This window comes from Pinus tabuliformis, chromosome 8 (assembly GCF_031772625.1).
Source record: "Pinus tabuliformis cultivar Carrire ecotype Pingquan chromosome 8, CPIR1, whole genome shotgun sequence".
NCBI classification, from domain to species: domain Eukaryota; kingdom Viridiplantae; phylum Streptophyta; class Pinopsida; order Pinales; family Pinaceae; genus Pinus; species Pinus tabuliformis.
Window position 1 is genome coordinate 1,735,394,636 of NC_142294.1, and position 72,089 is coordinate 1,735,466,724.

General features: G+C 35.4%; 2 protein-coding genes across 2 annotated transcripts; both read left to right on the forward strand.

Moving 5' to 3' along the window:
- Positions 1-28,146: 28,146 nt before the first annotated feature.
- Positions 28,147-32,310, forward strand: LOC149243029 (disease resistance protein RPS2-like). The gene has a single exon (XM_089374401.1). The coding sequence runs from the start codon at positions 28,262-28,264 to the stop codon at positions 32,258-32,260; it is 3,999 nt and encodes a 1,332-aa protein (XP_089230527.1). The 5' UTR covers positions 28,147-28,261; the 3' UTR covers positions 32,261-32,310.
- A 26,891-nt stretch (positions 32,311-59,201) lies between these two features.
- Positions 59,202-60,381, forward strand: LOC149243030 (uncharacterized). The gene is made up of 4 exons (XM_089367747.1): positions 59,202-59,529; positions 59,646-59,688; positions 59,765-59,816; positions 59,922-60,381. The coding sequence occupies exons 1-4, from the start codon at positions 59,232-59,234 to the stop codon at positions 59,994-59,996; spliced, it is 468 nt and encodes a 155-aa protein (XP_089223873.1). The 5' UTR covers positions 59,202-59,231; the 3' UTR covers positions 59,997-60,381.
- The last annotated feature ends 11,708 nt before the right edge of the window (positions 60,382-72,089 follow it).

Sequence of the window (72,089 nt, forward strand, 5' to 3'; positions counted from 1 at the left end):
GTTTCTAGAATTTTACATATTCTTAGGAGCATTCTTTTTAAATAAATACAATTAGTTCCAATTACATATATTTTCTAGAAGTTTACTTTAATTTAGTATTCTCTAGACACATCCTAAACTTATGAAAAATTAACTACATGTATTTTTAACAATGGAAAGATGCTCCTGCATCAACTACTATATTATAAATTATTTCACAACACATGAAATTATGTGTTTTGATTTTTAAACTAGACAACACTTGCATGGGATTATGGGATTCAAGTTACTATAATATATTGTAAGTATTAGGCATAGGATAAGGCATAGGATAAATCAATGTTCCCCATGTGTTTCCCAACATGGACTAACTGCCTCTTGTGGATCCTTATTTTTGGTGATGTGATTGTTGATTAACACCTATGGGTTTTGCTCTAATGAAAATTGTGATTCTTAACAAGTCATATCATAGGGTAGGTGATGAGTTCAATACAAACCTTGCTAGCTTTAAGGGGGAGATTGTTGGACATTGGATAAACGAGCACTCCTCCTGTGCTTCACAACATGGACTAACTACCTCTCGTGGATCTTTCTCTCTTGTGATGTGATCATTGACTAACACATGTGGGTTTTAGTTTAATGACAATCATGATTCCCAATAGTAAGTATCTTAGAAACTATTCAAAAACAATGGAATATGGATAAAACTTAACAACATTTTAAATCTTTTTGAGTTTTCCTTAAAACATAATGCCTACATGACTATGTCGACATGAATTACATAAAGATTCAAATATTTGCACTTTTTTTTGTTAAAATACATGCCTAAACACATCAATATCAGTGTGACACTGACATGAACATGATGATGTACGTTACATAAAATTAGAAAGAATTATAGGTTCTCTATTAAAATAACATACCTAACATGTGTATATATCTCTATAATGTTGGCATGGCTATGATGACATGAATTACACAAAGAACAGTTTGGAGGTTCTTTTGCTTAAAAAAACATACCCAGTGGGAATATTTCTCACTATGGCATTAACATAACTATTGTGGCATGAATTACTTAAAAACAAATCATTCTAGTTTTACACTTTTAAATGAATTTTGCGACATAATTATTAATTTCAGGTTAGCAGACTATATAAAATATATTGAGTTAGAACCTAATTATAATGACGTGGGCCTCATACTACACTAAAATATAATCCATTCATTCTCACCTATACATTATAAGTAGATAATCAATGTGGGTTGGGTAAAGGTTCTCTTTTGATCCAATAGCTACTTTTATATTTAGCATTAAGTAGAAGAATGAAAGAAAATGGAATCTACGATTATACAAAATAGAATAAATTGTCAATTTATTAGTTATAAAACAAAACTTTAGGGAAATTACTTGAATTGAACACAAAAGGAAATAGAGATCCAATGTTAATTTAAATAGGCTAAAGGAATTGCATTGGAAACAAAATGTTAAGCAAGATTTGGATCATATATTAGTGTAGAACTATTGGAAAAAATAATAAAGCAAGAGGGGAAAATGCACCAAAACACAATGTGACATCTTTTGTAGGTTAATTGTCATTTTAAACATTGAAAATAATTCCTTGTGATTATGTGGTCATAAATTAAAATGGTTGAAAGAAAGTGACACAAATCTCATTGCTTGAGGAGGGAGATTGCTTTAGGGAGTTGGTTGTTTTAAATATCAGTCATGGGTTGACTGAGTGGTTTTAATGGGCTGGATTATGCCACTAATAGCGATATGGAAAAGAGTACAAGGACCATTCCTCCTTGGATAATAATGCAAGCCATGAAAAGGAAAAAATTAAATGGATGGAGTGGGTTATGTTGCCCAAGGAATTAGATCGTGTAGACCAAGAAATGGGGTCCACGTAGAACATGCGGATGGAGAATATTTTCATCTGGGAAGAAAGACAAGAAGAAGAGATCCTCAAGTAGTTAGAACGAGGAAGGGAAGGAAAAGATTGGAGGTCGAGAGGATCCTTTGAAAAAGATGATCATTCAAGAATTCATACATACATGCAGAGAAAGGGAACATGAAAAGTATAGGGAGGTCGTGAGGCTCCTGGATGATCAAGTTGAATCACCGAGAGGCCAGATAAAAATAGCGAGACTAAGAGAATTCAAGGAGATGGAAGCTATGTTGATAGAACAACTGAGAAACCCATGATGCTTATTGGTTGATAATTGTAAAGTGAGCTTAGATGATAGTCCAGCTGAGAAACCCAAAAGGCTTGCTGGATAATAATCATTTTGTAGTGGTTGTGCCTTCTACAACTGATAAATCCACTAAAGGCTATGATGGTTGAAATCTTTTGAGAGGGGGAGGCACCTAGGTCTAGTGGTTTGATAACCCTTAATGGTAGCTCTATGGGGTTGGGCTGAGAAAACAAGTGAGAGTTCAACTAAGAAGTTGTTGGAGAGTACGCTCTTATTCGTTTAGAGGTAACACAACTAACAAAACATCCTTATTATTGACCATATATATTTATATCCACATCTAAATTGAGACTCTCTATGTCTAAATCCCTAGAAATGTTGGGATGTTGCAAATCCCTTTGAATAAAGGATAGTGTTCCCTGCCTAATATGAATTCATTGAATAGTTAGTGGGTGAAGAAATTTTGGCCTTGAGACACCCTATTTCAGTTGATGATATTGGTTTAATCCCCTAAGTGGATGATGGATGTATGTGAGCGAAGGGGTTCATTGTGTTTATTTTTTTTATAGCTAGTGAGTGGAGGTGAGGCAACCTCAAGACACCTTGTTTTAGCTAATAATAATAGTTAAAAATTCATCTAAAATCACTCTGACTCAAACTCTAGAATCTGGCTTCAGGGTGAATACTACAAGAAAGGCTTGGTTGTAGTGGGTCTAAGGTTGGGCGGAGAGTTGAAGTCCCAATCTTAGTTATTGAGCACATTTTAATAATATAAGTATACTCAAGCCTTTGTGCATTGATTTTTAGGCATATGTTTGATGTGTAGTCTTAAGGTCTGTTACGGTATTGAATCAATGTATTGGTCTAATACTTGTGAGTTAATGTGGAATGTGATTTCCTACATGTCTAAGGAATTCTTATTTTCATGTAAAATTCCTAAGTAACTGAATGGATTCTCGTATGTATTTATGAGCTTGTTTTACATCTTACAATCAACCTAACATGCATGTAGATATATGAATTGATGTGAGTGTGAAATATGTCAAATCGGTCTAAGTATAATGAATTGACATATCCATGTCAAGTTTTCTTTTGTGATGTTATAATGTTGGTTATCATGCCTAGTTTTATTACTAACAAGTTCATGAAGGATAGGATTGCCCACACACACACATATATATCCTAGAAATTATGGTGTATAATTATAACTGTTCATGAAATTTTAATCTAAATCACAAGGCATGATCCTACTCTACTACTTTGCAGAATCCAATTCACAATTTAGAACAATAATCATAAACGTGTAAGAAGAATGGGTCTTTCTTACTGCTTCCTAGTTGTGCCATCCTGCGCCACCATCATGGAAAGGTCTAGGCCTACTCTGGTTAGTAACACACATGCACAGAGATTTATCTAGGGGAAAGCAACTACTTAAAACCCCTTTAGCCTTTTGTTCATTAATCGAGTGAGCAAGAGAAGCTATTACAATTGTCATCTCAATGCCAGAGCTCAACCTACAAAAGCAATTATATTCTCTCCTATTGAATGACTGATCTGGCTAGTACTTAACCAATTCAGCCCACCAGGCCTCTATTTCCTTGTTTTGTTCATAAGTAATTGGGCCCCTATTATTTAGGGATTTCCTCTAATTGATTATGTAATTCCCAAGGATGGTCCACTTGACCTCATGCAACACCTGCACATTCAACTAGTTTACAAATTTTGGTTAATTGCCTTGGAAACTCCACCACAACTAGGCAACTCGTATTCTTTGCATGCATGAGTTAATTATTATTTGATTGATCAATTAACCAGATGATCTTTGACATCCTACTACTTAACTGGCCACTAACTAGTTCTATTAATAGTTAGAACTAGTTTGACTGATTACAACTCAAATTAACTCAACCTAGGCTCCTAAAATTTAGAAATCAGTACATACAACGGAAATTCATGCCCCTAACTAACTAATTTAATTGAGTGACAAGGGCCATGTTAGCTCAGGTAACTAATCCAAGTTGTCTACTGATGTGGAATTTCAAATTTCCTCAATTTGACTAAGGAAAAATCAAATTAAGAATTTCTTGCTGCATTTTTCAACACACACACACACACATATATATTGAATGGGTCGGGCTGAGCCCTGTTAAAAATATCAAGAAGGATAGTGTTTAAATAAATGTGTGTGTGTGTCTAAAGACATGAATAGAAGGCTAGGTTAGAGGCCTTATAAGCTCATGGGAGATCTCTCTCTCTCTCTCTCTCTCTCTCTCTCTCTCTCTCTCTATATATATATATATATATATATATATATATATATATATATTCCCAAGCTAGGCCAAAGCCTCTAAAAAGCTTTGGAGAGATAGCTCTACGAACTGTACAAATCATTGTAAATGTGTTCATATATACATGGGGCTAAAACCTTAGTACCCTGGAGGGAGAATGACGTAAACCCTCTTTGCTCTTGTGACCTTATGTAGTGAAAAAGTGATTAAATGAGAAAAATTTGGGTCATTGAGCAGTAAGTGCTCATGCTTATGGGATGACCCTGAGACTTTTTCCCCAAAGGTTACTAAAGGAGACACTGAAGAGAACTCCCGGATAAAATCCTCAAGATGACGTGGCCAAGTGGGCCCATATGCTATGAATATATTGTATATGTTGTGAATATAGTGTATTTGCATTCGTAAGGGGTTCTGAGCCAATGAGGGTGTTTTGTGCATATTATAATATGGATTGTGTGGGGAGATTTTGAATCACTAATCTGCTTAGAGCACAATTGTCGTTGGGTCATATCGACAACCTCAAAATCTGATGGTTTTGAAGAAGGACGTGTAGATCTCCTGGGATTTTACTCTCGAGGTGACTTCGTGTAATGGGGCTAGTTGAACATCCCTAACATAAAGCAACGAATGGAAAACCCCAAATTTTCTTATAACATGGAAAATGTGTGATTCAAGGGGTTGGAGCTTGAGGTGGGAATTAGGATGAAGAGGTGCATGACATGGTAAAGAGGGTGACATGGTGCCCTTATGGCGTTCCACATGGCACCTTGTTTTTGCATTTTATCATGGGTTCGAATCACATTACATGTGGCACTCTAAAAGGAGGCCATGTGGATGGTGCGATGTCATTCAATGTCACCCCAACACCTTGTCCCTAGAAATTTCCAATGGAATCGGGTGCAACCCATATGGGATTTAATCCCTAGGGTGATGTGGAATGCTGGAGCCCACTTGCACAGTCATGAAAGAACATAACCAAGAGATTGGTTAGTACTGAGTCGAGGTGGCAAGTTACTAGGTGGCTTCTCCACATAACCCCTGTAGTTTGAAAGCCTCACAAATAATATAGGGTGGGTTGATGTGGCATGGTAGAGTCGATCTTGTGGCAGAAACTAATGGTTTCGGTACATTTTGGAGGAGGCTCCATAAGGGAATCCACGTGACTCCACTCCATTTTCCCCAAAAGTTTCAATGGGGAACTGCAAGGAATACCTCTGGGATTCTATTCTTTGGGTGACATGGCCATGGAGGGCTCACACCCACATACATTACATATATCACATATATGTTATGGTTTGGGCCATGTGAGGCATAAAGGGGTTAAATCGTGAATCGATATGAACTGGCCAACATCTAAGGTAATGTTTCCATGTGGCGGTGAGGTAGCTAACTCTGGTATCGACATAGGCACCACGTGGCATGTTAAGATGATGTGGCATTATCTGATATGCTAATCATTGAATGGCCATATCTTTCGATTTGTGAGTTGGATTGAGACAAAGTTTATATCATCAGAAAGGTCTCGATGAGACGAACATAATGATGTCATCCATTTTAAGTTTTAATAAAGTAAATAAAGGTAAAAATATTTAGATCACATTTCCATAACTGGACTTTTAAGGTTGGGGCAGCGTGGTAACTATCTCCTTATACCCTTAGTTGGGGCTAGGGATAATATGGGGTATGCTACAATAAATATCAAGAATTGAAATGCATAACAACACTTACAAGTGAGTTTTGTAGATCCCATTAGAGGAAATTTTAGCCTAAAAGTGCCTATGAAATTTCCACGTAATTTCCATATCATAATATGTAAACCAATCAAAATATTTTAAATTTAAAAAGAGGTACATGTAAATATTTTCAAGGGAAAAGAAGAAAAACTAGATTTTTTTAATTATATTTTTTACTTATCTCTTTATAGGTTTACTCAAATTTCAAGTGTATACACTCATTGGATGCAAAATTAAATTCTTCATCCAACGAGTTTTTTAAAAGACCCACATTTATAATAATTGAAGATACATTAAAAAAATGTGTTCAACATGTTTTGTAATGTATCATCAATTTTAATCAATTTGGGTCTTCTCAAAAGTATGCATAATGGGTACTCGTTGTATGCAGAATTTAATTTCACATAAAATGAGTGTCTACACTTGAAATTTGAGTAAACCTATAAGGAGATAATCCAAAAACACAATTAAAAAGTAGTTTTTTTCTTTGCCCTCCAAAATTCATAACTCTTATTTGATTATTTTAGCTATTATTTGATTATTTTTCCTTAGGAGGCCACTTTTAGGTTGAAATTTCCTCTAATGAATGTCAACATAAGTAGGTCAAAGTTATACCACCATAAAAAAAATGATACAAATTTGGATGGGGTACCAAATCAAAATTACTAGTGGAATTTTTAGAACAATTTGTTTGGGACAAGGCATAAATACTAAACAATGAAATGTAGAGACACATTTATAAATCAAATTTACAAATACAACTTGAACCTAAATATAATAGAGGAAGACCACCTGGATTGGGAAACAAAGCAGATTTAATGGAAACAACTTTTGTGAGTGAGTTTTGTGGAGCCAATGCCAACATAAATATGCCAAAGGAAGACCAATGGAAATAAAAAGTGGAATAGGATCTAGATAGGTATCTAGAGTGGAACTACCAACAAAATTTGCATATAAGATATTTAAAACATGGCACTAGATTAGATCTAATGATATCATTCATAGAAAAAGTAAAATAAGAGCATCATAGGAGAATTAGCAAAGAATGAAATGTCAAGCAGTGTGACCATATTTGAATGTTGAAATTATGATATTCACCATATGAATTTCCATGGTTCCATCATTTTTGAAGGTGTGACATACTCGTTTTTAATGTGATACCACCATCTTGCATGCCATACACATCAAGGACTAGAGTGATTATTCACAATGGTTGTTATATCTATTAATCAACATTGTATTTGGCACTAATAATAGTGATAGGGATTGTTTGTGTAAATTAAAAAGGGAGGCATTAGAATTTATAAGTAGGGAAGTCAAAGCTAGAATCCAATATCATGCAACATATATGGTATAGTGGAAAGTGGGTGGAAGTCCTCGACACGGTACTAGCATGGTGCTTGCCAGAGGGCATAATTAGTAACCATTCAAGGCCATATTTATTCTTGTCATCCACATACTTGGTATTGGTTGGGTTAAACTTTCAAATGCCTTGCTTCTATTGTCCACATACTTTGAATTTATCTAAAAAAAATAACATATGTTGTGGTATGATGCTTAGTTAACTATAGACTCCCTAATCCTAGGGCGAGGCAAGATGGGGAGTTATAGTAGGATTCAAAGCTTTATGTTAGGCTTAATTGAAGGAAAACCATTGACATCTCATTACTATAGTTTGGAATAAGTAAGATTAAATAAAGTCTTACCCCTTATGTACACACATTGTGACCACTCTTAGTGCCCATGGGTAAGGAAAACTTGTCCTTGATTTCTCTACAACCTAGTATGAGGGCAATGTGTGATTCCGTTTGTGCACAATGTAGAGTTAACATGTGTCTTTTTAAAATAAAAGTAAAATATTCTCTAAATAGAAAAACAATGTCGACTATAATAAAAGGAAAGAATGGATATACATCGTTGGTATGAAGGATATGAGGTAAAAATATTTCACTCTCACTTTCAACCATAAGTAAAATATTTCTTTATCCATGTGAAGTAACATAATTTTATATTAACTTTAGAGATATAAAATAACTAAAAGTAAAAAAAACCTTATATTTTCACTTTTGAGTGTGAATAGGGTATAGAATTCTTATACTTTTTAAAAATATGTTAGTATTAACCATAATAAAATATTTCAATGTAGAAAGGAAAGAAGTAATTGAAATTAAAAAAAATCAATTATTCCCTAATAATATTAATAAGAGCGATATGTGCAATTTATTTAATTATTAATATAAAATTAATATATGATATTTAAAAAAATATAACTAATGATAAAAAATTTCAATGTGAATCACAAATTATATATATAAAGTAATTGGAAAAAAAAAAAAAATTCGGGTTAAAATATTTGTAGTCTCACTATTCTACATTTTGGCCCTTATTCACATATATTTCTTGGTCAATTTTATATGAAATCCAACAATGAAAGCTTAAGTTGTGCAGTCTACACATCCAAGTGACCAAGGGGATTTTAAAGGCATGAATACATTTATACATTCAAAATGTAATTAACACACACACACACACACACACACACACACACATATATATATATATATTGGGGCAAGGAGGACCAAACCCTTTAAGCTACAAATCCTATTTCAAGTTTTACACTCTAAAAAGTTTGCACCTCAAGAATTTGATCCTTCTTGACATTTGTGAATCTATCATGGGGCAAGGAGGACCAAACCCTTAAGCCGCAAATATTTTTTTCAAGTTTTCTACTCTAAAAAAGTTTACACCTTAAAAGATTTGATCATTCTCGACACTTGCTTGATCCATGATTAAGATAGATCTATATTGGTGTAAGACAAACAAACTATCACCAAAATTACATAAAATTGAATTGTATGTCGATGTAGAATAGATTTATTAAAATAAACTCTTTTAGAAGTTTATTTGAATAACTTTTACTAGTGTGTTTTTTTGAAAAATTGGAGCTATGCAATAATTATGTGCATGTGGGATAAATTTATTGAAATGATTTTTTTTTCAAAATTTAAAGGTCATATAACACATGTTTCTATTTAGTCAACCTATGTCAAAGCACTTGTGTTCATGGGATATTAAAGAATACTCTAATCTCACTAGATATTGATAAAAACTTCCCAAAAAAAATTGTTGAACCCCGAAATACAATTTTCTAATAAAAATAAGTTTTATTTTTTAATAGATATCCTCTATTTTTACTAAATACCCATTTTTTATATCTCTCAATATCTATAATTTCTCCCGACCCCACATCCCCTCCTCGATACCTCCAATATATTGATTCTATTTTCACAATTTAAAAACCCCTCTATAAATAAGTGATATTAATCAAAAAAAAAAAAAAAAAAAAAATTAAAACTCTCATATAATATAATAATCACGTAAATTTGTTAAAATAATATATATATTTTAAAATTAATACAATAAAAAAACTTTTTATTTCTTTTTTAATCTAAATAAATTAATTTCAACTTGTAAGAAACAAATCCTAATCTTATTACACAAATAAATAAATCTTAACCTAATTACACAAAAATGTATATATTTTTAGTGAATGACAATACATTAATTTCACATATTAATATTTCTCATTTCATGAATTACTTCGTTTTATCGCATTGTTTTCTGCCCTTTCTTGCATAAAAAGATTTTGTTGCATTGAAGCATAAAACAATCCCATATGACTATGAACATAGGGGTCAATAATAACAAGTAGTATACCAATGTCATTATTAGTAGTCAAAATCCAATAATGAAAACTCTCAATTAAATTTCGTCATTTATAAAATATAATAATAATATATATATGAGCAACAAAAAATATTGACCACATATATTTTAAAAAAAACCCAATTTTCAATTGGTTCCAAACTTAAAGTTTTTTTAAGATATCACTGAAACATGGTGTACATCATTAACCAAAATGAATATCAGAACTAAAAACCATCAACAAATTGAAACAAAAACATTTAATATTCAAATAGTTTTTCAAAATATCTAAAAAAAAAATTCCCAACCATTTTTTTACTTTCTATATTAAAATCTGCACGCCAAATAGTTTTTTCAAAATATATTAAAAAATTCCCAACCATTTTTTTACTTGCTAAATTAAAATCTGCACATCAATCACGATAGAAGCATTTTAACTAGCGTTTAGAGAACACGTAAGGTAACGGGTTCAGTCGAGCTGTGTGTGATATAATAGTGGGGATTAGCCATTGCGTGGTGGTGTTTATTGGAATAATGTTTTTGGAAAAGTTAAGAGTACAATAATTGGTTTCATGGGCGTCCATGGATTGTGTCTATTCCCATTCACATCTCTTATTTCATCAATCACTTAGTTTCTTACATGTTTTCTATCTTTCCTTTATTTTAAATCTCCACAAACGTCACCGAATCTATTAGCGGTCTTGTCATTCAATAGTTGCAGGATGTTAGGAACCTCTAAACCCCTCGGTAATACTTCACTAGTATGGATGATTTTTCACCATTCACATAAAAGAAAATTAACTTAGTATAAAAGCCAGAGGAATATAATAATTATCTTTTTACGTAGATATTTATAATTGCTTTGAGAAGTGCTTTTTATAATATATTAGGAAGGAAATGTGTGATTTCATATGTGCTTAATTTCGAGTTGACACGTCTTTTTTAAAATAAAAATAAAATATTTTTAAAATAAAAATACATAGTTAGCTATAATAAAAAATGAATATACATATTTGGTTAGTTTTGATTAGCTCACTCTGCTCTCCTATAATAAAAAATAATAATGAGTATACATATTTGGTTAGTTTTGATTAGCTCACTTTGCTCGCTAGGTTAGTTGACATTACAACCTAGTATGAAGATATAGAAGTCTTTCACTCTCACTCTTAGATGTAAATAAAATATTTAGATATCCATATGAATTAACATAATTTTATAACAAATTTAAAGAGAAATAAAGTAATTAAAAATAAAAATCTTATATTTTCTCTTTGAATGTTAAAAATGTATAATTCTTATATATAGAAAAAGAGAGGGGGAGGAAGGGAGAGGTAGATCAACAAAAAAGTAGTTGAAAGTAAAAACATTCAACTACAAAATTAATAGGTTGCATTTAAAGTGTTAATAATAATAATACAATTCTTTATTTTTCATTTTTCTTTTCATTTCTTTTTTTCTCATTTTTTTTTTATTCTCTTTTCCATATCTTTTTATTTTTATTTTTCTTTTCTTCAACAAGAAGGAAAAAGTAAAAAACAATTGGGGTAAAAATAAGTTACAACATTGGCTCCATCTAGGGACTGCTTCCCCCTGCGGGATGAAGAAAACTTTCAGATCCATGTGCCTTATGCTCGGGCTATGGAGTCTTTCCTGTGAAAATCACATTTTGATGTTGAATTTTAAAGAAACCGGAAATTTACAATGAAGATGGTTGCAAGCGTCTAATATTTATTATATTGTTTGAGGTATTTCCCCTTGACTAGCAATGAAGAATATTGTCCTTCCAAGTTGCTCACAATGAAGTGTTGTTACCCTTTACTTCTGCAATGTTGAGATGGTCTCAACCACAAATTATCAAAGTTTCTATGCTTGTCTCTTTCCTTTCTTCTAGCAACCCATCTTAAAACTAGATCATCTTGTCTAAAATCTATTTCTCTAGCCTTTTTGTTAAATAACTTTGATTGAATAACTTTTAGGTGTACGCTTTTAATTGGAGCTATATACTAATCATATTCATATGAAATACTATTTGTTGTAACTTTGATTGAATAACTTTTAGGTGTACGCTTTTAGTTGGAGCTATATACTAATCATATTAATATGAAATACTATTTGTTGGAATATGTGCTAGACATGAAAATGAATAAGTACATGTATGGAAATGTGTAGTGAATTGACATAATTGTACTACACTATAAGTAGTGAATTGTTATAATTGTACTACATTATAAATAGTCTTTAGCTTGCTTTTTTGAAAATGGAGAGATGTGTAATAATCATGTCCATATGCAATAGATTTTGTTGGAATAAAAATAAATCAATTAGGTATCCTATGAAAATGTATTGATGAATTGTAATAATTTAACTTCATTAAATAACTTTTAGTTATACTTTTTCAAAAAAAGCTATAGCTGTGTAATAATCATATAAATATAAAATAGGAATTATTGAAATAAAATAAACCTAAACTTAACAATGGGTATGGATGTGAAAATATATTAATAAATTATTATAATTTTATGTTTAAAAAAAAATAGTATTTATACTTATTTTTATTTAATAAAGTTTATGGGAATAAGTCTATGAAATCTTGGATAGATAGTGATATAATGTGTTATAAAAGTATTCTTAAATGTTAAATCACTTATTCAATTTCCCATCTTATTAAAATGTTATTTTTGATCATAATCATAATGTAATCTCATCAATATCAAACTTTAAGAAAAAAAATATTATTATAATCTCATCAATATCAAACTTTAAAAAAAATATATATTATTATAATCTGATAATATCAAATTTAAATTTTTTTTTATTAAAATAAAAAAAATTGATATAATAATCCTATCATTATTTATTTATTTATTGTATGCCAGTATTTAGTGGAATAACATCTTTTTTCGAAAGCTAAATAAGTGAAAATAGATTTTTTTTGTTTCCTTTTAGACTTAATTCAATTCAATACAATGACATCTGTGCTCTCATCAACAAAGCCTATTTTTAGGCATGATACTTGCCATAAAAAAGGTTGAATGACCTTTTAAAAATGTATCCAAACAAAATAATTTGTTATTAAATTGAAATTTTAATTTCTAACTTTATGAACGAATTTAAAATTGTATGACAACAATATAATGAGTACTTTTTACTTTACCATTTTATAAATTTATAATTTTTTATCATTTTTCATATTTTTAATGAGCATAACATATATGTGAAAAAAAATTCTAATTAATATATATATATATATATATATATATATATATATATATAATTATGATGTGGATTATGATTACAAGTAATTATTATATAAAAAAATGATAAAAAAGATTATGCTTATAAGTAATTATAATGTGGATTATGATTATAAGTAGTTATTATGTGGCTATGATATGTATAATGTAAATTAATTTAAAAAAAAATATTTGTAATTTTTTAATTAAATAAATTGTGTTAACATGTATATTGATATAATTGTAGTATGATTATTAGATACAAAATTATCACAATACTACAATCAAATATAAATTTCAAATTACTCACAATTTTATTTATTAAGGAGTTTGGTTTTTTTTTGTTCAACAAATTCATTACATCCTTATTTATTCCAAAGAAAGGAAAATTCTAGAATTTTCAAGAGATAATCGCTCTCCTATAAATTGGAGGAAATTGTCACGAATGTTCACAAACTTAGGAGCCTACTTTCTAAATATATAGTTTCTAGAATTTTACATGTTCTTAGGAGCATTCTTTTTAAATAAATACAATTAGTTCCAATTACATATATTTTCTAGAAGTTTACATAATCTAGTATTCTCTAGACACATCCTAAATTTATGAAAAATTAACAACATGTATTTTTAACAATGGAAAGATGCTCCTGCATCAACTACTATATTATAAATTATTTCACAACACATGAAATTATGTGTTTTGATTTTTAAACTAGACAACACTTGCATGGGATTATGGGGTTCAAGTTACTATAATATATTGTAAGTATCAGGCATAGGATAAATCAATGTTCCCCATGTGTTTCCCAACATGGACTAACTGCTTCTTATGGATCCTTATTTTTGGTGATGTGATTGTTGACTAACACCTATGGGTTTTGCTCTAATGAAAATTGTGATTCTCAACAAGTCATATCATAGGGTAGGTGACGAGTTCAATGCAAACCTTGCTAGCATTAAGGGGGAGATTGTTGGACATTGGATAAACGAGCACTCCTCCTGTGCTTCACAACATGGACTAACTGCCTCTCGTGGATCCTTATCTCTTGTGATGTGATCATTGACTAACACATTTGGGTTTTAGTCTAATGATAATCATGATTCCCAATAGTAAGTATCTTAGAAACTATTAAAAAACAATGGAATATGGATAAAACTTAACAAGATTTTAAATCTTTTGAGTTTTCCTTAAAACATAATGCCTACATGACTATGTCGACATGAATTACATAAAGATTCAAATATTTGCACTTTTTTTGTTAAAATACATGCCTAAACACATCAATATCATTGTGACACTGACATGACCATGATGATGTACGTTACATAAAATTAGAAATAATTATAGGTTCTCTATTAAAAGAACATACCTAACATGTGTATATATCTCTATAATGTGGGCATGGCTATGATGACATGAATTACACAAAGAACAGTTTGGAGGTTCTTTTGCTTAAAAAAACATACCCAATGGGAATATTTCTCACTATGGCATTAACATAACTATTGTGACATGAATTACTTAAAAATAAATCATTCTAGTTTTACACTTTTAAATGATTTTTGCGACATAATTATTAATTTCAGGTTAGCGGACTATATAAAATATATTGAGCTATAACCTAATTATAATGACGTGGGCCTCATACTACACTAAAATATAATCCATTCATTCTCACCTATACATTATAAGTAGATAATCAATGTGGGTTGGGTAAAGGTTCTCTTTTGATCCAATAGCTACTTTTATATTTAGCATTAAGTAGAAGAATGAAAGAAAATGGAATCTGTGATTATACAAAATAGAATAAATTTTCAATCTATTAGTTATAAAACAAAACTTTAGGGCAATTACTTGAATTGAACACGAAAGGAAATAGAGATCCAATGTTAATTTAAATAAGCTAAAGAAATTGCATTGGAAACAAAATGTTAAGCAAGATTTGGATCATATATTAGTGTAGAACTATTGGAAAAAATAATAAAGCAAGAGGGGAAAATGCACCAAAACATAATGTGACATCTTTTGTAGGTTAATTGTCATTGTAAACATTGAAAATAATTCCTTGTGATTATGTGGTCATAAATTAAAATGGTTGAGAAAAAGTGACAAAAATCTCATTGCTTGAGGAGAGAGATTGCTTGAGCGAGTTGGTTGTTTTAAATATCAGTCATGGGTTGACTGAGTGGTTTTAATGGGCTAGATTATGCCACTAATAGGGATATGGAAAAGTGTACAAGGACCATTCCTCCTTGGATAATAATGCAAGCCATGAAAAGGAAAAAATTAAATGGATGGAGTGGGTTATGTTGCCCAAGGAATTAGACCGTGTAGACCAAGAAATGGGGTCCATGTAGAACATGGGGAGGGAGAATCTTTTCATCTGGGAAGAAAGAAAAGAAGAAGAGATCCTCAAGTAGTTAGAACGAGGAAGGGAAGGAAAAGATTGGAGTTCGAGAGGATCCTTTGAAAAAGACGATCATTCAAGAATTCATACATACATGCAGAGAAAGGGAACATAAAAAGTATAGGGAAGTCGTGAGGCTCTTGGATGATCAAGTTGAATCGCCAAGAGGCCATATAAAAGTAGCGAGACCAAGAGAATTCAAGGAGATGGAAGCTCTGTTGATAGAACAACTAAGAAACCCATGATGCTTATTGGTTGATAATTGTAAAGTGAGCTTAGATGATAGTCCAACTGAGAAACCCAAAAGGCTTGCTGGCTAATAATCATTTCATAGTGGTTGTGCCTTCTGCGATTGATAAATCCACTAAAGGCTATGATGGTTGAAAGCTTTTGAGAGGTGGAGGCACCCAGGGCTAGTGGGTTGATAACCCCTAATGGTAGCTCTATGGGGTTGGGCTGAGAAAACAAGTGAGAGTTCAACTAAGAAGTTGTTGGAGAGTGCGCTCTTATTGCTTTAGAGGTAACACAACTAACAAAACCTCCTTATTATTGACCATATATATTTATATCCACATCTAAATTGAGACTCTCTATGTCTAAATCCCTAGAAATGTTGGGATGTTGCAAATCCCTTTGAATAAAGGATAGTGTTCCCTGCCTAATATGAATTCATTGAATAGTTAGTGGGTGAAGAAATTTGGCCTTGAGACACCCTATTTCAGTTGATGATATTGGTTTAATCCCCTAAGTGGATGATGGATGTATGTGAGCAAAGTGGTTCATTGTGTTTTTTTTTTTTTTAGTAGCTAGTGAGTGGAGGTGAGGCAACCTCAAGACACCTTGTTTTAGCTAATAATAATAGTTAAAAATTCATTTAAAATCACTCTGACTCAAACTCTAGAATCTGGCTTCAGGGTGAATACTGCAAGAAAGGCTTGGTTGTAGTGGGTCTAAGGTTGGGTGGAGAGTTGAAGTCCCAATCTTAGTTATTGAGCACAGTTTAATAATATAAGTATACTCAAGCCTTTGTGGATTGATTTTTAGGCATATGCTTGATGTGTAGGCTTAAGGTCTGTTATGGTATTGAATCAATGTATTGGTCTAATACTTGTGAGTTAATGTGGAATGTGATTTCCTACATGTCTAAGGAATGTTTATTTTCATGTAAGATTCCTAAGTAACTGAATGGATTCTCGTATGTATTTATGAGCTTGTTTTACATCTTACAATCAACCTAACATGGATGTAGATATATGAATTGATGTGAGTGTGAAATTTTTCCAATCGGTCTAAGTATAATGAATTGACATATCCATGTCAAGTTTTCTTTTGTGATGTTACAATGTTGGTTAGCATGCCTAGTTTTATTACTAACAAGTTCATGAAGGATAAGATTGCCCACACACACACATATATATTCTAGAAATTATGGTGTATAATTGTAATTGTTTATGAAATTTTAATCTAAATCACAAGGCAAGTATGGTTGTCAATCAAGTTGGATTTTCTTTGGTTTTGTACAACTCTATGCTAAAATTTGGTTCTAGTTTCCTAGTGGTTCAAGAAATTTCTTCCCTTAATGTTCCTATGGATGAGGAAACTTTTTTTTGTGAAAAATATTTTTCAGAGAATGGCTTGATTCAGAGGTTTAATTGGTACTGGTCACGACTAGTCAATCTGCTAAATAGATCTCTAATACTTGGAAGCTCCTTTTGACAGTTGAACTGAACATTTACCCTATGGCTTGGGGTTTCTTCACTATGGTTTTTGATAATATTGAGGACAAGAACGCCATCTGTGAACTTGGGTCATGGTTTTGGGGGAGTACTAGCCTCTTCATGTAGCCTTGGACTCCCACTTTTGATTTGGTAACGACATCAATCTCCACAACCCTAGTTTGGGTAAGGCTTTTGAACCTTCCCTTGCATTTTTGGAATCATACATCGCTTTCCTCTATTGGGAATGTGCTGGGAAAGTTTTATCGTCATTGTCCTAAAACAAAACAAAAAAATTACAAGACTACTTATGCTTGCATTTGTGTGGAGATGGATTTCAACAAGGGTTTTCTTGCAGAGATTAATTTGATGGCTCCAAACTATGTTTGGGTCCAAAAGCTCGACTATGAAAATATTTCATTTCGGTGTAGAGCATGCTATGAAATGGGGCATGTAATTAAAAATTGCCCCAAATGTTCTCAAATATAGTAAAGACTGGAAAAAACACCGAAGGCCCAAATGGTAGGAAGGAGTGCAAGGAGATCATGATACGATATTCAAAGAGGAAGAGCTTTAGGACAAGAAAGAAGCAGAAGACAAGAAGGAAGCACATATAGTCAAAGAAATCACATCTATGACAATTAATCTAAGAAGGAAAAATGGCTTGCCAATATGGGTCCTTCAGTTGCTAGAAAGGATTCGACAAGTGTAGAGTTAGTGGAAAAACAACAATCTCTTATGAAAAATGGATTCCCTCTGGATGCCACAAGGAATATCGTTGAAAATGAAACTTCTTGGGTAAATCAGGCAAATGAGGAAGATTTCAAGAATATTATCGTGCACTTGCCAAAGATCGATCCACCGAAGTTTGCAGAAAATGCAGGTTGGATTGGGGATCTCACTTGAGGGTTTGGATTGAGCCTTGGTGATCAATCTCAAACTTGTAAGGAAGATTAGAATATGTAAAGGTTTTGGCCTTGTAATCCGGATTTTTTTAATAATACAAACATCTACCTGTTTCATTTAAATAATAATAATAATAATACAATTCAATGTAGGTCATAAATAACAATTTCAATAAAAAAATTAAATAATATTAACATGTAAGCATTTTACTTTGTACAATATAGTTTACAAATGAAATATCTCACTGCCCATGTTAAGCAAAAGATTTCAATGTTAATTATATATATTATATTTAGTAAAAAATAACTATGTATATATTTTTTTTCCCGTAGAAAAAGTCGTAACTTCTATTAGATAAAAGAAATTACATTTTGCAGATGCCTGGGCATATACATGATGAGGCTGGTCGCCTCCACCAGATTGCAGCAAAAAAAAGAAAAACAATTTTCCTCCACGCAGGGAGTTTTCATTTTTGTGTCATTTACCAAAAATTTGTTCTGCAAAAAACAAAGTAGTACTCCACGCAGGGAGACATGCTGTTTGAAAAGCACAATAATGAGGATTGTCATCTGCCTTTTCCCAAAAAAAACTGATGTTCTGTAGTGAGTTCAATAAGTTACCACTGTATTACAGCAGTTCGGTCATTCTAGTTTTGTCTGTGTGCCAAAAATATCAAAAAACAAATACAGTCTATGTATAGTTCTGTAATTACATATAAAAAAAGAAAAAGCTTCCTCATGATCATGTCCTCCGGAGAGTGCGCTGGTCGACAAAAGGTCTGTGATAGTGTTGATGGAAGAGTCCATCCATCTCTTCATGTATCAGCCAGTCTTCTTCTTGCCTTTGCGCTGCTTGTTTGGATAAGAGGTCCGCCCTTGAGTTGCGCTCCCTGTAAATATGGTGACAAGCAAAAAGTTCAAATAAGTCTATGAGCCTGAGAGTCTCATCCAGAATGTGTCTCAACGAAAAAGCAGAGCATTGAGATGTTCTATTTATCCAGTTGCAGGCAAGTTTTGAGTCTCCAAAAAGTTGTAGCTTTGTACAGCCTTTCTCAAGAGCAAATTGTATAAGATGTTTGGCGGTGATCAATTCAGCATAATTATTTGTGCCCCTTCCCAGGTGCATCTGAATATGGAAACAGTGGCCCTCTCTAAGGTAAAGGAGGCCTCCTCCTCCGCAAACTTCAGCTTGGGCCGAGCCATCGAAGTAGGCCCAAGGATAGGATTTGTCAATATGCTCAGGAATAATGGTTCGGTGAGGGGGCTGTGGGGGGTCATCCGGGAGCAGTTCGAAATCGGCTAGGACCTGGGATCTGATGGTAGGCCAAATGGGGTCTCTGAGATCAAAAATTGCACGGTTCCTAGCCATCCAGATGGCCCAGCACATGAGGAGAGGTAGGTTCCTTTCTCTGCCCTTATGTTTCTCTAGCCAAGATAGCCAGGCTTCTGTTGTGTTCTGACCTTGCCAATTGTTGAAAGATGGAGAGGATGAGGCTATGAGGGACCATTGTGCAGTGACAACAGGGCAGGTTAGGAAAAGGTGATCTGTGTCTTCCTCATTGCACCTGCATAGATGACACCAGAAGGGACCGTGGAAAGATCTTTTCATAAGGTTCGCGCCCGTTGGGATTTTGTTGAACAGGATGGTCCACATTAGCATGCGCGTTCTGGGAGCCGCCTTGAGTTTCCACAGCGCTTTCCACCAGGGCTGGACGATCGCAGGCTGTACAGAAAGAATGAGCTTTATGTAACCTTCCTTGGGGGTGTAGGTTCCTTTTTTTGAGAAAGCCCATACAATCTCATCCTCTCCCTCGGTAATTCTTATGTGGGCTTGAGTAAGAGCGTCAGTGTATATCTCCCAGTCTTGTCTCCACTGATCCGGGATGTGTAGATCCTCGGCTGTCTTCCAGGCTTGCTGGAAAGGGGTGGTACTTGCTAGGTCTGCAATGTGGCCTATATGGGTGATACCCAAGTCCCGGAGATAGGCAATCAATGGAGCAGGGAGGCGATGGGCGTTCCCACATCCAATCCAGGGGTCCGATCCTATGCGTACAGCTTGTCCCTGGTGGATTCTCCATGTTAGACCTTCCCGGATGAGTGGGAGTGAATTTAGGACCGCTTTCCAAATATTGGAATGCCTTCCGCTCCCTCTGTGTTCCCTGCGAAGCCAGCTGAAGATGTCTTCCGGAGCAATGTATTTTTCATATACCACCTTTGTCCAGAGGCTATGTGAGGTGATGAGCTGCCATCCCAGTTTTGCTGCCAGAGCTTTTGCAAAGGGCTCTAGCCTTTTGATTCCCCAACCACCCCATTTCTTTGGTCTGGCAATAGTATCCCATTTAACCCATGCAAAGAGGTTTCCCTGTTTTTTCCCTTTCCATAAGAATCTGCAACAGATCTTTTGTAATCTATCAAGGATCCCTCTTGGTATCCAGGCCAAGGACATCCAGTAAACAGGAGTTGCTTCCAGAACAGCTTTGATGAGGGTGAGTCTTCCAGCCCTGGATAGGTATCTATTATACCAGATATTTAATCTCTTTTCCACCTTTGCGATAATCCAAGTCCAGTCAGCAATCTTGTATCCTCCATGTTTGATTCTGAATCCTAGGTATTTCAGCCCTTCCTCCATCAGGTGTGGTGGGAAGGGGAAGCGGTGGCGGATATAATGAACCTCATGTTGTGTACAGCCTGTCTCTGTGAGGGAGGATTTGTGTATATTGATGATCATACCTGTAGCTTTCTGAAATAGATCAAAAACATGCTGCATGGCAGAGGAGTCGGCCAGACTGCCATTTAAAAAGATGAGCACATCGTCCACAAACAATAGGTGGGTGAGAGCGCAATTGTCCGCTATCTTTATGCCAGAGATCCTGCCTCTCCTGTGTTCTGTCCCGATCAGTCGACTTAGGCCTTCCATGATGAGTAGGAAGAGTAGGGGAGATAATGGGCATCCCTGCCTGAGACCTCTTTCAGCAGTGAAGAAAGGCGTGGGGGAGCCATTTAGGAGGATGCTGTACGACACATCGGTAATACAGCTCATTATCCTTTTGATGTACAAGTAGGGAAAACCCAGGTGTGTGAGAAGCATGCGTATGTAGAGCAGACTTGCCCTGTCGAAAGCTTTGGAAAGATCCACTTTTAGAATCATGCCCTTTAGCCTGCAGCTGTGCATTGAGTGAAGGAGTTCTTGTGCCGTGCCTATAGCTTCATGGATCTGGCGATGCTGGAGGAAAGCAAATTGTTCAGGGGAGATATGAGCCGAGAGTATGGGCTTTAGCCTATTCGCGAGAATTTTGGCCATGATCTTGTAAAGGCAGTTACAGAGAGAGATGGGCCTGAAGTCATTGTAGGAGGCAGGCTTATCAGATTTGGGGATAAGGGCTATGAAAGTGGCCTTGATGGCTGAGGGGATCTTTCCTGATCGGCTGCAATAATTGATAACCCTGAGGAGATCCTGACCTAGAAGATCAAAGAAGGCTAGGTAGAATTCTATGGTCCAACCATCAGGTCCCGGGCTCTTCTCTTTTTGGAATCCTCGCATGGTGGCTTCTAACTCCCCTATAGTGACCTCCTTGATGAGTTCTTCAGCATCCTCCTCGTTCACAAACCTGGGAAATAGCTCGGCCACCCGCATTATCTCTAACAGGTTGGCTTCTCTCGGGGCCTCATAGATGCTTCTGAAATGTAAGGTGGCCATTGAGGCTAGTTCTCTGGAGTTGTTCACTAGGTGTCCCTGGTCATTTTGCAATTCCCAGATAGTGTTGATCATTTTTCGTCCATTTGCGAATCGATGGAAGAATTTTGTGTTTTCATCTCCTTCCTTGATCCAGATTGCTCTGCTTCTTAATCTCCAGCTTGCCTCTCTATCTTTGAGGATTTGGGTTCTCTGGTTGATCAGGGATTCATACCTGACTTTCTGTTCTTGAGAATTGTAAGTGCCATCCGACAGCAATTCAAGGTCAGCAATAGCTTGTTCTGCCTGGGAGATGATTAAGTCTTCTTGTTCCCTTTTTTTGTGAGCCCATTCTTTAGATAGTCCTTTAAGTTCTGAGAGATTTTTAATGAAGCTAATTGTTGGATCCTCCTCCTCAGAGATAGGGTGAGATTTCCAGTATTCAGATATAAGCTTAAAGTAGGAGGGGTCCCGGAGCCAAGTGGAGTTGAACTTGAAGGGAGCTTTTTGCTTCAGGAGTTTTTCCCCAATTTCCAGAAAGATAGGCCTGTGGTCCGATAATCCTCCGCTGCCAACCCATTGTCTTGATCTTGGGTGGCTGTTGTGAAATGCCTCCTTGATGATGAAACGATCCAGTCTTCTGGCCAAGCTTTGATCGCCTGTCCGATTGTTCCTCCAGGTATGTTGGATCTTAGCTGAGGGAATGTCGATCCATTGGTGGGCCTCGAGCAGCTGTTCGAAGAAATCAGAGAGTGGGTCGATCTGGGCCATATGACCCCAGGATTCTGAGAAGCCCATGGAGAAATTTAAGTCTCCCCCAAGAATTAAGTTCCCCTGATGAAGTAGGTGGGAGCTGAGGAGCTTTCTCCAGAAAGATTCCCGATTTTGACAAGGTCCATAAACGTTTAGGATTCTTAGCTCTTCCTCTAGTTCCTTTGAGTATATGTCAGCTCCCAAGAAGCCCTCACCACCCCAAATATTCTTCAGATTTATCGAGCGGTTCTTGATGCCAATTGCAATGCCTCCAGATCGGCCCATGACATCGATAGCATGGAAAGACCAGTTATGCAACCAAGAGCTTAAGATTGAGATGGCTGATACCGCATTACAGAGGGTTTCTTGCAGGAAGATGATATCAACCGATTCAGAAAAGAGAAGTCGCTTCAGTGCCAGCTTTTTCTCGGGACTGGCCATCCCTCTACAGTTGAAGGACATGAGCTTCATGGGGGGGATGGGGGGAGGGTGTCCTTTGCTCTAAGAACCCTTTCAATGGTATGTTGTCTACCCTGTATTACTTCGTCCCCAGCTTGATTTTTAGCCTTGTGAATGTTGGAGGGTCTGCCTCGACCCTGCTTGGGCGAGAGAAAGGAGGGGGCGGAGTCCAAGCCAATGGCGTCCGGCTCTTTCTGTTTAGCAGTGGAGCGGGTGGAGTATCTCGGAGTGGAATTAACCGAGGGGGAGGGCGAGGGGAGGGGACAGGCTTGGATGGAGGAAAGGGGGCCGGAGGAGAGGAAGGTAGTCGGCTGCGGGAGAGGGCAGGTCACGTAGAGATGGGGGGGTTTAGAGGGGGGAAAAGGCGGGCGGGAGCCCATCACCAGGTCAAGTGCCGAGGGGGATGATGGGCCAGGGATCCAGATAGGAGGGGGCATATGGGAGGAAAGCGATAAACTAGAATTAGCAGGGGGAGAAGACATACCCGAAGAGAAAACTACGCCCTTTGCAGCCCTTGAGCGCGTCAGAGGAGGAGAAGGCGGCCTGATCGGGATTTTGCCCTGCTTTTTTGCCGAGGGTGCAAGCGGCGCCTCCACTGTGTCTGAGGTCCTGATAAGTTCCGCCCGAGGTGCTGCCGCGGCCTGAGGAGCTTGGGGTTCTGCTGAAGTCGGATGTTCCTGCAATATGGATTCCTGTTGGGCCTTTTTGAGGAGGGGGCAGTCCTTGTAGAGGTGACCCACTTGATGACATCTTCTACATCGATAAGGGATCCCTTCGTAGTCAAGTTTCTGCTTCCTCGAAAAAGTTTTCCACTGTATAGTGATATGTTCCTGCAGACCTCCTCTCGTGTCAAGGTGGACTAGTATTCTGGCATATGCCATCATCCCTGTCGCAATGTAGGATTTGTCTGATTCCATGTAGGCGCCCAACGAGTTTCCAATTCTCCGGAAAATGTCTTCGGACCAGTACTGCAGAGGTAAGCCCGGAAGTCTAACCCATACAGGCCCGACCCCAATTTGTTCTGTTTCCGGGTCGAAGAGGGGCGTCCATCTTTTTAGAAGTACAGGAGCTTTTTCAAAGTGCCAGAAGGATGACAGAACCCAGCTCGTGTGGTCAGCCCTCGCGAACCTCAGCGCAAACCAGCCTCGCACGAACGTTTGGACCGTGGGGATTTCCGCCAGGTATTGACCCCATATTTCTGATGCCCAGGTCTTCAGTTTCTCTGCCGAATAATTCCTGCCCCTGATGCGTCCCACTAGAACTCTGTCCGCTAGGTCCATCGCGTCTCCCCACTGTATGTCTTCTTCGAGCCTCAGTATGATGTCTTCTGGTCTGGATTTAAAGCATCGGAGTTTCTTCTTCGGGCGGGAGGACATACGGCTAGGGTTTTCTGGTGCCCTAGGTTCAGCGGGAGCGTCCACCGGGGGAGGGGAGAGGGGGATCGAAACGGGGGGGGAAAGCCTCCGGGAGGGGGGGGATGGGGTTGTAGCAGCCCGATGTGGCAGGGGGCGCGGAGAGGGGGAGGGTAGCAGAAGGGGGAGGGGCAGCCAGGGGAACGTCAGGATGCGGGGGGGGGGGAATGAGGAGTCTGCAAAGTCGAGGGACCAGCTTCAAGGGGGGAGGAGTGCAGGCACTCCGCTAGAAACCCTAGGGAGGCCGGCGAAGGAACAGAGAAAGGAGCCCAGGTGGAGGGATCGGCAGCTTGGAGAGCGGCAGTAAGGGACGGATCCGACGATTGTGCAGGGTCTTCAAAACTAGCGGACAGGCTTTCGCTGTACATACCTCCAGAAGCCGAGAACGTGGAGCGCCAGATGGAACCGTCTGCCAGCGGGGAGTCCGAGTAGTCCACCTCGTCAAGATCCATCGCCAGCTGCTCGAAACAGATAGTCCTCGGAACCAGGAAAAACCGTTCAGGGTCCGTCGCCGACAGTCAGGAAGCCGTTGCCGATCAGGTGCGGGAATAGTGGACAGCGGGTAACCGTCCGGGTGGAAAGCGACAGGGGAAAACGACCTGCAGCTGTTGCAAAGGGTTTAGGCGCGGCGACGGAGAACTCTCCACGAGCAGCAAGGGGGGGGGCAGATCGGGGCAGAAGGGTAAGCCCGAGCGGGATGGTGGGAGCTAGCGGAGATGGGAGGAGGGTAAAGTGAAACGGAAGGAGAGATGTGAGGTAAAAAATATTAAAAATTCACCCCGGCTCAGAGCTCGAACGGAGGGGGTACGGGTCAGGTCTAGCTGCAGGACCGATGTCGGCCTGCAGCCCCGAAACGCCAAAACAACAAATCCCGTTCAGGCCATGTTACGGCCTATTCGTACCAGAGCCATCAACCCTCGATCGAAACCCCCAGTCACTACCGTCTCCAGAACTATGTATATATTATATAAAGTAATTGAAACATACACACACACACATATTTCAATTGCTTTATATAATATACATATATATATCTTATGGTTAAAATATTTCAAATAATCTCACTATTTTACTTTTTAGCCCATTTTCAAGTATAGTTTGTAGTCAATTTTGTCTAAAATCCAACAAAGATGTGTGTGTGAAGAGAGAGAGAGAGAGAGAGAGAGAGAGAGAGAGAGAGACCACAGCGCTATCAAGCACGAAGCATTGAGAGAGATCAAATCTCTCAAGATGTAAACAAAAAAAATCAAGTTTTGCACTATAAAAGTGGTTTGCACCTCAAAAGATTTGATCACTCTCGACGCCTACTAGATTTGCGGTTAAGATGGATCTATACTGGTTATATTTGTGTAGAGACATAGTACAATGGAGTCAATTGAGTTTACTTTAGATGATTGGGAGGAATGATTGTTATACTCTATATTCAAATTCAATTCTCACAATTGGCACATTGAGCTTATATCAAGTATATTATTGTAATGGCTTGGTGCTTTCTTGTTGATCGACCTTGCACCTTGAAGATTCTAAGGTTTTCCTTAAGAACCATCACCAAAATGAAGAAAAGTACTCAAGGGCTTTGTCAAGGCATTTTAACGTGAAAGAAAAAAAAAAAAAAAAAAACTATACATATTTCCCATGTTAGAGTAGCTAGGTACAAGTTTTTTTCTCTTAAGTAAATTTTTTTCCTAATTAGTCCTCACTATATTATGTCCTTACCTCCTTAGTAGCGAGGCATATTTGAATATGCTTTGTTTAAAGGAAAGTTTAATGTATTTTAGTTTTAGTTTTATGATCCAAAATATTCATTTGAAATATATCTCATTGTTGATGTCACTCAATTCAAACTTAAGATTGTTATATCTTTTTCTATCAACAAGGATAAACACAATGCATAATAAGTGTCAATGATGCATAATAGGTAAACTTACAATGTCATGGTGCCAAGATGACATCATGTCCATGAAATTCCTTTAGATTCCCTTGCAGCTTTAGTGTAGACTCATCAAAGTATTGCACCTTGGAATCACATCATCTTTTGGGAGCTCCCAACATCCTTGTACCTTGCCAAAGTGTTTTCTAAATAAATCACTAGACATGTGAGGTAGAAGATAATCTCACCTCTTTTTTGTACTAGGAATGGACACAACATGTATACCAAAGTTATGTTGATGTGTTGTGAGGATTTATGAACAATAATGGTTGCATATGGAAGGTGAGGGAGTTTGTTGAGTAGAGAATTGAAGTCGATATGGAAGAAAGTTCCATGCATGGTTTGAAATAGGTGTTTTCTAAGGCATTCGTTGTTCCTTTCACAAAATGAAATTACCAAACAAAGAGTATGATGACATCATGGATTAAGTTATTGAATTGAGTTGAGGAACATTTCCTAGCTTCCACAAGGCTTGCAAATCTTGAATATTGACTTCAATCTAGACAAAGAGTGAATTAATATAGTATCACATATCATTGGGAATGTTGAATGAGAATGATGAATATTGTGTATGTTGAAGGGCCAATCATTCTCAACTCATATATGCACACACTTTGATCACTCCTAAAGTAATTGAATAAAGAAAGACCAATCCTCAACCTAAAACAACATAAGAAAAACAAACTATCACATAATTTTAATTATATAAATATCCGAGATAATTCAATATAAAAAGTAAGCCTTATTAAATTTCTTAAAAGATATTTTTAAATTTATTTAATAAGAAAAAATTAATATAAATAAAATTAAATAATAAAAAATACATATTAAAAAATTTAATCCCACTTCAAATAATATAATATAAATTAAAATAAAATGAACAAATGATATAACAAAAATAATAAAAATCAAATTTTAATTTATTTATTTTATCATACTACTAATTTTAATTATTTTGATGTTATCTCACAAATATAATTATAATTTGATGTTATCTCACAAATATAATTAATTATAATTATGTAATTTTAATTACTCAATACACAACCATATCCATAAAACCCACTTTATTCAATTTAATAGAATGTGTTGGCATTTAAGCAATTTTCCCAAGTCATACAATAATTATTGATTTTTCTTCTCATATTTAGAATTAATCAACATTGGGTTATAAAAAATACAAACGTTTGGTCGATATAAAAATGTTAATTGATAAATAAATAGATTTTACTAGAACTTAAATTAAGAGTAAATCCAGTGGAAAGTGAAAGTTATGTGTAACCACTTTTATATCATGTGAATTATAATAAGTGGTACTCATATTATCGAATACGACAATTAATGTAGAGGTGTGTGGATATGTGTCAACGAATTGCGATGCTCGTGCATATTATGTAATATATAACATGTATGCTATTTATCAAATGATTATCCATTAGGTTCATGATTAGATTCTCTAATATTGGAATAACTTTAATTCTCGTCTGTTAAGTTTAATGGAATGTTATTTTATTAATGTTCCAACTTTTCACCATACAAATAACTTGGTGATGAAAGATCATGGAAATACAATAATTATATCCCTGTGAGAGCATGGTTTCAAGGAATAATCTTTTTAGAAAGTTCTTACCTCTTTCCAACGTGCGAGTGGCAGACAGCTTTCTATTTTTGACCGATGCAACTTGCATTTTCTTATATGCTAAAGTTGCTGCCCTACATATATTCCATCATTCATGGAATTGTGTATCGCACTCATCTAACCCACTGCTGCACCTCTCAAACGCCGTGCTGCCTCGTTACAGACCATCTGTCGTCCCCAGTTTTCGTTCCAATCTTCACATATTTTCCATTCTCTCTCTGCCATTTGCTAACATGGAGATTGCAACTGGAGAAGCGTCCGGAGTGGCCACAAAAGTCACCAACGCCATTATCGGTGTCCTCTACCAACAATTGAAGGATGTGAGGGAGTTGGGGAAGAACCTTCAACATCTCAACAATGAACTCGACCGTATGGAGCAGTCGTTACGCGATATTCAAACCCAATTCGAAGATCAACAAAAGAAGCTGCCGGAGTTAGTGGAAGGTTGTTTGGGAAGGATCGGGAAGGAGCTTGAAAAAGTGAAAGACCTCAAGGATCGCGCCAACAGACAGCGAGCATGGCCGTGTCGCGGTTGCTGCCTCTTTTTCAGCCCCAAGATCCCCGCAGATATCAGAGAATGGAAGACCAGATTTAGTGAGCTCTTCCGACAGCTTGATTCTGCTCTTTCAAGAGCTGCCCATACTGCACAGATTGTGGTGTCCGCACAGCCTCAAGCAGAGGTGCTTCTTCAACCTCTACCAGATTCCGGCTTCGTGGGGTCTGGCATTCAAGCTGCTCAGCAGCAACTGCTCTCATGGCTTAACGAACCACATCCTCAGGCTCGTGTGATCGGTGTGTGGGGGATGGCGGGTGTTGGGAAAACGGCATTACTCCAACTCATCTACAATAACTGCAAGAAGAAGGTGAGTACTAGCTTCGATCTCGTCATTTGGTATACCATTTCTCAAAACTATAAGATTGAAAGTCTCCAGGATACCATTGCCGAGTCTCTGAATTTAAAATTTGAGCCAAGTTCTAGTATTGACATGAGAAAGATGAAATTGTATGCATCTCTTAAAAATAAGAGGTTTCTTCTTGTATTGGACGATCTATGGAGTCCAATTGATTTGAATGAAGTTGGGGTCAATTTTGGCCGAGATAAAAACAGCAGAGTCTTGATCTCCAGTCGCTACAGAGATGTAGTTGAAATAATGTCCAGTCGCTACAGAGATGTAGTTGAAATAATGGCAGAAAAAGAGTACTGCATGATGATACGACCCCTGTCCACAGAGGAAGGGTGGGAGCTGTTCCGGAGAAGAGCTTTTAGAAGTGGGGCTGCTCCAGACAATAATCTAGAGGTTATTGCTAGACAAGTTGCTTCGGAGTGTAAAGGGTTGCCCTTAGCAATAAATACAGTTGCTGCAGCTATGGCTCGGAAAAAGACTGCTGATGAGTGGAGTCGCGCTTTAGTTTTGATGAAAAATGCAGATCCATCCTTCCCCTCCACTCACAGGACCATTGATGCAGAGCTCTATCAGCGGCTGAGATGGAGCTACAATGATTTGCCCAATAATAACCTGAAGATGTGTTTTCTATATTGTGCTGCCTTTCCTGAAGATGCAGAAATTGATGTGGAGACGCTGGTGGAGATGTGGACAGCAGAAAGATTGGTTCCCCAAAAGGGGACAACTTACTTCATGGATGTTGGGCGGGAATACATAGAAGCACTGGTAGATAGGTGCTTGATTGAGTACGTTGATGCAGAAAAAATGAAAATAAAAGTTCATGATGTACTACGGGATATGGCAATATATATAGGCCAAGGAGAGGAGAACTGCTTATTTCAAGCAGGTCAACATCTGCAAAATTTTCCAAGTGAAGAAGAGACCAGGGATTGCAAAAGAATCTCCGTTCTCGACAATGAAATTAGTGATCTGCCAACAGATTTGAAGTGTCCAACACTCGTCAGTTTAGTGTTGGCCCAAAATTATCAGTTGAAGGAAATTCCAGAGGGGTTTTTGGTAAACTGCATGTCTCTCAAGGTTCTGGATCTGTCGTATACCTCAATAAAAACATTACCAACAGCAGTGGGGCAACTTGGACAGTTGGAGTTTCTTAATTTGAAAGGATGTGGCGAGCTGGAGGGTTTCCCTGATAGCATAGGCGACCTTTCACATCTTCAATTTTTGAATCTCGAAGACTGTGACAGCCTAGATTTTTTACCTGATAGGATAGGGGAGCTGAAAAATCTAAAACATCTCACAGTATCTCTCACGGTGATTCCACATCAAATCTCTCAACTCACTTCATTGAACAAACTGGTCTTGCCTCGAGAGTCAACTCCAATGAGTTTGGAGGATCTCACAAATCTCTCAAATCTGATCGAGTTGGATGTCACAGTAAAGCCAGAAATTAAAGGGGGTTCAATGAGTACGTGGTCAAAGATGAGAAAATTAAGGTTAAGGTTCGAATGGGGCGAAGATGAAAATAGAGATGATGCGGCGCTAGATATTCTTCCACAGAACATGCAGAGCATGGAGGAGTTGCAGAGTCTTGAGTTAGAAGACTATGAAGGGGTAAGTCTACCGAATTGTATTTGTCAGTTTCAAAATTTGAAGAATTTGGACTTGAGTGGGTGCATGAACTTAGAGAGTGTAGTGTGCAATGCAAAAACAATGTCGCAACTCCAAACCCTGAACATATCATATTGCTCGGTGTTGAAGACATTGAGAATGGAGGAGCTTCCCAATTTAAGGAAATTACGGATAGCAGATTGTGCTGAGTTGAAGGAGCTGTTCATGGAGAGCGGTGGCTGTTTTCCACAGTTGGAGGAATTAAGTCTATTCTCCCTACGCAGCTTAGAGAGTATAGTCTGCAATGCCAAAACAATGCCGCAACTGCACTACTTGTACATATTACATTGCGATGGGTTGAAGACATTGAGAATGGAGGAGCTTCCCAATTTAAGGGATTTAAATATACAGGATTGTGCTGAGTTGAAGGAGCTGTTCATGGAGAGCGGTGGCTGTTTTCCACAGTTGGAGGAATTAAGTCTATCCTCCCTACGCAGCTTAGAGAGTATCGTCTGCAATGCCAAAACAATGCCGCAACTGCACTCCTTGAGGATATTAGATTGCGGCGGGTTGAAGACATTGAGAATGGAGGAGCTTCCCAATTTAAGGAAATTAGATATACAGGATTGTGCTGAGTTGAAGGAGCTGTTCATGGAGAGCGGTGGCTGTTTTCCACAGTTGGAGGAATTACGTCTATTCTCCCTACGCAGCTTAGAGAGTATCGTCTGCAATGCCAAAACAATGCCGCAACTGCACTCCTTGAGGATATTAGATTGCGGCGGGTTGAAGACATTGAGAATGGAGGAGCTTCCCAATTTAAGGGATTTAAATATACAGGATTGTGCTGAGTTGAAGGAGCTGTTCATGGAGAGCGGTGGCTGTTTTCCACAGTTGGAGGAATTAAGTCTATTCTCCCTACGCAGCTTAGAGAGTATCGTCTGCAATGCCAAAACAATGCCGCAACTGCACTCCTTGAGGATATTAGATTGCGGCGGGTTGAAGACATTGAGAATGGAGGAGCTTCCCAATTTAAGGAAATTACGGATAGCAGATTGTGCTGAGTTGAAGGAGCTGTTCATGGAGAGCGGTGGCTGTTTTCCACAGTTGGAGGAATTAAGTCTATCCTCCCTACGCAGCTTAGAGAGTATCGTCTGCAATGCCAAAACAATGCCGCCACTGCACTCCTTGCGGATATTAGATTGCGGCAGGTTGAAGACATTGAGAATGGAGGAGTTCCTTGATTTACAGCACATAGGTATTTACAAGTGCCCTGAGTTGGAAGTTGAGATCGAGAGTCTTCCAATGTTAGAGGAATTGAATCTTGCAGGTTTAGAGAAGGCAGAGAGTATTGCAAGACCATCGAGTGTATGGAATGAAGAAACAATGCCTAATCTGGAAGTTATACAGATCACAGGTTGTCCATTGTTAAGGAGAATGCCCAGAGAAATGGAGAAGCTACCTAAGTTGAAGGAAATTGTAGGAAAGTTAGATTGGTGGGATGGAATAAGTTGGGAGAATGATAATGTAAAATCCAAACTCTCCCACCTTTTCAAGGAATTTGAAGATGAAGAAGAAAGCGATGAAGTTATTGAATCTGAAAAAGAAAGCGAAGAAGATATTGAATCTGAAGTTGCAGAATGTGATGAGGACAGTGAATTTGAAGGACGTGGTGAAGTTGAAGAACGTGAAGGAGGCGGTGAAGATGATCATCAGGATTAATATTATGGAATGTATTTTATGAAATGTATTTTATGGAATGTATTTAAAAAAAATAATAATATTAATATTTTTTCAATTATAAATAATTTTTTTTTACTTATAAATATTATCTTATTGCCAGTATCTTCTTTTCTGGTATAACTCGAGGCACCATGTTTTAATTATTTTCCGTTTTTCTTTTTTACCAGAAATTGTGGAATTATAATTAGTATCTTTTTATATATGCAAAGGTTCAAAAGACATAACGTCTTAATTATCTTCAGTTTTTCTTTTTTACCAGAAATTGTGGAATTATTGTCAGCATAAAGATTCAAATTTTGCAATTTGCTTAGTTTCTTCTCTCCACAAGAAATTATTGCCGGTATTTTTTTCTATACCTAGAGGCACAATGCTTACAACTAGCCTTACTAAGGGGCATAATGTCTGCAATTATAATCAGCTTTTCCTTTTCACCAGAAATTGTGGAATTATTGTCAAATCTTCTTGTATATGGGGAGGTATAGATATTATCTTGTAAATGAAAAAAATATTAAATTTTTTTAAAATTTAATAAAGTTAATTAGTGTTTGAATAATTTTTTTATTTAGATGTTTTGCTGATAATTATTTTTTAAATTTAATATAAAGCTATGTAATGTTTAAATAATTTTTTTTATTTTGATGTTTGGGTGATAACCATTCCATTATGAGTTCTTTCATCCAATAAATCTAGTTATATGATTATAAGTTATTTAAATATTTTATACTATCACAACTACATTTATCTACGTGGTTGATACACGATGATAGAAGTATATAAAGCACATTTACAACCACATTAGTAAATTAGTAAATGTGGTTGATACACACCACATTAGTAAATGTAGTTGAGACACGCCATAAGAATATATCAACTATGCGTTATTATTAATAACTATATAAATAAGAATAACCATTTTATTGTATATTTATATATTTATTGTTATTGTATTAATATTATATTATATATTAATATAATATTGTGTTATATTATGTTAAGAGTTATACTTCAAACTATAATATAATTAACTTATACCATAATAATAAAACTTTATTATTATTAATAATACTAATTATTTTGCCCACGGGGCTTTGGATTGACGGTGAATGGGTGCATTGTTAAGGCACTCCTTGCGATAGGTCACCGGTTCAAATCCCCTGTGGGTGCTTAGGTAGTATTATATAGAAAAAAAAAATACTAATTATTTATCACCATCATGTATATGGTCAATCATCTATATATATATATATATATATATATATATAAAGGACTAATAAACCCAATAGATTAATATTATAAACTAAAGGGATAATAAACCCAAGAGAATAATGTTAAACTCTAAAATTAATAGAACCAGTAGGTTACAAACCCTAATATTAATATTATAAACCTAAGGCATTAATATTATAAACCCTGTGGATTGATATAAGCGACATCTGGAGTAAAAATCCCAAACCCTAATATTAATATTATAAACCTAAGGCATTAATATTATAAACCCTGTGGATTGATATAATAAACCCAATATATTATTACTAGAAATTGCACCAAATGTTGCAAAGGAAACATCATAAGGAAGTGGTGTAGGAAAGAGTAGCATTAACAATGAATGTGTCACCTGCGACATCTGGAGCAAAAATCCTAGATGCGGTTAATACTCAAAACCAATTCAACAATTTGAAAGCATACAAAAGATTAAGAACTATGTTTCTCTGTTGTATAAGTGAAATACAAAACAAAAGGGAAAAATGCAAAAAATCAGTAAATTGAAACCAGAATGCATATGGGCCAACATTATTGCAGTCTGCACCATGTCATCATATAGTTGGAATCCGAGTGTTTTGCAGGATTTGGTTTTCCACTTACAAAAAAGGAGAAAAAAATCTAAAAAACCCTAAGAGTTCAAGACCATACATGTTACTTCAACAAACATGAAGTAATCAAAACTGCAACACCTACTCAAATAGAGAGATTCTTCATATGAATCAGATAATTGATCGTGTCTAGGAGAAATTAGGGCATCTGGAGTCTAGTTCTTGTAGTTAGCAAAACCAGATACTTTATTTTGATATTCCTACTTTTAAATTACCAACCAATAGATCTAGTTTTATTTTTGACACATTGAGACTAGTAATAGGTTGAACTATGGTGTTTAGGGAGATATAATCCAACTTTTAAGGTAAAGAAAAATTAACTTGTGTGTGTGTGTGTGTCATAAAATTGACTTTAGTTGGCTAAGAGTTTTTCTTCCTAGACAAATAAAAATGATAATAGCCCAAGAACTAGAGGCATGTGATAGTAACAACCGAATGACATGGTTTTCTTTGACTAATAGTGATGAGTCTCCAAGGATAATTTTAGGGGCGAATGTTCGCCCTTTGGCGAAATTAAGGGGTTTTAAATTTTTAGTGGGCGAATATTTTGTATCATAGTACATTTTTACAAATCACCTCAAATAGCCCACCTTATTTTAAGGGAGAGGGTAAAAAAGGTAAATTTAGCCCTTGAAATTAGGAGTTACAACCTTCCGTTCGCCCATTTTCAAGAATAGGTTTTACTTAAGTGAATCCATTCGCCCATTTTCAAGAATAGGTTTTATTTAAGTGAATCCTATGGGCCAAATACCATATTTATAAAATAGGTATGGTAAATTAATAAAAATATAAATAAACGAGAGGTATGGTAAATAAATAAAACATTTTTTATATTTACTCCATAAGTCACCTGGTGTAAACAAATAAAAATATAAGTAAAGTGGAGGTATGGTAAATAAATAAAACATCTTTTTATACTTACTCAAAAGGTATGGTAAATAAATAAAAATATAAATAAACTAGACGTATGGTAAATAAATAAAACCTCTTTTTATATTTAGTCCATAACCCTCGTTCTATTTATGAAGGTTCAAGAAAGAGGTTTTATTTAAGTGAATCCTATGGGCCAAATACCATATTTGTAACAGAGGTATGGTAAATTAATAAAAATATAAATAAACGAGAGGTATGGTAAACAAATAAAACATTTTTTTATATTTACTCCATAAGTCACCTTATATTTACGAACACTCAAAAAATGGGTTATATTTAGGTGAAACCTATGGGCAAAATACTATGGGACAAATACCATGGACTAGATTGTTATTAATACCATGCAAAAAACCATTATTAACCCTAATATTAGAATTAATAAAAATAAAAATGGCACATGGTATTGACCCATGGTATTCACCAAAATGGCACATGGTATTGACCCATGGTTTTCACCTGGAATGTAGCCTATTTAAATGGGGGAATTAAACCAGCATACATCCATCTTTACTCTGGATCTACTAACCCCCGAGAGGTATCAAATATCGTGATATGCAAACTAGCATAGAGTGAAAAAATATTTGATCCTCTTGGGGCTTGGTCAAGAGTAAAAATGGATGTTGTAATTTAATGTAGGTTAAACATTTTAGCTTGGTTAAAATAAAAAATAAAATAAAAATCAACTATTAATTTTATTAATTTTTATAAGTTACTAATAGTAATTTTTAAGCTCCAGGTTTATGATAACCCATGGTATTGACCCATGGTAATACCATGGTATTCATGTGAGCATAGTCTATTTAAAGGGGAAATTCTATCGTCTTAGATCCATACAAAGTTTTATTATTTAGTGAAACACTCGCCAAGATCTTACAAGATTTTATAATTGAGTAAAATATTCGCCATGCCTGGTGAGATATTCGCCAAAAAATTATATATACATATTATATTATTGATAAAATCGCCTTCCATTTTTCCTATATACCATGGAGATTCGCCCATTTATTATATTTATAAATTTAAGGGGGGTTCTTAAAATTTTCCCTGTGAGTCTCCCTGCATTTGTGGATAGCACCTAATAATAATTGTCTTACTACTAACTTGACACTTGAATTAAGATACATTTTCTCAATATAACTTAAGAGAAATATGGATTCATAAGAGTAATTATTTACTCACAAGCAAAGCAATTTGAAACCAAAAGTTTTAATGTTCACATGGCACATGAAAGAATATCTTATAAAATTAAAGTCGCATGCTATATATGTGTGTGTGGGGTGGAGGGAGGGGACGCTACTGCAAGTATACTACGCAAATGCTGATGTCAAACTAAAAAGAGATGATCTTGTACAGTGACATGCAAAATATAGAAAGGGATGGATCTTCAACCCCTCTGCTTTGTTAGGCCTCCCAATATATAGAAATCCAGAGGATCATTTTCCCAATGTTTTGTGATCTAATTCCAACTAGCAATTTAAGTTAACAGTTGATGCTCTCCCGGTGTTCTTTGGTATAATATAGACTAATAGTTTAAATTAATAGTTGAAACTAAAAGTTTAATGCATCGTAATTAACAACTTCATATAGATTTGAACTATTGAGATGAGAGGTTGCGCTCAAAACAAATTGTTAGCATGTGATATGGTATACATAACTAGTCATTCTCGTTCCACTTTTCATATATAGAAATCAGAACTTGGATAGACATATTCAAAGCATTTGTGTGAAACTCTCTATAATAGCTCTACTCCAAAAGATGGCAGAGAAAAAAAATTCGTGTATACTTCTTGTATTGTTGTTATCATTCATAGGTTCAACCGTGGGTGCTAAAAAAGAAAGAAGAAATATCTCGCACTTTGTGCTAATTTTATATGTAGAGTGTTCTTGATAGATGATGAATGTTGCTTTGGTTTGTTGTTTTAAATTTGATTTATTCAGATGAATGCCTCTTTAGTTTTTTGTTTTGAATTTAATTTATTTAGAATCTCTAGAGTGAATCGATTTTTGATGTGATTGAATTATAGTTCAAAAAATATTTTGTATTTGATTGTTTGAATTCTAACGGTAAATTTCTTACTGCTTCTTACGACATTAAACACACAAGATGAGCTTTACCCTGTGCTATTTTTGATGTGGGCTTGTACCATGTACCTCGTGCTAGTTGGTGTGGGCTGAGAAGCAATTATTGAACCATAACAATTGGGCTAATCTGTAATGATGACTCTGGTGTTATAGTTTCTAACATTCTTAGGATTTGCTCCTATATCATCCGTGTCTCCTTTGGAAGGCCAATTGGTCTCAAATGAAGTTACATGGATAGTGTCATTGTGACCCAAAGCAGCCATAGAAGAGTAAATGAAATCAATTTGAGCATCTAAAATATTGTTATAGGTCAACCCTTTTGGATCTGAAACCCCTGGAGACTGCCCAAATAGCACATAGTCCAATGAAACTTCTTTGGGATTGTCTCTGTATGAAAAATAAGGATATGAATTCACCGTCATTGGAGCACATGTATCATCCAAGAATTTGAGGAGAGGCTTCATTATTCGTACCAAAATAGTAGCAAATGTGGAGGTCGGAGGAAAGGAACTTGAAAGGATAGCCATACTATGTGGAGCAATTACCTTAATCTTTCCATCCAAGCCGAAAGAAACCAAACCAGAATGAACGTTATGTATTGTAGCCACTAGAGCAGATTCTAATGACCCATCACTATTGTAAGGACCTCATTCCCTGCGGTGATTAGAATTATTAAGTTTTAAGGGTAGTAAGGAGCGATCCGAGCTAGCCAAGCTTGGCCTGCAATTGGGCTTTCACTTATCATCTAGACTTTCTCATTCTCAAGACCCGCAACAACTACAATGCCTGTGTTGGAAAATGATTGCAGTATAGAGGGATCTGAGTTGTAGATATTGACAACATACCTTGTACTTTTCAGCTCATGAACTTCTCCCAATTCCACTTTACTGAGCAGCATCAATACCATGGGATTATTCTTATGCATGCAACAACACTACAATCTCTTGCTCACTAGGTCTGAAAAGTAAAGACCTTTTCCAATCATAAGCTTATAATAAGAAGGAAGATGGCTTGTCTAGTTAATTTAGCAGTTCAACTTCTAGATAATATATCAAGAACCATAAAATCACACTCTTGATTCTGATTCATGAACTAGGATTTAGTGAGTGATGAAGGTTTTTTGTCAAAGATGGAAGGTACAAATTTCTCAAATGACTTTCTAACATTAATTGCCATATGCTCCATCCAAAACCATTCAAATCAAACTCCCTATTGTTGTAGTGGCTACAACCACCCTCCAAAATTTTTCCTTAGCTTCGTTTTGGAGACTCCCTACCAACCCTTCACAGTAGCATGTCTTGCTTCGTCAAGTACACAAGATTTAGTGATTTTCTTGCAGAAAGACAACCTGTCCATTAGAACTTGTTGCTCTCCCCTCACAAGTTGTTCTCCTGGACTTGGTCTAGTAGTAGGCTGAGCAACTCCCTCAAAAATTTGCGCAGTTCTATTGGGAAACCAACCTTCCCTCCAAAAATTGTGCAATTCTGTCTGGCTGCCTGTTGGGCTCCATAATTGCGCAATTCTGCCAATCAGGCTTCATCCAAAAAATTGCGCAATTCCTCCTAGCAAGTCTGCTTAGCCCAGAATTTGCACAATCTTAGGCAGAAGTCAGCTGCTCTTCCTAGAAATTGCGTAAATCTCCTAGGCAGTCGGCCTAGTTCTCTTCTAGAAATGCACATTTTCTCCCAACAGTTGAGTGGGCTCATGCATGTGTAGTTGGGTTGAACAGTTCCACCCGGGACTGAGCAAAACTGACTTGCATGCATGGGCTGCTTCTCCCAAGGCAACATGCAAAGGTATCACTTGTTTCAGGGATCTATTTTTAGCAGTGGGAGGTTACATGCAAGGATCATTTCAGAAATCTCCCACTAAGTGTCGCTTTTCCTAGATTTGTGGCATGTGCATCACAACCTCGATTTTATCAAAACTCATCAACTGGACGCTGCATATCTCATTCCTCACATCGATCTTGCAGCTATGACATCCCACATTACATCTAGGAGTCATTGGCACATTCATCTCAGTTGTTTTGTGGTAAGTTCGCCTTTCATGTCTTCTATTGCATTTCTGGAGCTTTTTATGTTTTGCTTCGTATGAATGTTATCTGTTTGATTTCAGTGAGTGCTTATTGTCATTTTGATACACACTAGCTTTTACTAGCACCATTTCAATTTTCATTAACATCTCACTCATGTTGCATGCATGACACTATTTTTTACAAATGTTCGCTGATTCAGCGACTTGCCTCACCAACATGTATGTTGTTCCATTTTCTAAATCTTTCATTCATTGTTTGCATGCACGATAATTCACTTATGTTTGCACTCAGTCTTACCATGCATTCAGACTCCTCATGTTTTCAGTCACCCTTCGGCCAGACTGGGCTGCCTTGGCCCGGACTGTGCCTTGTTCGGCTAGCACTTCGCATTTCTGGAAACGAAGGCTCTGCCTTCCCTCCAGAAATTGCATAAGCCTAACTATGCACTGACCTCCAAGCTTGCATTGCACAATTCTTGGAGGTAGTGTCCCATTGGCCCCATAAACTGCGCAATGAAGTTTGCTGGTTGCATGTCACTGCTGATTGAAATTGCGCATTTCGAAGTTTCAGTCCTCAGCAGGCTAGGCTGGACTGCGCATTGTGAAATTCCAGTAGTCAGTCAGCCTCCTGACAGCCTGAACTGTGCCTTGCGCAGTTTTGTCAGTCAGTCTCCCAACCTCCCAGCCGAAATTGTGCAATGTTCATGATAAGTCACACAGGTATGTTACAAGTCAGCTCTCAAGTTCATTTTGGTTTTCGACTGATAGATTGCTTTCCATGAGTGTTGTCATGTCTCCAAGTATCGCAAGTGTTCATCTGCCTCTCAACATCACAAGTACAATGGTTTCCAGGAGAGAATAGTTAAAGACACTGTTCAAAGAACACTTGGGGATGCATTCAATCAAGTGTCTATGAGCTTGCCTACCTATGAAGACATCAAGTTGTTCGTAGACAAGGACATCAAGATAAGATGGTAGCAACATCACAACGAGAAGCACCATGAACAACAGTTGAAGGCAGCATACTAGACGCAATGAACGTAAGAGGAAGGTTGTTGACAACACAGAGGTGGAACAAAGTTGAAAGCTCAAGCATATCCACTTGTGATGAAAGAAACTTTGGAGACTCGGGCTATGAGGTGACGACGCGACATGAAGATCACGTGAATATAGAGAACAAAACAGAGAAAGAGTTGCATTCACTGAAGCAGCAACTCAAGGAAGAACATGAGCTGCACAGATAAGCGAATGAGTTGCAGCGGGAACATGTACAATAGGGAGTGCAACATGCATAGATGAATGAAACTGTGCCCATGCAAGTTATAGATCCATCCCAGCATCTGGCAAAGAGCAGAAAAAGTGAGTAGTGTTGTTGATTGCATGTAAAGGAATTTAGAAACATGCATGTCATTGTGCGCATGCATGTGATCCAACCCATTCGACACACTCACCAAGACGAAGACAAGGAGCAATTCCAACTCGAGCTGAACATGTAGTTGACAGTTGATGCACATGACCACCAGCACACACTAGACGTTCAACACGGACACTATGCATCAGTGTGTTTCTGGTTTGAGTGCACCCAAGATGACTATGCGCATCATAGCATAAGAGTTGGATAGAGGAACCATACCAATGCACCCGGATGCAACAAGGGCAAGAGTTTGCTTCAACAAGATGTCACCATGGAGTGCATGCACACCATCACGGATGACCAAGCTTGGCATCAGCTCACCACCTTCACCATCACAAGCATGTCAAAGAGTTGGTCTCACCACAATGGACCGAGTGTCAGTGATGTCTTGCATGGCTTTCTCATGCCATTTTGTCTCACATGAGCACTTGTGCATTGTAATGTAACGTCTTTTCAAGTGGAAGTTCAAGTGTGGATAGTTGGACGTAACAGTCATAGAGTAGGTGAAGAATCATGAGAGTAGATGAACTATCACAAAGGGGAATGTCAAGGGTCACCCCATCGTTTGCTATAAATAGAACCTCATAACTCAATGTAAAGGCTTTTGGTTAGCCAAGATTCTGATAAGGCTAGCTTGGAGAGAGCTTGGCCAGTATTGTAACGAGCCTTGGCTTCTCCACTGCATAGAGCTAGTACATCTCTTTGGACGAGCAGGTGGTTGTGGCTATAACGTTCCGCTATCGAAACTAGTAGTTGGACATGGATGTATTGTATGACTGGAACTTACACTTCTTAATATAACAAGAGCCAACACATTTCATGCATATGTTGTATTGTATTCTATGCTATCTGGTTTACTCTAAATTATATATGTATTGGTTTTCTTACACATGCATGTATAGACTATTCTTTATAAGTATGTATGAATCTTTCTGAAATGTGTTGTTGGTTTAACCATCACTTTGGATTGATCGCTAACTTGCCTTCCATTTTGTGATGCATCTTCGCTCGTGTGTTCCCTTCCAAGTCGTGTACTATTACAACTTTCCAAGGGGCACACTCATCTCAACCCTCGTGTGTTAGAACCTCTCATGCACCTTCCTTGACTCATTGCAGTTGTCACGACCTTGCTACCAACAGAGTTATCTTACTTGCCTCTGTGAAAAATCGTGATCAAGGCATTACCATATGACCCATTGCTAGGACTCCTACACCAAATGGTCTGAGGTCTAATTGGGACTTCTTACCGGGGGGATCCCCTTAAATGTTGGTGGGTCCAGCACTGTCAACATTTTAGTGCTAGAAGGAGGGCCAGATGACAAGCTGAGCCCTCATCATCTGTTTGAATCTCTACATATCTATCATGACTAACCATCGAGTTGCTATTACAGAGTGTATGTCTTATGGAAACGATTTCATTATCTCGAAAATGCTCTTGGATAACTTGTCTCATAAAAAATATGATGGTGGAGGCCATGTAGCCTTGGTTAGGCATGTGGTCAGTGTTGTAAGCTCATGCAAAAGACATGGATTCTTTGAAGAATACATGAGTTGTGCGTTGTTCGTCTACATGCTTCGAGGGCACCCAATGCACTGGTGTGCCACGCTGCCCGAAAAATATATTCATTCTCTTGCTCATCTGGTTGCAGAGATAGACCATGCTTTCAATCACTTCGATCGTAAAGCACTCAACAAAGAAATTATGAAATTACGAAAAGCACCCGATGAATCCATTGAACAATTTTACACGTGATTTTGTAATCTTGCATACCGATTCCCCGAAGATGATATTGATTGGGAATTTCTTAATGGAATATTTGAGTATCTTCTACACATATCTGAACCCCGCTCAGCACACTTGATGATGGAGTTGTGCAATCACAGGTAGGCACATTTGTTGTCACAAGCGACTGTCTGCCTTCACCTCATCAAACAACTCCACCACTGCGGAGTGGTGTGGGAGATAATGCACACACATATGTTGAACTGTGACATCCTCCCACCCCACCTGCTCTTCATATCTGCGCAGATTTGGCTTGCAAGCCTGTGTGCTGTCAAGTGGATTTGTTCCCTCGACCTCCGTCCTCGCATTTTGTTGATCCTTTGGATTGTATTGTCTGGTGTTCTTCCATTCTAGACTCCTCACCTACTGTGAACGAGGACCAAGTTGTCGACGGAGTTGGTGTTATGCAGTCAACATGTGCCATGATTCATTATGAGTGTGTGCAGGAATCTAAAGAATGACCTACGGTGAATGATGAACCCCTTCTAGCCACGCCTCATCCACTTCATCCTGACATCCCTTGTGATTCTGCCTGATTTCCCTTGTGAAAATCCAAAATTTCCAAATGTTTCTACTTCTGATCATTCACAGGACGCATCGGATATTAGTCTGTCATCACAGTGTGGAGAGGACACATCTTCCTCTGAAAATCCATCCAATCTGTCATCTATCATTTATGAAAACACAGAGGGTGAATATCTTTGCTTCTCATCTACCCCTCTGCCCGATTCATCAAATCATGAGGATGCCGACAAACATCCTAAATTTTCTGATCTTGGTTGTCGTGATCTCTTTACTTCTTCATCTGATCACGATGTTGATTCGATCGTTGTTAATCTATCTAAGACACTAGTCTACAATGATCTATCTATCATTTGTATAAGCATTTTCATCATCATTATGAGGAATGTTATCCTCACTATGATCATCTGTGCTTTTGAAATACTGACTTAGAGGATATTCTTCATCTTGCCCTTCTTTAGTGCTACTCTCATAGTCCTTAGAATTAGGACTAAATGGAAAATTTGACTCGATGTTTATTGGATATTCTTCATCATGTGCATTGTCATTGTTTCTTTCATAGTCCATAGGATTAGGACTATGTCGAAAATGTGATTCTTTACTTATTGAAAATTCTTCATCTTGTAATTTGTCACTGTTGTTCTCATAGTCCTTAGGATTAGGACTAAGTGCTTCATCCTATCCTTCGTCACTACTTCTCTCATAGTCCTTAGGATTAGGACTAGGTGGAAAATGTGACTCTCGATTTATTGGAAATTCTTCATCCTGGCCTTCATCGTTGCTGCTCTCATAGTCCATGGGATTAGGACTAAGTGGAAACCACGACTCTTTATTTATTTGAAAATATTCATCATGCTCTTCATCACTGCTACTCTCATAGTCCATAGGATTAGGACTAAGTGGACACCGTGACACTCTATTCATTTCAAATGATTCATCATGTTCTTCATCATTGTTTCTCTCATAGTCCATAGGATTAGGACTAAGTGGACACCGTGACACTCTATTCATTTGAAATTCTTCATCATTTTCTTCATCACTGCAATTCCAATAGTCCATAGGATTAGGACTAAGTGGACATCGTGACACTCTATTCATTTGAAATTCTTCATCATGTTCTTAATCACTTCTGCTCTCATAGTCCATAGGATTGGGAGTAAGTGGACACTGTGACACTCTATTCATTTGAAATTATTCATAAAACTCTTCATCACTACTGCTGTCATAATCCATAGGATTAGGACTAAGTGGACACCATAACACTCTATTCATTAGAATTTATTCATCACTGCTGCTGTCATAGTCCATAGGATTAGGACTAAGTTGAAACCGTGGCTCTTTATTTATTTGAAAATCTTCATCATGCTCCTCATCATTGCTGCTCTCATAGTCCATAGGATTACGACTAAGTGGAAACCGTGACTATTTATTTATTTGAAATTATTCATCCTGCCTTTCATCAGTGTTACTCTCCTAGTCCTTAGGATTAGGACTAAGTGGAAGATTTGACTCTCTATTCATAGTGGAATAATTTCCGTTATATTCATCAATATAAATGGAGTTGTTACGCGATGAAGATGTTGATGCTTCACAAATCGAAACTTCATTATCAGAAGAATCCATGCCTTTCAAACATAAGAGGTTGAATGATACAAATGTACTCTCTCCTAATGATAATATATAGCTTAAAGAATGAAAATTTCCCTCCAAAGTTTCCCTCCAAAAATTTCGTTTCATGTATTTTCCTCCATAATTTTCTTCTACAATTTATTGAAAAATTTTAACTAAAATTTTCTTATGAAATAAATCTTTTAAACTAAATCTTTAAATTAAAATTGTAAACTAAATATTTTACATAAATTAATTTTTTACTTAAACTATATAATATTTACTAGACAATTGAATGTTTTTTTAATTTTTATTATATCTTCTAAAACAAATTAATCCCACATTCATCGTGCTGTAAAACAATTCTGTAATGTTTGCTTTATCATAATTTACTATATCACCATAACAAGAATTATATGTTAAAGTCTTTATAAAAACAAATTAATCCCACATTCACTGTGCGGTAAAACAATTCTGTAATGTTCGTTTTATCATAGTTCCCTATATCGCCATAACAAAATTTACATGTTAAATTTTTTATAAAAACAAATTAGTCCCACATTAACTGTGCGGTAAAACAATTCTGTAATTTCCGCTATAACATAAATTTCATTCTCACTATTCCTCACATCACATCAAGGTTTTTCGAGGTTCGTCGAAAGGCTTGAGCGAATTTGTGGAGCAGCTACATTGCTATCAACAACATATTCAAGAGAAGATTATCACATTTGAGAGGTCAGTTTCTCTTTTATTGTGTGCAAGTTTTAAAATTCAATAGGTTTAAATGATTTTTTTGTTTTTTTAGAAATTAAAAATTTAGATGAGACAGGTTTACCCACTACGTCCGCAATGGGCGTGGTGGGCCCAATCATGCTCCCCAATGGCCCAACAGGCCCTTGGGGGAGGGGTGGAGAGGTTGGCCGCCTAGCCTCCCGCCCCACCATAGTGGCCCAACGACCAGCTGGGTTGGTGGGCCGTTGGGCCGCCGGGGTGGGGTGGTAGGGGGCTGCATTTTTTTAATATCTTATTTTTTTTTTAAATGGTTATGTTTTAGAAAATTATTTAACATTTATCGTTTGGTTTGTTAATTTAAGCTATTATTTTTTTGTAATTTACTAATATATATATATATGTGTGTGTGTGTGTATTTTTTGCAGGAAAATGGCATCAAAGAAGATTTATGTGGATCTTTCTGGACCAAAGACTGCTAAATTTAAAGATGGATCCTCAAACAACATTGTTGAACGAACCAAACCTAAGCTGATAGCTACAAATCTATTAAGTGCCTCAAACGATAAGAAGACTATTTCATATTGGAAGACATCAAAAGAAGTGAGACTTCTAGAAAATGTATGGTATGTGAAATAAAGAGAAGGCATAGATGTGCAGATATATCTATATGTTGATATCCCTAATGATATTGGAATTTATGAGGTGCTGAGAAAGGTCATAGACATGTGTTTGGTACCGGAGACTGAAGTTGTTTATATACTTACAAAACTTCCCAAGTCACATAACAAGATTAAATATCAATTATTATATTCATTGTATGACACAAAAGAGGTATCTACAAAGTTGTGTAAACAAATCGTAAATGAGATTACACAAGATATTGTAAGTATTGTTATTTATATTTGTGTTTTGCGTTATTGTAACTGTCTCATTATTATTTTATAACTTAGTTTTTATTGACATAGGATATTTTGTTTGATAGAATTTTGTTGAAAATATTTCAATTATGTTGGGAGGCATTCATTTCATAGAGAAAGATATTATGAATGTTGTCAACAGTTTCTACTTAGGGTCAAAAGAAGATATGACAAACAAGAAAAAGGTAGTAATTCATTATGTTACAAAACTACATCCAAGGGATCAGAAAAAAATGCCTCTGGTGGATAAATCTATGATGCAGGAGCATCTGACCACCCTTAATCAAAATTCAAAGTCAAAGCTGAGAATGAGGAGAACGTGGACAACCATTGTAAATGGGGCAAATTCTGTTAAAACAAAGCTGATTTGATGGAATTGATAAAGTCTCTAGAAGACTTAATTTAATGTAATTATCTGCCATAGAGAGATTTAGGGGTTGTTGAGTGATTTGTGAGAGGAAATCGTGGATCTGAGATGATCCACGACTTTGTAAATTTCTTTATAAAGAGTTTGTGTTGTGTGACAGAGAGACATAGAGTAATATAGAGAAAGATAGGAGAGATAGTGAGTGAGATAGAGAGAGTCAGATACAGATAGAAAAAAAGTGAGGATACAATGTAGTCGAGAGAGTGATTTGAGACTAAGGTTGAAATGCCTTAGACTGTAATTTAGTCCTATATAATATAACTATGTGAGCTAAATTCCATGTTATGAGTTTGTTGATCGACCATCGATCACTATAAGGATCGATGGCGATCCAATGTTTATATGATATCATAGATTGAGTGTTGTATGGAGTATGTGAGTGCTTTAACGAGTATGGCAGAGATAGACTGTGTTTTAAAGTGAATTCCATCAATAGGCAGAAGATCAATGGCGTAGGTAGAAAAGAACGGGAACCATCGGATCATTTAGATCAACGGATATTAATGGCAGAGGAATATATCTAGATCATCCAATCAGAAGATCCATAGATCTATGATCATTGCGTGGCATAGAAGCATGGGTGTTAAATGGAAGAGCGGTTTCCCATAGGTGGTAAGTGGATTATTGCACAGCCTCTAAACCATAAGTGGTATCCCAAATGTCGGACCCGATGAAGGTATGAATCAAGATTTAATTGAGTTGAAGTCTGGAGGTGGTCGAGCTATCTGTTGAACCTATGATCAGACGGATATCACGTCGAAACATGAACGAGCAATAATTTAGGAATTGGACCCAATGAGAGTTTATACAACGAGATTAAATCCTCGTTGAATTTCGATGATCGGGACCGTTCGTTGGTTGCATGATCAGATGATGATCACACGGAGAAGTGCGCGTGGGTTAATGGCTTGAGCGGAACCGATATGTTAGCAACGCGGGTTAATTCTATTTGAGATCCGGTCGTATGCGTTTAGAGTGGGACCAATGTTTGTTGGTGGTTTGTGTGTTATTTCACTGTGTGGTGATTGGTCAGGTTTTTGTTAAAATTCGCCAATGAAAAGGATTCTAATGTAAACGTGGGCCCATAACCCACAGGTCCACGTACTAATTTTATAAAGATGCAACTTTACTACGTAATTGCAGTTTACTGGCGTCAAAGTGGTATCAGAGCAGGGAAAGGTTTCCTGTGAGAAGGAAGAAGATTTTGCCTGTGGAAGAAGGTGGTACAATCATGTTTAAGATTGGAGAGTTTGTGGTCTTCAGAAGAAGGTGAGAAAACTTGCAGCAGCCTAGAGCATGGAGTGATCAAAAGGTTCCAAAGAGGAGAGAACTAGAGAGATGCCAAAATACTAAGCTCGAGGAGAGAAGCTTGGTGAGGTATCATGTAGAAGAGAAGACTATTACTGTAGAGGTTTTGTCGCAGCTCACAGAAAGATCATGAAGGCTGTTCCACTAAGGAAGTGGGTAGAATTGCTAAGGGATGAAGGAGAAGCATATGACTCGGAGGTCATAAATTTTTGTACCTCAAGAGTCTGATGTAGGATCATCTGACCGCCCTTAATCAAAAGTCAAAGTCAAAGCTGAGAACGATGAGAACGTGGACAACCATTGTAAATGGGGCAAATTCTGTTAAAATAGAGTTGATTTGATGGAATTGATAAGTCTCCAAAATACTTAATTTAACGTAATTATCTACCATGTATACGAATTGAGAGATTTAGTGGTTGTTGAGTGATTTGTGAGAGGAAATCGTGGATCTAAGATGATCCACGACTTTGTATATTTCTCTATAAAGAGTCTATGTTGTGTGACTGAGAGACAGAGAGTAATATGGAGAAAGATAGGAGAGATAGAGAGTGAGATAGAGAGAGAAAGATACAAATAGAAAAAAAGTGAGGATACAATGTAGTCGAGAGAGTGATTTGAGACTAAGCTTGAAATGCCTTAGACTGTAATTTTGTCCTGTATAATATAAATATGTGAGTTAAATTATGTGTTACGAGTTTGTTGATCGACCATCGATCACTATAAGGATCGATGGCGATCCAATGTTTATATGATATCATAGATTGAGTGTTATATGGAGTATGTGAGTGCTTTAACGAGTATGGCAGAGATAAACTGTGTTTTAAAGCGAATTCCATCAATAGGGAGAAGATCAACAACATAGGCAAAAAAGAACGGGAACCGTCGGATCGTTTAGATCGATGGATATTAATGGCTGAAGAAGAATGGCGAAGGAATAGATCTGGATTGTCCAATCAGAAGATCTGTAGATCTACGGTCATCGCGTGGCATAGAAGCATGGGCGTTAAACAGAAGAGCGGTTTCCCAAAGGTGGTAAGTGGATTATCGCACAACCTCTAAACCGTAAGAGATATCCCAAAGCTCGAACCCGATGAAGGTATGAATCAAGATTTAATTGAGTTGAAGTCTGGAGGTGATCGAGCCGTTCGTTGAACCTATGATCGGAAGGATATCACATCGAAACATGCACGAGCGATAATTTGGGAATCGGACCCGATGAGAGTTTATACAACGAGATTAAATCCTCATTGAATTCTGGTGATCGGCACTGTTCGTTGGTTGCATGATTGGACGATGATCATGTGGAGAAGTGCGTGCAGGTTAATGGCCTGAGTGGAACCAAAATGTTATCAACGTAGGTTAATTATATTTGAGATCTGGTCGTATACATTCAGAGTGGGATCGACGTTCATTAGCAGGTTGTGTTTTATTTTGTTGTGTGTTGATTGGTCGGGTTTTTGTTAAAATCCACCAATGTAAAGGCTTTTGATGTAAACGTGGGCCCATAACCTACAGGTCCACATACTAATTTTATAAAGATGCATCTTTACTGCGTAATTGCATTTTTGATAGCGTCAATCTAGCAAAGGTAGACATGTTACTTTTGAAGAAGAGGAAGTTGAAATTGACACCGAAGAATATGTTGTCATTACTGAGGATGACATCGGAATTGATGTTAGAAAGGAGAAAACCCATAAAAGAAAAAAAGTAACAATGCCCAGGAATGTCTATGTTCCAGTTATGATGAGAAGGTTAGGAGGAAGAAAAGTAAAGATGAACATTCTCAAGTAGTCATTACCAATAGTGAAGATCCTAGTGAAAAATTCAAAATAAAGTAGGGAAATCATTACACCAAGAGCTGATTTAGAGGATGGCATTATTAAAACAAAACAAAATGCCACTCTACAGAGTTTGACAAATACAAACTTAATTGAGGGTGGTCATACATTTTAGGTTAATGTGAAACAAATATATAAGGAAAGTGAAGGACAATGTAAATATCAAATCATAAAGCCACACCACCTGCATGTTCACAACTTGAAGACATTGATGAGGTACAATCCATATTCTCATGTGGTTAATTATGTGCTTCTTATTGATCCAGTTCAAGTTCCCAACAAAGAAGCATTTGGTAAGTCAAAATGTTTTGAATACAATTATTATGTGCTTGGGGGGAACCATTCTATAGAAGCTCAAAGGAAATTGATGGAGGAATATCCCAATAACCCACGTTTTGAAACAATGAAATGTATCATTTATGCTAGTTTATCAGATACGAAAGCAATGTTATTGGCATGGGATCATAATTCAGATAATGAATATATGATGTCTATGACTTTCATCCAAAGGGTTAGATCTATTCATAGTGAATTTGAAGAAAAATGTGGTGGGGATAAGATAAATGTTACTGTAGATTTCCAAAATGAATGTTGCGTGGAAATAAGCTATCAAATTGAGGAGAAAATCAATTAAAAAGGCAACATAGTAAATAGTCATATATCCAGAGGTATTGATAATATTTTTCAGTTGGCATTTAGAACTGGAGAGGTATGAGAATTGATTAATGATATTTTTAGCATGTGGGAGAACATTGGCATTAAAAACCAAAAGGTCAAAGAGTCTAAACCATTGATATGTAGCAACAATAAATCAGATCCTAAAATGAAGCAACTTCCAGAAGATATGACTATTACACCTTGGAGAGCAATGCAAGGAGTGAAGGATGAAAAACTTGTCAAAGAAATATTATGTCGTGTGAGATCAAGGGAAATATCATTGGATGAAATGTCTGAAGAATTTAAAAAGTAAGTTTGTTGAATTATTTTTACTTATTTCTAGATTAGAATTTTCTTTTTAATATAACTATTGTTCTTGGTAGTATTTGGTATACATATCATTATATTAGTTTTTTCTACTTATCTATTCACTCACAAAATTTACATGAAAATACAAGAACTAATGGTTAAATTGTTGAATGAAGATAGTTGGGATGATGTTGTATGCAACTATCAAGATTCAAGTTCTACACCAACACTAAAAGATATGTATCTTGCATTTAAAAATGTATGTTGATTTATACATTCATTTTTATTCATCTGTATACTATTTTTATTTTATAACTTATACATATATTTGTTTATTTTATTAAAGATGATGAAGAGTGCAAATGGAGCACCAGATAGTTTCAGAACCTTTATTGGAAAAAGTAAGATTGAAAGACTGAAGAAGCAGCGTCTTAAGAATGTTGAACTTGATCCAACTCTTACTCATTTCATTTGGAATGAGCTTGACACTATTCAATATCAAGTAATACAATCCGATTGTGAAGACATTGCTAAACTCATACCTAAAAGGGACTATTCCCTAGTTATTGTAGATATTCCCCATGGTTTCAATATTCCAAACATTGACTATGATAGTGACCCTTATACTTATCAAGCTCTTAGTAAAGTGGTTGTGGGATTTGTAAAAGTCACATCATCATCGTTATGGATATTTGTGACATTGCATTCATACAAACAATCGGCAATGTTATTGTCAAGCTTCAAGGGGAAAACGAACTCAAGGATTCAGCTTACATGGTAAGACGTTGAAAATGTAAGTTTGATAAAGGTTAAAAAATTCATTTATGTATAAGTTAATTGAGCTTTTACTATTTCATGTTATAGGCTAAAGTCAAATCTTCTTAACCGTGAAGATCAACCATTTATAAATGATTGCAAGTTCATCCATATTGATAGTTGGGAAGAGGATGATAACTATATGTCTATGTTTTTTAATCTGGTAGATGGAAAGAGTCATAGCCAAGTACTGGTTTATGATGTTGTTGTGAAAAAACTAACATATAAAGACAAAGAAGCAAAAGGAGAGATAATTAACATTCGTAAAAAGCCACAGTCATTGATTAATTATCTTATAGACATATGTTCAAATGAAGGAGATTGGGTTCTGGATTTATTTTCTGGCTCAAGTAAGTTTTAATATATAGAATTGAATTTCAATATCTTCTTTCTTAATTTATATGTCATTATACTAATTTACTTCATTATTTCTTTTGTGCATGATAATTAGGTGCAACACTACCATGTTTCCTAACAAAAAGGAGAAATTGCATTGCAATTGAAAAAGATCCAGTGCAGTACAAATTTATTCAGCAAAGAATTAATGTTCTTCAATTTCTTCCAGATGTAATGCAAGAAATTGGGTTGAAGAAAGGGGATTTTAGTGAAACACGGGTCGCAAAAAAGGCATAGGAACCTCAACCACCATTACATGGAATGATTGGAAAGGCACACATTGGGAGATTGGCAGACATCATAGATCCATTAGAAGAGGAAAACAAACAAAATGAAGCAAAAAATATTGTGGGAGAAGACAATGATGAAAATCTAGAGGATGAAGAGTTTGGATTACGTGATATTGTTGATTAAATTTAAGTTATGCTTGGAAATCAAGCTCATTTTTTGTAACTATTATAAGTTATACTTGTAATGTTTTTGACTTTGACATTTTATGAGAATAATAAACATTCAATTAATATTTTTATGTGTTCAATATTTGTATTATGTGATTTTCGCTTTAATTTGTATGCGAAACATTATTTTTTGAAAAAAACAGTGATTATTATTTTTTTGACATGAAATTCATAAAAAAAAACTGTTATTTGACCATTTTTTTTTCCGTAAAAATTGTGATTTTAACATGTCATTTCCAACAAAAAAATTATCAAAATGTGTAAATTTTTAGTTATATTTATGTTAAAAATGGTTATTTTTATGTTAATTGTTAAAAATTATTGTTTTTAGAGACAATTATTTGATGTGCATTGAAAAACTCATTAACGATATATAAATATGTAAAATCAAAACTTTAAAATATCGACTTTCTTCTCTAACTATGCAAAAAAATAAAAACCTCACTACAAAAAAAAAAAACAAGAAAATATGAAGAAGAAGACCACTTAAAAAATTGTTAAATTTAGAAAATAATTATTCACATTTAATACATTAGAAAATTTAAAGTCAAAAAATAAGTCTTTTAAAAAAAGGGTCTGATGCAGAATCAACACTTTTTAAAATCGGCATGAAAATCACTAACATTCTAAAAAATAATGTAAATTTAAAAATTTAAAGTGTTAAAAAACTATGCTAAAAAAAATGTGTATTCTACATCACCAATTTTTAAAATCGGGTCACTTTTTTGCTACCTCTACGAAATGGGTAATCGTATCAGTCCCCATTTCAAATTTTACATTGTTCAAAGCATAAATGAATGAAAGAACTTGTAAAACATAACGAGAAGGATCACCACCTTCTCCATGAAATTGTTATAACATCAATTAGGTCTTGCATCCATCAATTTAACAATTGCAAGTAAATACAAGAAATAACCATGACATGAACCAGTCATATAACCATGCTTATAATCACCATTAAACCATGTAAATATCATAGATATGATTACCATTAAATTCACATAAATAAGTGCAAAAGTAAGAGAACTTAGCTTTTATTAACCTTAGGCAAATCTGACCAGGTTCGAGACTTCCACATACCACCTGACAATAGACATGGCTGAACCAAATCTCTCTTTCAACCAATCACTCTCATGCCATATTCTAAGCATGAATGCGGGATCTCATAGAACAACCAATCCAAGAACAACCAATGGAATCCAGAGGTTAAACCACCTCCACCCTCATCAAACCGTGATCACACCAAAGCCATTGCTTTGATCACAATCGAACCGAACTTGGAATGCCATCCAGAATCCATCACTATCCTTAAAGAATTTTCTGTCTCCTTGTCTCTTAGGCTTTACCACAATCCAATCCTAGATCACTAGGCCCTAAACTGAGACTAGTCTCTCAGGCTTTACCATAATCCAAAACCGAATCACTATGCCCTAAACCGAGACTTCTCCCTCGGGATTTACCGTGTATCCCACCAAAACTGGTCAAGGGATTCCTAGGCCTTTGGAAATGAAACTTGAGACCACCTCTAACCCAGATTCTGAAATCCATCCGGCAAACCAAAGCTCAAAACCCGAAATAAACATCCCAACACCATGGCATCTAGAAAAAGGCAAGGTTAAGCTGAAAACCATAGTCATAACCCGAAAAAACCATGCACCAACATGCAAAGCCATGCATGTCCAAACCAGCTAGGAAATCACACATGCAAAAGGTTACCTGCAAGTATTCCTGCTGAAGCTGCTTAATCCTGCTCTTCTTCCTTGATCCTTGCTTTCCTTCCTTTCCCTTTGCTTGATTTTCCTTCCTTGATCCAAAGCTAGAGTGCTCCAAGAAAACTCTAAGTGACCAAGAGTGAGAGAGAGACTAAGAATAATGAGAGAGGTCCAAACTTGAACTGAAAAAAGGTTCCCAATTGATCCTCAGAAGCCTTTTTATGAATTAGGCCTCTATTTTCGTCATTTTCCATTATTTTCCTTCAATTTCCTCCTCACATGCAACCTGTGACCTTTCACCTTACTTTTCTCCTATTTTCCATTATTTTCATAAATAAATGTGACAAAAATGCCTTTTTTCCTTTTAATGCCTTTGCCTTAGCCTTTGCTAATTTTTCTTAGCCAAAACAAACATATAGTGATGCCCACTAGGATATCTTTTCCCAACATTCAGCTTGGAATAAGTGTCCCTTAACAATGGTCTTATTTTTCCTTTATTTACTTTTATTACATGAACTTTTCACAAGGGTTGTTACAAAAATCGTCCATGTTCATCGTTTGCCTCATGTATTCTAAGGCAAAGATCCTGATTTGCACAAATATTGGTAACCCGTATGGAGGGAGTTAACATCCATATATTTTGATCTCTGTATAATTCTGGTAGAGGTACCAGTCTCCAATTTTGGCTTGGTCAATAAGGTGAAAATTTCTTCTAATTTCAAGTGAAATTCCTTATATAAGATCACCGTTGAGAAGACATAAGGACATATGCAAGAATTTGTTTACAAAGTCACTGAAGGAATACTCTTATGTCTTCTTCCTTACCAAAGAAGTCTAGTGAATGACTCATTGAGGCTTTCCTTGTTCATCTAACTTCTGCAACAAGAACTTAAATCTATATGCTTTATGAAATAAAAGTAAATACACAAGAACTAATTGATGTTTAAAATCACCTTCAGTATAAAACTTTAGAAACTGATCATGAATATTGTTTGCGAAAAACTGACTGTAGTTGAAAATCAATGAGAGCTTATTTCCCACAGAGAACATTGATAAAAATCCCAATATTACTTCATCGTCCCATTGATCAGTAGGGTAACCTAATACACAAGCGACCATGGATATAACCTGTCTTGACATTTCTGGGTAAATTGAAGTGGAATAGGGTGGATTAGTTCTAGGTAACTCATAATTTACAGGTAATAATGACTCAAAGATATGGGATTATTGAGGAAATGTGAGTTTTTTTATAGATCTCCATGAGGGAATCAGTAGAAAAAGGGTGTAGAGGAGCTGAGGGATTCATTTGAAGTGCTTGGCATATGGATTTAGGAGTAATGGAAAATAAAACTTCATTATTTTGGGCAATTATAGCCGTCTGACTGGGAAGATACTTGAGATGGCACTAGGTGACAAATTCAGGGAAGGTATGAGTTTAGGGAAAGACAAATTGAGGTAGGAAAGACTCCCAAATACTCAATTCATCACTAAAATCTAGAAATTTCTGGTTTTCCCAGTTGTGGAGTCCATAAAGATCAAACTCGCACTGGGTTTTTGAGATCTTGTATTCTGTATCTACGAGAGGGAGCTCATCTAGGTTAATTACAGAGAGAAACTTAGGGTTTTCCACAACTAATTTTGACTTGCCTTTGTTAGAAGACATCGTGAACAAGAAATTATAGGCTAGGGTGGCGAATTACCAAACAAATGACGATCAATGGCATATGAAGATAATTGCGCGACGGTGAAATTCAGAATTGCACCTGCACTGTTGAAAGAAGGAAAGGCGAAAATAAATATGCAGGGTATTGTGTGGTTTTTAAAAGAGGAGATTCGTATGTGTAGCCATTTTTTGGGCGCATCTAATTAATGAATTTAGATGTTGGTGTGAAGGATTAAATGGCAAACGGTTACATGAACATTTTGCGAGAGGAATTTAATGGTATAATGGTTATTTTGGGAGAGTGAATAGGAGAGGGACAAGTGGTGAAGTATGAATGGGCATGGGAGTGGAGTGGGAATGGGAAAGCATTTTTCGGAGGGAGAGAGGAGTGGTTTGTGGTATTGGAGAGGGGGGTCCTGAAATTAATGGGAAGAAACCACGTATGAGTGGGCGGTTTATTGAAAATGACTTTTCAAACCCCTTCATGTTAACCTCCAAAGTTCCCCCGGGGATGAGGGCAGGGATGATCACATCCGTTGGTTGCCAATTGAACTTTATTGCAAAGCGACAAAACTTGTCATATCAATATTTATTTACAAATAAAATATAATCTTTAGAAAAATATAAAGGACTTAAAATATTAACAATATAAATCAAATGAACGCGACATTTGAACTTGCTTGCATACTTTGGGATATATATATAGATATATATATGATATTTTTTCTTTATTTCTCATTTTTCTTTTCATTTCTTTCTTTCTCATTTTTTTTAATTCTCTTTTCTATATTTTTCTTTTTTTCAACAACAAGGAAAAAGTAAAAAACAACTGGGGTAAAAATAAGTTACAACATTGGCTCCATCTAGGAATTGCTTCCCCTTGCAGGATGAAGCGAACTTTCAGATCCATGTGCCTTCTGCTCGGGCTATGGAGTCTTTGTTGTGAAAATCACACTTTGATGTTGAATTTTAAAGAAACCATAAATTTACAATGAAGATGGTTGCAAGCATTTAATATTTAATATAGTGTTTAAGGCATTTCCCCTTGACTAGCAATGAAGAATATTGTCCTTCCAGGTTGCGCATAATGAAGTGTTGTTACCCTTTACTTCTGCAATGTTGAATGGTTTCAACCACAAATTATCAAATTTTCCATGCTTGCCTCTTTCCTCTCTTTTAGCAACCCATCTTAAAACTAGATCATCTTGTCTAAAATCGTGTTGTTACCCTTTACTTCTGCAATGTTGAATGGTTTCAACCACAAATTATCAAATTTTCCATGCTTGCCTCTTTCCTCTCTTTTAGCAACCCATCTTAAAACTAGATCATCTTGTCTAAAATCTCTTTCTCTAGCCTTTCTGTTAAATAACTTTCATTGAATAACTTTTAGGTGTACGCTTTTAATTAGAGCTATATACTAATCATATTCATATGAAATATGGTTTGTTGGAATAAAACAAACTTAATAGGTGCTAGACATGAAAATGAATAAGTACATGTATGGAAATGTGTACTGAATTGACATAATTGTACTACACTATAAGTAGTGAATTGTCATAATTGTACTACATTATAAATAGCCTTTAGCTTGCTTTTTTGAAGATGGGGAGATGTGTAATAATCATGTCCATATGCAATAGATTTTGTTGGAATAAAAATAAATCAATTGGTACACTATGAAAATGTATTGATGAATTGTAATAATTTAACTTCATTAAATAACTTTTAGATATACTTTTTCAAAAAAAGTTAGAAATAAAATAAACCTAAACTTAACAATGGGTATGGATGTGAAAATATATTAATAAATTATTATAATTTTATGTCTTTTTAAAGAAAAATAGTATTTATGCTTATTTTTATTTAATAAAGTTTATGGGAATAAGTCTATGAAATCTTGGATAGATAGTAATGTGATGTGTTATAAAAATATTCCTAAATGTTAAATCACTTATTCAATTTCTCATCCTATTTAAATGTTATTCTTGATCATAATCATAATATAATCTCATTAATATCAAACTTTAAAAAAAAATAAAATATTATTATAATCTCATCATATCAAACTTCAAAAAAAAATATTAAAATAAAACAAAATTGATATAATAATCCCATTGTTATTTATTTATTTATTGTATGACAATATTTAGTGGAATAACATCTTTTTTGGAAAGCTAAATAAGTGAAAATAGATTTTTTTGGTTTCTTTTTAGACTTAAGTCAATTCAATTCCACTCAATGACATCCGTGCTCTCATCAGCGAAGCCTATTTTTAGGAATGACACTTGCCATCAAAAAGTTTGAATGACCTTTTTAAACTTTAAAAATATATCCAAACAAAATAATTTGTTATTAAATTGAAATTTTAATTTCAACTTTATTAAAGAATTTAAAATTGTAGGACAACAATATAATGAGTACTTTTTACTTTACCATTTTATAAATTTATAAATTTTTATAATTTTTAATATTTAATATTTTTAATGAGTATAACACATATGTGAAAAAAATTTCTAATTAACTTATATATATATAAAGAATGACAAAAATGATTATGATTATAAGTAATTATGATGTGGATTATGATTACAAGTAATTATTATATAAAAAAAATGACAAAAAAGATTATGCTCATAAGTAATTATGATGTGGATTATGATCATAAGTAATTATTATGTGGCTATGATATGTATAACGTAAATTAGTTTAAAAATAAATATTTGTAATTTTTTAATTAAATAAATTGTGTTAACATGTATATTGATATAATTGTAGTATGATTATTAGACACAAAATTATCACAATACTACAATCAAATATAAATTTCAAATTACTCACAATTTTATTTATTGAGTTTGGTTCTTTTTGTTTTGTTTAACAAATTCATTACATCCTTATTTATTCCAAAGAAAGGAAAATTCTAGAATTTTCGAAAGATAATCGCTCTCCTATAAATTGGAGGAAATTGTGAGGAATGTTCACAAACTTAGGAGCTTACTTTCTAAATATATAGTTTCTAGAATTTTACATATTCTTAGGAGCATTCTTTTTAAATAAATACAATTAGTTCCAATTACATATACTTTCTAGAAATTTACATAATTTAATATTCTCTAAACAGATCCTAAACTTATGAAAAATTAACTACGTGTATTTTTAACAATGGAAAGATGCTCCTGCATCAACTACTATATTATAAATTATTTCACAACACAAAACTAGACAACACTTGCATGGGATTATGGGGTTCAAGTTAATATGATGGGCTTTCATGTGTTTTGATTTTTAAACTAGACAACACTTGCATGGGATTATGGGGTTCAAGTTAATATGATGGGACCAGCCCAACGCTTTACCCAAACTACCGTAGGGAAATGATGTTACAGTGTTTAATTAACGCACGGAAATGACTTTACAATGGTTGTGTGACTGATTAAATCATTTGTTGGTGGCGACACGTATATGCTATGCAATCGGATATTCTGGTTTTAGGAGATATGGCATTCAATTCAGAAATAATGCAACGTACTTGCCTTGTTGTCCGCGCTTCCTGCTCAACTCCTTGCCTGTTCCTTTCATTCGTCGGCGTTCTTGGTCATTTGTTGTTTTTCCGTCGAGGGTCTGCTACTCTGTGTTTTGCAAGGTCTTCGTGGGCAGCTACGCTGCAGGCTCTGGGTGCATTTTTCTGGTTGCTTGTCACCGTGAATGTGTTGGTTCTTGCTTCCTGGTTTGTGGACGGTTCTGTTTCGTCCTGTGGTTACCTGGGTAAGACTCCTGTGCGTTTTGATTTCTTTTGCCGTGGTTCAACAGGTCTCAGTCCGTTAGCTCTTGCGTTGAGATTCACTCTCCTGGTTGGATATCTGTTGTTTGCTTGTCTCCAGGTTTGGTTCGATGGCTTTCTTCGGCCCCAGACTTGGTACAAAGGTAATTTCTCTGTCCCTGTTTCAACGCACAAATTTTCCTCTTATAGGTTCTAACTGGAATGCGCCTTGTTCTCCAGTTTAATGGCACTGTTTGTGGAACGCCTGTCTCTCCCTCACAGCAACTCTCAGGTAACGTTGGCAGCTTCAATGATTCGGTTCTGTTGCTTTCTGGTTCTATTTTTCTGCTTCGGTGGTTATTCATTCACTAATGTCTGTAAATTCTTGGTGATGCAGACACCAAGGGTCTTGCTGTTGGAGGTTTCGAGTTTCTCTGCCACGGCTTTACACGGTAGGCTCTGCCTCCTCTAATCTATGGTAGCCATTCGTGTTGGTCGTCTGAACTCTGTCTCTTTTTGAGTCCACGGGTTTGTCGAACATTCTATGCGAGCGAGGCTCTGTTATATTTGGTTTCCAGTCTTCCAATGTATGTCGTCTGTCGCTCTCTGGTTGTAATGGCACTTCCTCTGCAAACCCTCACTCAGGGTTTAACGTCCAAGGTCTAGGCATTTCTTCGGATTTTGAAAGTTTAATGTGAAACCCTCACCTAGGGTTCATGGCTCAGGGTTTGAGCGTACTCGGCTTCGGCCTTACAGTTCTGTTGGGTAATATGATTTCACTGCACCTGGCAATCTTTTGAAAGTAATGTTTCAGGCGTAAATGTAAATGAACGGAATTGGAATTACCTGGTTACATACGTTGTTTGTCTTCTCAGAATTTGGTGACCTGAACTACTGTTAAATGCCTCTGTTTGCTTGAAAATGATCTGAAAGATTTTTTTTATTATATGAATCTTACAATTGGTTGGTACGTGATGTGGCTGTCTCTCGAAATGTAATTCGGAAGCTGTTGCTCAGTCTGTTGATGGTTGTCCTGTATGGAATTCTGGTTTCACCGTTATTTGTTTTAACGAACCTTCAAACCCTTGAATTTACTCTGTTCTTTAATCTCTGCTACACGCACTGGTTCTATACTTTCAGGAACATAAAGAATTATTTGTTTACAAGGACTATGAATGGTTAGCGTGCATTCAACTAGTTATAAACCATAAAACATAATGAAGTACAATAGGAATACAGATTGGACAGAAACTTCAATTTTCTCTGTTGTTATTTCTTAACTGAGTGTGAGTTCTTTATTTGTTTACAAGGACTATGAATGGTTAGCGTGCATTCAACTAGTTATAAACCATAAAACATAATGAAGTACAATAGGAATACAGATTGGACAGAAACTTCAATTTTCTCTGTTGTTATTTCTTAACTGAGTGTGAGAGGTCTTTTTCTGGACTGAACCCCTCTATAGTCTTGTTCTGTTGCATTTATAGCTGCTCAGTTCCAGTTAATGAAACTGTATGATTGTTCTTTTAGTTAGGTCTTTACAGTTATTTGGTTGCTAATCATTTGTCCTATATTACGACAAAATTTCTTCTTCCAATACATTTGTCTTTTCTTTTCCTTTTAAAATAAAAGGATAATCCTGATTGTCTAACAACAGACAAACACCAGATCCTAACTATTCAACGGTCTTTAACTAAATGAAAGTAAATAAAAAAAATCCTACCTAATTTCCTGTTGACCATAATAATAATAATAAAAAAAAAAAAACTAATAAAAGTAAATTCATTCTTTGACCTGGCAGAGACTGACACCCTGTCATGGTGACTGAGTTAGATGCTCCTGCATCATAATATAAGATATTGTAAGTGTCAGGCATAAGATAAATCAATGTTCCCCATGTGTTTCCTGACATGGACTAATTGCCTCCAATGGATCCTTATTTTTGGCAATGTGATTGTTGATTAACACCTATGGGTTTTTCTCTAATGAAAATTGTGATTCTCAACAAGTCGTATCATAGGGTAGGTGACGAGTTCAATACAAACCTTGCTAGCGCTAAGGGAGAGATTGTTGGACATTGGATAAATGAGCACTCCTCCTGTGCTTCACAACATGGACTAACTGCCTCTAGTGGATCCTTATCTCTAGTGATGTGATCATTGACTAACACATGTGGGTTTTAGTCTAATGACAATCATGATTCCCAATAGTAAGTATCTTAGAAAATATTAAAAAGCAATGAAATATGGATAAAACTTAAACAAGATTTGAAATATTTTTGAGTTTTCCTTAAAATAGAATGACTGCATGACTATGTCAACATGAATTACATAAAAATTCAAATATTTGCACTTTTTTTTAAAATACATGCCTAAACACATAAATATCATTGTAACACTGACATGACCATGATGATGTACATTACATAAAATTAAAAAGAATTATAGGTTCTCTATAAAAATAGCATACCTGGGCATGACTATGATTACATGAATTACACAAAGAATAGTTTGGAGGTTCTTTTGCTTAAAAAAACATACCAAGTGGGAATATTTCTCATTATGGCATTTAACATAACTATTGTGACATGAATTACTTGAAAATAAATCATTCTAGTTTTACACTTTTAAATGAATCACCAAGTGGGAATATTTCTCACTATGGCATTAACTTAACTATTGTGACATGAATTACTTAAAAATAAATCATTCTAATTTTACACTTTTAAAAGTGTAAAAATGAATTTTGTGACATAATTATTAATTTCAGGTTAGCAGACTATATAAAATATATTGAGTTAGAACCTAATCATAATGACGTGGGCCTCATACTACACTAAAATATAATCCATTCATTATCACCTATACATTATAAGTAGATAACCAATGTGGGTTGGGTAAAGGTTCTCTTTTGATCCAATAGCTACTTTTATAAAATATAATCCATTCATTATCACCTATACATTATAAGTAGATAATCAATATGGGTTGGGTAAAGGTTCTCTTTTGATCCAATAGCTACTTTTATATTTAGCCGCTACTTTTATATTTAGCATTAAGGAGAAGAATGAAAGAAAATGGAATCTAAGATTATACAAAATAGAATAAATTGTCAATTTATTAGTTATAAAACAAAACTTTAGGGCAATTTCTTGAATTGAACACAAAAGGAAATAGAGTTCCAATGTTAATTTAAATAGATTAAAGGAATTGCATTCGAAACAAAATGTTAAGCAATATTTGGATCATATATTAGTGTGTTAAGCGATATTTGGATAATATATTAGTGTAGAACTATTGGAAAAATTAATAAAGCAAGAGTTGAGAAAATGCACCAAAACATAATGTGACATCTTTTGTGGGTTAATTCTCATTGTAAATATTGAAAATAATTCTTTGTCATTATGTGGCCATAAATTAAAATGGTTTATAGAAAGTGACAAATCTCATTGCTTGAGGAGGGAGATTTCTTGAGGGAATTGGTTGTTTTAAATATCAACCATGGGTTGATTGAGTGGTTTATATGGGCTGGATTATGCCACTAATAGGGAGATGGAAAAGAGTACAAGGACCACTCCTCCTTGGATAATAATGCAAGCCATGAAAAGGAAATAATTAAATGGATGGAGTGGGTTATGCTACCCAAGGAATTAGACTATGTAGACCAAGAAATGGGGTCCATGTAGAACATGGGATGGAGAAATTTTTCATCTGGGAAGAAAGACAAGAAGAAGATATCCTCAAGTAGTTAGAATGAGGAAGGGAAGGAAAAGATTGGAGGTCGAGAGGATCCTTTGAAAAAGACTATCAATCAATAATTCATACATACTCCAAAGAAAGGGAACATGAAAAGTATAGGGAGGTCGTGAGGCTCCTGGACGATCAAGTTGAATCGCCGAGAGGCCAGATAAAAATAGCGAGACTAAGAGAATTCAAGGAGATGGAAGCTTTGTTGATAGAACAACTAAGAAACCCGTGATGCTTGTTGGTTAATAATTGTAAAGTGAGCTTAGATGATAGTCCAGCTGAGAAACCCAAAAGGGTTGCTCACTAATAATCATTTCGTAGTGGTTGTGCCTTCTACGGCTGATAAATCCACTAAAGGCTATGATGGTTGAAAGCTTTTGAGAGGTGGAGGCACCCAAGGCTAGTGGGTTGATAACCCCTGATGGTAGCTCTATGGGGTTGAATTGAGAAAACAAGTGAGAGTTCAACTGAGAAGTTGTTGGAGAGTGCACTCTTATTACTTTAGAGGTAACACAACAAACAAAACCTCCTTATTATTGACCATATATATTTATATCTACATCTAAATTGATACTCTCTATGTCTAAATCCCTAGAAATGTTGGGATATTGCAAATCCATTTGAATAAAGGATAGTGTTCCCCGCCTAATATGAATTCATTGAATAGTTAGTGGGTGAAGAAATTTTGGCCTTGAGACACCCTATTTCAGTTGATGATATTGGTTTAATCCCCTAAGTGGATGATGGATGTATGTGAGCAAAGTGGTTCATTGTGTTATTTTTTTATAGCTAGTGAGTGAAGGTGAGGAAACCTCAAGACACCTTGTTTTAGCTGATAATAATAGTTAAAAATTCATTTAAAATCACTCTGACTCAAACTTTAGAATCTCACTTCAGGTTGAATACTGCAAGAAAGGCTTGTTTTTAGTGGGTCTAAGGTTGGGTGGAGAGTTGAAGTCCAAATCTTAGTTATTGAGCACATTTTAATAATATAAGTATACTCAAGCCTTTGTGCATTGATTTTTAGGCATATGTTTGATGTGCATGCTTAAGGTCTGTTATGGTATTGAATCAATGTACTCGTCTAATACTTGTGAGTTAATGTGGAATGTGATTTCCTACATGTATAAGGAATGTCGATTTTCATGTAAGATTCTTAAGTAACTGAATAGATTCTTGTATGTATTTATGAGCTTGTTTTACATCTTACAATCAACCTAACATGCATGTAGATCTATGAATTGATATGAGTGTGAAATTTGTCCAATGGGTCTAAGTATAATGAATGGACATATCCATGTCAAGTTTTCTTTTGTGATGTTATAATGTTGGTTAGCATGCCTAGTTTTATTACTAACAAGTTCATGAAGGATAGAATTGCCCACACACACACATATATTCTAGAAATTATGGTGTAGAATTGTAATTGTTCATGAAATTTTAATCTAAATCACAAGGCATGATCCTACTCTACTACTCTACGAAATCCAATTCACAATTTAGAACAATAATCATAAACGTGTAAGAAGAATTAACACACATGCATAAATGTTTATCTATGGGAAAGCAATTGCTTAAAACCCCATTAGCCTTGTGTTCATTAATCAAGTGAGTGAGAGAAGCTATTACAATTTTGAGCTCAATTTCAGAGCTCAACCTACAAAAGCAATTATATTCTCTCCTACTGAAGGACTGATCTGGGTAGTACTTAACCAATTCAGCGCACCATGCCCCTATTTCCTTGCATTGTTCCCAAGTAATTGGGCCCCTATTATTTATAGATCTCCTCTAATTGATTATGTAACTCCGAAGGATGGTCCACTTGACCTCATGCAACATTTGCACAGTCAACTAGTTTACAACTTTTGGTTATCTGCCTTGGAAACTCCATCACAACTAGGAAACTCATATTCTTTGCATGCATGAGTTAATTATTATTTGATTGATCAATTAACTAGATGATCTTTGATGTCCTACTACTTAACTAGCCACTAACTAGTTCTATTAACAGTTATAACTAGTTTAACTGATTACAACTCAAATTAATTCAACGCAGGCTCCTAAAATTTATGAATCACTACATACAATTGAAATTCATGCCCCTAACTGATTTAATTGAGTGACAAGTTCCATGTCAACTCAGTTAACTAATCCAAACTGTCTACTGATGTTGAATTTCAAATTTCCTCAATTTGACTAAGGAAAAATCAAATTAAGAATTTCTTGCTGCATTTTTCAACACACACACACACACACACACACATATATATATTGAATAGACATGAATAAATGTGTTTGTGTGTGTGTGTCTAAAGACATGAATCGCAGGATAGGTTAGAGGCCTTATAAGCTCATGGGAGATCTCTCTCTCTCTCTCTCTCTCTCTATATATATATATATAGATATACCCAAGTTAGGCCAAAGCCTCTAAAAAGATCTGGAGAGATAGCTCTAAGCGCTGTACAAATCATTGTAAATGTGTTCATATATACATATATGCGTGGGGCTAAAACCTTAGTACCCTGGAGGGAGAATGACGTAAGCCCTCTTTGCTCTTGTGACCATATGCAGTGAACAAGCGCTTAAACGAGAAAAATTTGGGTCGTTGAGCAGTAAGCGTTCATACTTATGGAATGACCCAGAGACATTTTCCCCAAAGGTTACTAAAGGAGACACTAAAGAGAACTCCCAAGATAAAATCCTCAAGATGACGTGGCCAAGTGGGACCATATGTTATGAATATATTGTATAAGTTGTGAATATACTGTATTTGCGTTCGTAAGGAGTTCTGAGCCAATGAGGGTGTTTTGTGCATATTATAGTATGGATTGTGTGGGGGGATTTTGAATCACCAATCCGCTTAGAGCATAATTGTCGTTGGGTCATCTCAGCAGCCTCAAAATCCGATGGGTTTGAAGAAGGGCATGTAGATCTCCTGGGATTTTACTCTCGAGGTGACTTGGTGTAATGGGGCTAGTTGAACATCCCTAACACAAAGCAACGAATGAAAACCCCAAATTCTCTTATAACATGGAAAATGTGTGATTCAAGGGGTTGGAATTTGAGGTGAGAATTAGGATGAAGAGGTGCATGACATGGTAAATAGGGTGACGTGGTTACCTTATGGCGTGCCACATGGCACATTTTTTTTGCATTTTATCATGTGTTCGATATGGCTCAAATCACATTACATGTAGCACTCTAGAAGGAGGCCACGTGGATGATGCGATGTCATTCAATGTCACCCCAACACCTTGTCCCTAGAAATTTCCAATGGAATTGGGTGCAACCCATTTTGGATTTAATCCCGAGGGTGATGTGGAATGCTAGAGCCCACCTACACGGTCGTGAAAGAACATAACCATGAGATTGGTTAGAACTGAGTCGAGGTGGCAAGTTACTAGGTGGCTTCTCCACATAACCCCTGCAGTTTGAAAGCCTCACAAAATAATATAGGGCAGGTTGATGTGGCATGGTAGAGTCGATCTTGTGGCAGACACTAATGGTTTCAGTACATGTTGGAGGAGGCTCCATAAGGGAATCCACGTAAACCCACTCCATTTCCCCTAAAAGTTTAAATGGGGAATTGCAAGAAATACCTGTGGGATTCTATTCTTGGGGTGACATGGCCATGAAGGGCTCACACCTACATACATTACATATATCACATATATGTTATGGTTTGGGCTATGTGAGCCATAAAGGGGTTAATTGGTGACCCGATATGAACAGGCCAACAACTAAGGTAATGTTTCCATGTGGCGGTGAGGTGGTTGACTCTGATATCCACATAGGCACCATGTGGCATGTTAAGATGATGTGGCATTCTCTGATATGCTAATCATTGAATGACTATATCATTTGATTTGTGAGTTGGATTGAGACAAACTTTATATCATCAGAAAGGTCTCGATGAGACGAACATAATGATGTCATCCATTTTAAGTTTAATAAAGTAAATAAAGGTAAAAAAATTTAGACCACATTTCCATAACTGGACTTTTAAGGTTGGGGCAGTGTAGTAACTATCTCCTTCTACCCTTAGTTGGGGCTAGGGATAATATGGGGTATGCTATAATAAATATAAAGAATTGAAATGCATAACAACACTTACAAGTGAGTTTTGTAGATCCCATTAGAGGAAATTTTAGCCAAAAAGTGCCCATGAAATTTTCACGTAATTTCCATATCATAATATGTAAACTAATCAAAATATTTTAAATTTAAATAGATGTACATGTAAATATTTTCGAGGGAAACTACTTTTTTTAATTGTATTTTTTACTTCTCTTTATAGGTTTACTCAAATTTCAAGTGTATACACTCGTTGGATGCAGAATTAAATTCTTCATCCAACGAGTACCCATTAGGCATATTTTTTTAGAAAACCCACATTTATAATAATTGAAGATACATTAAAAAAATGTGATCAACATGTTTTTTAATATATCATCAGTTTTAATCAATGTGGGTCTTCTCAAAAGTGTGCACAATGGGTACTCGTTGTATGCAAAATTTAATTTCGCATACAATGAGTGTCTACACTTGAAATTTGAGTAAACCTATAAGGAGATAAGCCAAAAATACAATTAAAAAAATAGTTTTTTTCATTTCCCTTCAAAATTTATAACTCTTATTTTATTATTTTCCTTAGGAGACCACTTTTAGGCTGAAATTTCCTCTAATGAATGTCAACATAAGTAGGTGAAAGTTAGACCACCATAAAAAAATGATACAAATTTGGATGGGGCACCAAATCAAATTTAACAGTGGAATTTTTAGAATATTTTGTTTCGGACAAGGCATAAATAGTAAACAACGAAATGTAGAGAAACATTTATAAATCAATTTTACAAATACAACTTGAACCTAAATAGAATAGAGGAAGACCACCTGGATTGGGAACCAATGCATATTTAATGGAAACAACTTTTGTGAGTGAGTTTTGTGGAGCCAATGCCAACATAAATATGCCAAAGGAAGACCAATGGAAATAAAAAGTGGACTAGCATCTAGATAGGTATCTAGAGTGGAACTACCAATAAAATTTCCATACAAGATATTTAAAACATGGCACTAGATTAGATCTAATGATATCATTCATAGAGAGTAAAATAAGAGCATCATAGGAGAATTAGCAAAGAATGAAATGTCAAGCGGTGTGACCATATTTGAATTTTGAAATTATGATATTCACCATATGAATTTCCATGGTTCCATCATTTTTGAAGTTGCGACACACTGCTTTTTAATGTGATACCACCATCTTGCATGCCATACACATCAAGGACTAGAGTGATTATTTACAATGGTGGTTATATCTATTAATCAACATTGTATTTGGCACTAATACTAGTGATAGGGATTGTTATGTATAAACTAAAAAGGGAGGCATTAGAATTTATAAGTAGGGAAGGAAAAGCTAGAATCCAATATCATGCCACATATATGGTATGGTGGAAACATGGGTGGAAGTCCTCGACACGGTACTAACATGGTGCTTGCCAGAGGGCATAATTAGTACCCATTCAAGGCTATATTTATTCTTGGCATCCACATATTTATCAAGGTGCTTGGTTGGGGTAAATTTTCAAATGCCTTGTTCGTATTGTCCACATACTTTGAATTTATCTAAAAAAAATAACATATGTTGTGGTATGATGCTTAGTTAACTATAGACTCCCTAATCCTAGGGCGAGGCAAGATGGGGAGTTATAGTAGGATTCAAAGCTTTATGTTAGGCTTAATTGACGGAAAACCATTGACATCTCATTACTATAGTTTGGAATAAGTAAGATTAACTAAAGTCTTACCCCTTATGTACACGCATTGTGACCACTCTTAGTGCCCATGGGTAAGAAAAACTTGTCCTTGATTGCTCTACATCCTAGTATGAGGGCGATGTGTGATTTCGTCTGTGCACAATGTAGATTTAACATGTGTCTTTTTAAAATAAAAGTAGAATATTTTCTAAATAGAAAAACAATGTAGACTATAAATAAAGGAAAAAATGGATATACGTCGTTGGTATGAAGGAGATGAGGCGAAAATATTTCAGTTTCGCTCTCAACCATAAATAAAATATTTCATTATCCATGTGAAGTAACATTATTTCATATTAACTTTAGAGAGATAAAATAACTAAAAGTAAAAAAACCTTATATTTTCACTTTTGAGTGTGAATAGGCTATAGAATTCTTGTACTTTTTAAAAATATGTTAATATTAACCATAATAAAATATTTCAATGTAGAAAGGAAAGAAGTAATTGGAATTTAAAAAAATCAATTATTCCCTAATAATATTAATAAGAGCGATATGTGCAATTCGTTTAATTATTAATATAAAATTAATATATGATATTTAAAAAAATATAACTAATGATAAAAAAAAATCAATGTGAATCAATATATATATATATATATATATATAACAAAATAATTATGTATATATTATATAACGTAATTGAAAAAAAATAATTTGTTTTGGTTTAAATATTTGTAGTCTCATTATTCTACATTTTGGCCCTTATTTAAATATATTTTTTGTTTAATTTTATACGAAATCCAACAATGAAAGCTTAAGTTGTGTAGTCTACACATCCAAGTGACCAAGGGGATTTTAAAGGCATGAATACATTTATGCATTATATATATATATATATATATATATATATATATATATCGGGGCAAGGAAGACCAAACCCCTTAAGCTACAAATCCTATTTCAAGTTTTACACTCTAAAAAAGTTTGCACCTCAAAAGGTTTGATCCTTCTCGACATTTGTGAATCTATCATTGGGCAAGGAGGACAAAACCCTTAAGCTGCAAATATTTTTTCAAGTTTTGCACTCTAAAAAATTTACACCTCAAAAGATTTGATCATTCTTGACACTTGCTTGATTCATGATTAAGATAAATCTATATTGGTGTAAGACAAACAAACTATCACTAAAATTACATAAAATTGAATTGTATGTCGATGTAAAATAGATTTATTAAAATAAACTCTTTTAGAAGTTTAGTTAAATAACTTTTACTTGTATGTTTTTTTGAAAAATTAGAGCTATGCAATAACTATGTCCATGTGGAATAAATTTATTGAAATGATTTTTTTTTCAAAATTTAAAGGTCATATAACACATGTTTCTATTTAGTCAACTTATGTCAAAGCAATTGCTTTCGTGGGATATTACAAAATACCCTAATCTTACTAGACATTGATAAAAACTTCCCAAAAAAAATTGTTGAACCCCGAAATACAATTTTCTAATAAAAATAAGTTTTATTTTTTAATAGATATCTTCTATTTTTACTAAATACCCATTTTTTATATCTCTCAACATCTATAATTTCTTCCTACCCCACATCCCCTCCTCCACACCTCCAATATATTAACTCTATGTTTACAACTTAAAAACCCCTCTATAAATAAGTGATATCGGTCAACAAAATAAAACTCTCATATAATATAATAATCAAGTAAATTTGTTAAAATAATATTCAAAAAAAATTAATAATAATAAATTTTTTAATCTAAATAAGTAAATTTGTTAAAATAATATTAAAAAAAAATTAATAATAATAATTTTTTTAATCTAAATAAATTAATTTCAACGTGTAAAAAACAAATCCTAATCTTATTACACAAATAAATAAATCTTAACCTAATTACACAAAATTGTATATTTTTTTTAGTGAATAACACTACATTCATCTTACTTATTAGCCTTTCTCATTTCATGAATTACTTCGTTTCATCCCATTGTTTTCCACCCCTTCTTGAATAAAAAGATTTTGTTGCATTAAAGTATAAAACAATCCCATATGAGTATGAACATCGGGGCAATAATGACAAGTAGCATTACCAATATCATTATGGGTAATCAAAATCCAATAATGAAAAATCTCAATTAAATTTCATCATTTATAGAGTATCATGAAATCTATATATAAACAACAACAATATTTTTATCACAAGAAGGATTGACAATATATATTTAAAAAAAAATCCATTATTCAATTGGTTCAAAACTTAAAGTTTATTAAGATATCACTAAAACATGGTGTACATCATAAACCAAAATCAATATCAGAAGTAAAAACCATCAACAAATTGAAACAAAAACATTTTAAATTCAAGTAGTTTTTACAAAATATTTAAAAAATTTCCCAACCATTGTTTTACTTTGTAAATTAAAATCTGCAATTCAATCACGATATAAGCATTTTAACTAGGGTTTTTGGAAAAGTTTGATTTCATTGGCGTCCTTGCTTTCCTTCCCCGGGTTCCTAGATAGGTCTACATATACTGATGGATTGTTTCTTCAGTGTCACGTCTCTTAGTTTCTTCCGCGTTTTAAATCTCCACAAACGTCACCGAATCTATTAGCGGTCTCGTCATTCAACAGTTGCAGGATGTTCGGAACCTCTAAACCCCTCGGTAATACTTCACTAGTATGGATGATTTTTCACCATTCAAATAAAAAAAATTAAGTTATTATAAAACCCAGAGGAATATAATCATTATCTTTTTAAGTAGATATTTATAATTGCGTTGAGAATTGCTTTCTATAATCTAGTAGGAGGGAAATGTGTGATTTCATATGTGCTTAATCTGGAATTGACACATTTTTTTTTAAATAAAAATAAAATATTTTTTAAATAAAAATACATAGTCTGCTATAATAAAAAATGAATATACATATTTGGTTAGTTCTGATTAGCTCACACTGCTTTGTTATAATAAAAAATAATAATGAGTATACATATTTGGTTAGTTTTGATTAGCTCATTTTGCTCGCTAGGTTAGTTGACATTT

What these genes read in the sequence shown, in the direction of transcription:
- LOC149243030 (XM_089367747.1), top strand. Translation starts at nt 59,232, where the DNA reads ATGCAATCGGATATTCTGGTTTTAGGAGATATGGCATTCAATTCAGAA. An exon ending in GCCCCAGACTTGGTACAAAG is followed by an intron (nt 59,689 to 59,764) that starts GTAATTTCTCTG and finishes CTTGTTCTCCAG; the next exon opens with TTTAATGGCACTGTTTGTGG. An exon ending in TCCCTCACAGCAACTCTCAG is followed by an intron (nt 59,817 to 59,921) that starts GTAACGTTGGCA and finishes TTGGTGATGCAG; the next exon opens with ACACCAAGGGTCTTGCTGTT.
- LOC149243029 (XM_089374401.1), top strand. Translation starts at nt 28,262, where the DNA reads ATGGAGATTGCAACTGGAGAAGCGTCCGGAGTGGCCACAAAAGTCACC.